The sequence below is a fragment of the Phoenix dactylifera genome, chromosome 1 (genome assembly GCF_051530095.1).
Source record: "Phoenix dactylifera cultivar Ajwa chromosome 1, Ajwa_hap1_PhDact_Kaust_v1.1, whole genome shotgun sequence".
In the NCBI taxonomy this organism is placed as follows: domain Eukaryota; kingdom Viridiplantae; phylum Streptophyta; class Magnoliopsida; order Arecales; family Arecaceae; genus Phoenix; species Phoenix dactylifera.
This window is the reverse complement of record NC_143190.1, coordinates 70,665,491-70,737,579: the sequence shown is the minus strand read 5'-3', so window position 1 is coordinate 70,737,579 and position 72,089 is coordinate 70,665,491. Positions and strand designations below refer to the sequence as shown.

Sequence of the window (72,089 nt, the reverse complement as noted above, 5' to 3'; positions counted from 1 at the left end):
CGATGATTATTCACGATATGGGTATGTGTATCTTATGAGACACAAGTCTGAATCCTTTGAAAAGTTCAAAGAGTTCAAGAATGAAGTAGAAAAACAAACTGGAAAACCTCTTAAGGCTCTTCGATCAGATCGAGGAGGAGAATACCTTAGTGGGGAATTCCGGGACTATCTCAAAGAAAACGGCATAGTCTCACAATGGACACCTCCGGGTACACCTCAACTCAACGGGGTGTCAGAGAGGAGGAATCGGACCCTATTGGATATGGTCAGGTCCATGATGAGCTTCACTGATTTACCTATGTTCCTTTGGGGAGATGCCTTACTCACAGCGATTTATTTATTGAATAGAGTTCCCTCTAAACCCGTTCCTACCACACCGTATGAGATATGGCATGGTAAGAAACCAAGTCTGGGTCATCTCAAGATTTGGGGATGTCCGGCCCACGTCAAGAGACTACAGGCGGACAAGTTAGAGGCTAGGACCATAAGTGCTCGTTTTATAGGATATCCTAAAGAGTCATTAGGATATAATTTTTACGTCTCAGAGGATCACAATGTGTTTGTGAGCCGTCATGCCATCTTCTTGGAAAATCAGTTTATCCTTGATAGAGGCAGTGGGAGGAAAATTGAGCTTGAAGAGAAAGTCTCTGAAAAGCAACGAGTCATGGATCCTATTGAACCCGTTCATACAGAGCCAGTACACGATGTCCCTCGACCACCTCGTAGATCTAGTAGGGTCTCCCATCCTCCCGATAGATACTTAGGTATACTAGAAGAGGATACCGAGGAAATATTCCTAATGGGAGATAGGGATCACATACAGGATCCCAAAACCTACAGCGAGGCGATATCTGATATCGATTCCGAGAAATGGCTGGAAGCTATGAAGTCAGAGATAGACTCCATGCATTCCAACCAAGTCTGGACCTTAGTAGATCCACCAGAAGGTATTGTACCTATTGGATGCAAATGGATCTACAAAAGGAAAATAGGTTCGGATGGAGAGGTAGAGACCTATAAGGCAAGGCTTGTGGCGAAAGGGTATAGTCAGCGCGAAGGCATTGACTATCAGGAGACCTTTTCACCTGTAGCCATGCTAAAATCCATTCGAACATTGCTTGCCATTGCAGCATTTCATGATTATGAAATCTGGCAGATGGATGTGAAAACTGCTTTCCTGAATGGATATCTTGATGAAGATATCTATATGGAACAGCCTTTGGGTTTCACTTCCAGTGATGGAGATCACAAGGTCTGCAAGCTGCAAAGGTCCATCTATGGACTAAAGCAAGCCTCTCGGAGTTGGAACACTCGTTTCGATGATGCAATCAAAATGTTTGATTTCATCAAAAACGAGGAGGAACCATGTATTTATAAAAAGGTTAGTGGGAGTGCTGTCGTTTTTCTCGTACTGTACGTAGATGACATTCTCCTGATTGGGAATGATATTCCCATGCTAACCTCGGTCAAGGTCTGGTTGTCAAAAGAATTCTCCATGAAAGACCTTGGGGAAGCATCCTATATTTTGGGAATAAAGGTCTATAGAGATAGATCTAAAAGGATGCTTGGCCTGTCACAGAAAATGTACATAGAGGAGGTGCTGAAGAGGTTCAGTATGAAAAACTCCAAGAGGGGTCTCTTACCCCTAAGGCATGGAATTCATCTCTCCAAGAAGATGTGCCCCAACACATCTGAGGGGATTCAACGCATGAGCAAGATACCTTATGCATCGGCAATAGGAAGCCTCATGTATGCCATGCTATGTACACGACCTGATATAGCTCTTGCTGTGAGTGTCACAAGCAGATATCAGTCGAATCCAGGTGAAGAACACTGGACAGCTGTGAAGAATATTCTTAAGTACTTGAGAAGAACTAAAGATTTATTCTTGGTTTTTGGAGGATCATCAGAGTTAAAGGTAGAAGGGTACACAGATTCAGACTTCATGACTGATGTCGATGACAGAAAGTCAACATCTGGATACGTGTTCTTGTGCAATGGTGGTACGGTGAATTGGAAGAGTTCTAAACAACCGATCATTGCTGATTCTACTATGGAAGCCGAATACATCGCCGCCTCTGAAGCTGCTAAGGAAGGCTTCTGGTTCAAGAAATTCATTGCAGAGCTGGATGTGATGACATCAGATGCCATAACACTCTACTGCGATAATAATGGCGCCATAGCCCTTGCTAAGGAGCCAAGGTCTCATCAGAAGTCTAAGCATATAGAGCGGCGCTTTCACCTCATACGCGACTATGTGGAGAAGAAATATGTAGAGGTGCAGAGAGTAGACTCCGCGGATAACGTGGCAGACCCTTTCACTAAGCAGCTGAGTCAGCAAAAGACTGAAGCCCACCTTGAGAAGATGGGCCTAAGATATATGACCAATTGGCTTTAGTGCAAGTGGGAGATTGTTAGATGTATGCCCTAGAAGCCAATTTGGCTGACACATTGTTGATTCTAGGGACATATTTTTGTACTTGACTATTTATTATTGAATAAATAAAAGGCATCTTTTTCATTCATATTGTTTATGTGTCTATGAATCGTCCAAGAAATTAATAAGATGATGATACATATTCTCAAAAGTTGAGAATTTGAGCCATGTATCATTGGTGATTAATTTCTAAATGCTCCTGATCAATGGATCATCATGAGGACGGTGATCGATCCGATCAGTGCACAGATCACTTTCCTCCTGGATGGATGAGACTTGAGTCCACAGTGTAGGGACACTGAAGTGATAGTGCAGGTGCTTGTTAGAGAACAAGGGTACTGAGCGTGACCAAGACAAGAAGTCACTTGGATGTCTATCCACTCGTCAGTGACTTACTTGATGTTGCAGTAGTGTGACTGGTCCTTTGACCTGCGGTGCTTCGGCTACTCACAGTGAGGTTATTGTAGTTTGACTGCACACATACATGGTCTCTAGCCATATGGGTCCATGCAGTGTAGATTGGCTGCAGTAGGTTCACTGTAGGAGTAGGGTATGCACCTATAAGGAATCTATCGACCTTGATAGAAGAGGAGTGATCCTATGTGATTTGTTAGACTGAGTTCTAAGACCTTGGCCAGGGCAGTAAAGTGGAGAAAGAGTTTTCCACTATCGAACTCAAGTCGAATAAATCTTGACATATGACAGACGATGGGGTTTGACGAGTTGTCCATGACCTCCGTCCTGTAGGGATCCACGATAGTAGGACTGTATCACATGTTAACTGCACCTAGAGGTTCATCATTCCATTCTGCTGGGTAGCCACTACATGCTGCTAGGTGTCACTGGTGGATGGTGGGACTCACAGGGATTATCTCGATGATCGATAAACCCTAATGAGTTGAGTTGGAATCGTTCCAACCCATTGAAAGGAGTTTTCAATGATATAGTGATAGAGATCACAATATATCTCACTACCAGTCAGAATAGAACCTATGGGGTCACACACACTAGAAGTATTGACCGATCCGATGGTTAAAATCGTGATTAGGAATCACAAGAAATCAATTTGATTGATAAGAAGTTGAAGAAGAAAAAGGAATTAATTAATTGGACTTGAAACAAGAATCCTACTTCGGGTAGGATACCTAGAGTTCTAATTGGATTAGGACTGGCATTCCTACTTGGAATAGGATTCCTCAATCCTAATGAGATTAGGAGTTTTGAATTAAAATTGGATTCCTACTTGGAGTAGGATTCCTAGAAATCCTAATTGGATTAGGACTTCGGATTCAAATAGAGTCCTAATTGGATTAGGACTAAAATTAAACAAATCCTAATTGGATTAGGATTCCTTAAGTCCTAATTAATTATTAATCTAATGAATCAACATGACTCCTAATTGGATTAGGATTGAAGAGTTCAATTGAGTCATGATCCATTCAAGTCCTAATTAGATTGGGACTAGCATAGATTGAACCCAAATTGGCTAATCCTAATTAGATTAGGATGAAACCATGAGAGAGGCACCTAATCCTCTTTGGAAGAGGATTAGGTTAACCAACTAAGAGGGGCATCAGCCCCTCTCCAATTGCTTGGGGCGACAAGAAGAGAGGAGCTAGGGCCGGCGCCCCCTTCTTTCTTTGGAAAGTTATCTAGGGCTCCAACTTTGGAGGAGCCCTTGATAGCTATAAGAAGCACCATGAGGCCGGCGCCCTAAGCATTGGAGCCCTCTTCCCTTGTGCCGTGGCCACCCTCTTCCTTCCTCTTAGTTGCAGCTGCAAGCAAGAAAGAAGGAACCTCCAAGTGTTGGCGGCTTCCTCCTCTTCCTTTTCTTCATCCAGCGCAAGCAACAGAAAGAAGGCTGTGCAGGGGTTCATCTACTTCCTCTTCTTCATCCTTCTTCTTCCTCCTCTCAAGCACTTTCAAGAGTTGAAAGAAAGAGAAGAGATCAGCCATCAAAGGAGTCTTTGCAAGGGAGCTAGCACCCCGAGAAGACAAGAAAGCTTTGATCGGTTCTCTACTTCGTGTGGATACCCGTAGAGGCCGGACGTTTGAACGGCTTCAAACGAACCCTCTTCCAAAACCACGAATTCAGATTTGCGGTGATCATCTACCCGCGCAAGGTGAAGATTTGATCTTTCTAGTAGTTTTAAAAGTTTTAATTCTTACCTAATTACGAAAGGTCACGAAACAACGTTCATGCGATGAACGTCGAACTCGCGCATGCCGATTCCGCTGCCATCTGAAAATTTTTGAAATATCAGCGGCATGGGCGGGTTCCCAACACGGGGTTCCCTTGGAATTGCTTCGGTTGCGCTCCGCCTTCCGCCGGAAAACCTGCAAGCAAGCCTCGCACCACCACCGGGGTAGTGGGGGCCCTCCGACGATCAAGTTAGGGAAGATCGAAGGAGAAGGAGAGGTAGCAGGTAAGATGATACTCTGGAAAATCTTGCTTACCCCCCCTTCCCCCCCAGCCGCATATATATCAGGCCGGGGGGTTTTTTTGGGGATTGGTCATCGTGTGGCGCGATGGGGTTGCCACTGACATGGTCGTTACAGGGCGTCGTGGGGCAGCGCTGGGTACGGCTATGGCAGGGCGTAGTGGAGCTCCGCTTTGTACGGCTGTTACAGGGGATCGTGGAACAGCGCCGGATACGGCCGTTGCAGGGAGTAGTGGAGCAGGGGGCCGCGGCGTGCCTCAGGGGAACAGTCTGTTGTTGTCAGAGATTGCCGACTCGGGGTCGGATTGCTGGATCAAGGGGCAGCCGACTCGGGGTCGAGCTGCGGAGCCGAAGATATCCGACTCGGGGTCGGATCGCTAGATCAAGGGGCAGCCGACTCGGGGTCGGGCTGCGGAGCCGAAGATATCCGACCCGAGGTCGGATTGCTGGATCAAGGGGCAGCCGACTCGGGGTCGGGCTGCGGAGCCGAAGATATCCGACCCGAGGTCGGATTGCTGGATCAAGGGGCAGCCGTAGTCTTTCTGGGCGCGCGTGCCGGTCACGTGGGGCATGGTGGCTAAGTTCCCCCGTAACTGTAGCCCCCCACTTCCGAGCCTGGAACCAGGAGGGGAACGGGTGAAGGGAGTGACGCTTCGAGATTGCCGCCATCCCTCGGAAAGGCGCGCGCTCCAAGCTCCCCGCCTTCTTTATGGCGTATGGCGGTTGTCGCTGATCTGGCGGTCTGCAGATTTCGGCGGACATCCTTCCTTAATGGCGTCGATTCGCCTTTGGGGCGCGAACGAACCTTCGGCAGCCAGGCGTCCTCTGGCGTCACCGAGGCGTCACCCGCCTTTCCGCCTATTTAACCGGGGGCCCTCCCCCGTCCGCCTTTCTCTTCACAGGCATCCTCGAGTTTCTCCCTTGTGCTGCTGCCATTGCCGTCGGACTGTTCGTTCGCTCCTCCTTTGACGCTCTCGGAGCCGTTCTTCCTTCCCTTCCGGTGAGTTGCCCCACTCTACAATTTAGGGCCCTCCGTACTTTCTCCTTTCGTATTAGTGTACCCCAGTCGTTCCGGTCCCTTCTCCCCTCTTGACCCCGTCCTGACCGTAGATTCGCTGGCCGTTAGGGATGGACGAAGTAAGAGCAGACCGCATTCAGTCGGAGCTGGTCCCCGAAGACCTAGATAGGTTCGTGGCCCGGTACCACCTTTCCGAAACCTGCAACGTTACGCTCCCGGGGCCTGAGGAGAGGATGTCCCATCCTCCTCCAGGGAAGGTCGCCATCAATGAGGACATCCTTCGGGCTGGGTTCCGCTTTCTCCTCTCGGACTTAGTCGTGCAGGTGCTTCGGGGTTTAAGAGTGGCGCCGACGCAACTGGTGCCGAACTTATGGCGTACCCTGACGGCCTTCCAGGTTCTCTGCCGCATGCACGAGGTTCCCGCCACCCTGAACGTCTTTGGGAATGCTATGGCCTGAACGGCCACCCCCGGGACAGAGGGTGGTGGTGCTTTGCGGTGCGGCGAGGGTGCGGCCTCGTCAAGGAGGCTCCTTCCTCCATTCATGGCTGGAAGGAGCGTTTCTTTTTCATCGATGTAGATCCCTCTTGGGGAATCGGGACAACCTGAGAGACGCCGATGAAGTCCCCGATCGGTCTATCGAGGTTGTCGAGGGAGGAGTCCGATGGCGTCGCCGTCTTGAGGGGGTTGGTTGCCAAGGGCCGGCTCCCCCCAGTGGCTAGCCTTATTTCCGAGGATGCCTTGGTGAACGTCGGTCTGAGCTCGGTCCCCGCCGACCGTGAGCCCGCCACCACTTCTTCTTTTTTAGCTCTTTTCTCCTCTTTCGTTTCTTCTTTCCATCAGTTTCTCAGTTTCTAACCATCTCGTCCTTTTTGCAGAAATCGACGACGTCATGCAGTCGGACAAGGCAATGGCTGTTAGTAGGGCGTCCCTACTGGAAGCGGTCCGGAGGAAGAAACGGACTTCTCCGAGCGGGGTCCCATCGGCGAAGAAGCCCCGCCAGCAGGCGACTCCGACGCCGACAGACGGGTCCGGGCCCACCGATCAGGGGGACGCCGTGGGCTCGGACCGACAGTTGACGCCGTATCAGCCCTCCGGTGATGAGACTATCGTTTTTCCGGAGGTGTCATCCGGGCGCGCCCGAGGCGGCCGGGTCGGACGCAGTCGGTCCCCAGCCCGACCTTCGACTCGGTCGGCTTCGGATGATACGAGAAGGAGGGGCGCGCCGAGGCCCCGGCCGAGCGGGACCCTGTCGATTTCTGGCGCGGCCCCTGCCCCGCGCACGGTCGGCATGACTCTCTCCCAAGCGATGGGTAAGGGTAAGGCTGCAGAACCACCGTCCGGCTCCGGGGCGAAGTCGGGGTCGGCCTTCACTTTCGCCGGCGCCCGAAACCTCGTCGAGACGGTGCTGCTGGAGAGGGACCATAGGCAGGTCCGGCAGATGAGGATCCCTGAAGTCGGAGCTGCCAGCTGCGTCTGTCTCATGTCGGTGAGTGTTCTTTTGGTCGCTTTCGTCGTTTATAGGCTCTGTTGATCCCCGTCTGACGCTCTCATTTTTCCTATCTCTTAGCTCGCCCTGTACATGATCCGCCTGGAGGAGAGCCACGAGGAACAGGCGAGGCTTCTGGCGAGGACCGAGAGCCGACTGAAAGCTGTAGAGGAGGGAGGCCAGGCTGCGGCGGGGAGGACGACCAGGGACCTCGAAACGAGGCTCCAGGTGGCCGAAGAGCGGGCATCCGGCTTCGCCGTCCTCGAGAGGCAACTGTTGGATGCTCAGGAGCAACTCAAGGTTGCCTCGGGTCTCGAAAGCGAGATCAGGAAGGCGGAGGAGCGGGCCGAAAAGCAGTCCCGGAAGGCTGCCGACTTCCGGGAGAGGTGGGAGAAGGCCCAGCAGTCGACCGACAACGCCCGCAACCGAACCCGATCTCTTGAAGCCAAGCTGGCCGAATTGGAGTCGGCCTTGGAGGGGACTCGTGCGAGCAACCAGGAGCTTCATTCGCGCCTGGAGGAGGCTGAGGCTGCTCGCGTCGCTGCCGAGGCGAGGCACATGGAGGCTCGGGCCGATCTGCTGAGGGTCTCCTCCGAGGTGGACGACCGGATCGTGGCGAAGGTCATGGAAGCGAAAGCTCAGATTACGGAGCGAGCGGAGGCGGCGCTGGCCGAGAAGAGCGCGGGAATCGGGCGTCAGGCGGTACAGGCCTATCGTCAGTCCGCCGAGTTCATCCGTGACATGTCGGACGCGGGGTCCGACTCCTTTGCCTTAGGTTTCGATGAAGGCCTGGCAAGGGTGTCCGCTAAATACCCCGAAATTGACCTGAGTGGGGTCTCCCTCCTCGACTCCCCTCCGATGCCATTGCTTGCCGATTCTCCAACCGTCTCTCTACCCTTCGTGGACGTGCTCGCCGTTCCCGACCCAGGGGTTCCTCCAAGCTGACTCTGTGTACTTTTCTTTGTTCTTTTCTTTGTATGTTGGCGTTTTGCCATGTTGTATGGGTCTCGGCCCTGATGCAACGAAAGTTAATGCAAACAAAGTGTTTCCTCATTTCACTTTCGTCCTTCCTCTTTTTAACCCTTGGTAGCGTCTCGCCGACTCCTGACTCTTGAAGTTCCTCCGGCGCTAGGCCGGGCATCCGAGGGTTAGGCCTCAGGGAATTCTTCCGGCGCTAGGCCAGGCATCCGAGGGTTAGGCCTCAGGAAATTCTTCCGGCGCTAGGCCAGGCATCCGAGGGTTAGGCCCCAGGAAATTCTTCCGGCGCTAGGCCAGGCATCCGAGGGTTAGGCCCCAGGAAATTCTTCCGGCGCTAGGCCAGGCATCCGAGGGTTAGGCCCCAGAAAATTCTTCCGGCGCTAGGCCAGGCATCCGAGGGTTAGGCCCCAGGAAATTCTTCCGGCGCTAGGCCAGGCATCCGAGGGTTAGGCCTCAGGAAATTCTTCCGGCGCTAGGCCAGGCATCCGAGGGTTAGGCCTCAGGAAATTCTTCCGGCGCTAGGCCAGGCATCCGAGGGTTAGGCCTCAGAAAATTCTTCCGCTGGTCGGCCAAGGCTGGCGCAAGCCGAGGCGACCGGTCGGGGCTTCAGGCTAGTCTGCTCCCGGGATGATCATCGGGTTAGCCTGGCATCCGAGGGCCGAGCCTCGGAGAATTCCGCTCGTTGGTCGGCCAAGGCTAGCGCAAGCCGAGGCGACCGGTTGGGGCTTCAGGCTAGTCTGCTCCCGGGATGATCATCGGGTTAGCCTGGCATCCGAGGGCCAAGCCTCGGGGAATTCCGCTCGTTGGTCGGCCAAGGCTGGCGCAAGCCGAGGTGACCGGTTGGGGCTTCAGGCTAGTCTGCTCCCGGGATGATCATCGGGTTAGCCTGGCATCCGGGGGCCGAGCCTTGGAGAATTCCACTCGTTGGTCGGCCAAGGCTGAAGCAAGCCGAGGCGACCGGTCGGGGCTTCAGGCTAGTCTGCTCCCGAGATGATCATCGGGTTAGCTTGGCATCCGAGGGCCGAGCCTTGGAGAATTCTGCTCGTTGGTCGGCCAAGGCTGGCGCAAGCCGAGGCGACCGGTCGGGGCTTCAGGCTAGTCTGCTCCCGGGATGATCATCGGGTTAGCCTGGCATCCGAGGGCCGAGCCTCGGGGAATTCCGCTCGTTGGTCGGCCAAGGCTGGCGCAAGCCGAGACGACCGGTTGGGGCTTCAGGCTAGTCTGCTCCCGGGATGATCATCGGGTTAGCCTGGCATCCGAGGGCCGAGCCTCGGGAAATTCCGCTCGTTGGTCGGCCAAGGCTGGCGCAAGCCGAGGCGACCGGTCGGGGCTTCAGGCTAGTCTGCTCCTGGGATGATCATCGGGTTAGCCTGGCATCCGAGGGCCGAGCCTCGGAGAATTCCGCTCGTTGGCCACGCGCCTGTCACTTGCCGCTCGACGGGGTTTCTCCGTGGCCAGCTGCGATCGTGTTTCTCCTCCTCTCGAAGCGTCGCCTGGGGAACACCAGAAGGCCATTAAATGCTAATTGAGGCGTTACCTGGGAAATCGGACCGGCCAGTTGCTGCTTGCGAGGAGTGCCAGTTAAGCGGCCGCAATACGCGCGTTCTTCGAGGCGGATGCGGCCTGGGCGCGTGCGGAGATACGTGGGCCGCGGGATACACGCCGTCCGGAGTGTCCTGCACGAAGAATGCAATTAAGGAGAACGACGCTTAGGAGATCGTGGGGGGATAAGCCTCGAGAGTCGGAACGGCTCCGGATTCGATGTGCCCGCATTTATTGGAGCCACCCGCATCGGAACGACCGGGGGGCCACAGTTTGGCTATAAATATAAGCGCAGGTGCAGTGGAGCCTGCCAAGCCGGAGCTGTTCAGGTTGCCATGGATCGTGGACCTCCTCTCCGGCGTGTGGCTGGGAAATCCCTGCCAGAGGAACGGGAGGCGCGCCCCTCGCGACTTCCACCACCTAGCCGTTTCATCTGGGATCAACGGGAAGATTCTCCCCGGTGGAACTCCGCTCTAGGCGTTTCATCCGGGATCACATCCCCCCTCTTTTCAGTCCCACCTCCCCATGGAGCTCTGCGCTAGACGCTTCATCCGGGATCACGCCTCCTCGCGCTCTTCTCCCTTATATTCCTTTCCTCCTCTTCTCCTGGGGAGGACCGGAATATCCCTTGGAGGTGGCGTTCCTCTAGAAGCAGTGTGAACTTCTTCTTCGTCCGCGCCGGCTCTTCGTCTTTTGCGTGAGGCGTCGATGGCGCCTCCGGGGTGAAGCACCCACGGCCAGTGGGATTGCAGCTGCTTCGGGCGGAGGGTTCGGGATCCCAGATCTTCAGCTCCACGGAGTCCCCACCTCTTCCTTAATTTTTTTACTCCCCAATCCCCCTCTGGGAATTCTTTGTAATCACACGAACACGCCATTGTAACCAGGAATTATTGAAATGAAAAGAACTATATATTTTTTTGAACTGTCTTTCTGGCTTTGCCTTTCTACTGGTAATACACCCGCAGGTTAGCGGAATTCCAGCTCCTTGGAATTTCTCGACCATCTAGTGCCTCCAACTGGTAGGAGCCAGGTCGGTTTACCCAGCGAACCCTATACGGGCCTTCCCAATTTGGCGCCAGCTTCCCACCTTCCGCGGATTGAGATGCTTTGGCCCGCCTTAGCACCAGATCTCCGATTCTGAAAAGTTTTGGTCGGACCTTGGAGTTATAATATCGGGCCACCCTCCGCTGATACATCGCCATCCGGACCTGCGCCATTTCCCTCGCTTCTTCCAAGAGGTCCAGGTTCCCTCGGAGCTGCTCCGAATTAGCCTCGGGTCGGTGCGCGGCCACCCGGGGCGAGGGGAGTCCGAGCTCCACGGGGACGACCGCTTCCGTGCCATAGGTTAGGCCGAAAGGCGTCTCCCCGGTAGGGGTCCGATGCGTGGTCCGATACGCCCAAAGGACGTTCTCGAGTTCTTCGACCCAAGCTTGCCTCGTCCGACCGATTCGCGCCTTAATTCCTTGGAGGATTGTCCGATTTGTCACCTCGGCCTCACCGTTGGTTTGGGGATGCGACACAGATGTGAACCGATGCTCGATCCCGAACTCCTCGCAGAAGTCACGGAAATGCTTGTTGTCGAACTGTCGACCATTATCCGAGATGAGGATCCGGGGTACCCCAAATCGGACAATGATGTTTTTCTTCACGAACTTCCGGACTTGCGCCTCCGTGATAGTGGCCAGCGGCTCTGCCTCCACCCACTTGGTGAAGTAGTCGATTGCAACAATCAAGAATTTCCGCTGGGCGGAAGCTACGGGGAATGGTCCGAGGATATCCATTCCCCACTGTGCGAAGGGCCAGGGTGCGGTGATTGGTGCCAAGGGGACAGAAGGGACTCTCTGGACGTTGGCGTGGCACTGGCAGGCGTCGCATTTCCGTACGTGATCCTTTGAGTCCTCCAACAAGGTAGGCCAATAATAGCCTTGCCTCATGATCTTGTGCGCCAAGGACCTAGCCCCCGAGTGCGATCCGCAGACTCCCTCGTGGACTTCGCCGAGGACGTAGGCCGCCTCCAAGGGGCGGAGGCACCTTAAGAGGGGGGCGGTGAACGAGGTCCGATACAGCCTTCCTTCATAGAGTACGTAGTGGGCGGACTTCCTGACAAGTCGCCGAGCTTGATCTTCGTCTTCAGGGAGGATCCCTTCAGCGAGGTAGGCGACGAGCGGGTCCATCCAAGACGGCTCCGGATCAATCGCCATCACCGCCCCAGCCTCGCCGATGCTCGGGGCATCCAGGGTCTCCAGGTAGATTGCCCTCGACAGGTTGTGCGCCTCTGCGTCCACCAAGCGGGACAACCTGTCGGCCCTGGCATTTTCGCTTCTGAGGACCTGCTGGAGGCCGACGCTGCCGAGGTCGGAAATGAGTGCTTGCACCTTCCGGACGTAGTTCTGCATGGTCGGGCTCCGGGCCTCGAGCTCCCCACGGACCTGCCCGACCACCAGCTGGGAGTCGGTGAAGACCTTCAAACGCCAGATGCCGAGCTCCCCGGTGAGTTTGAGTCCCGCGACTAGGGCCTCGTACTCCGCCTCGTTGTTGGTCACTGGAAATCCAAACCTCAAGGCATACTCGGCTATCACTCCATCAGGACTGGTAAGGACCAGCCCGGCCCCTCCACCCTCGGGGTTCGACGACCCATCGATGTGAAGCGTCCAGGTCGGGAGGTCGAGGCTGGGCGTTTCCGGCGGTCTAGGTTCCGCCACCTGCACCGTGCACTCGGCGAGGAAGTCCGCGAGCACCTGGGCCTTGATGGCGGGTCGAGGCTGGTAGCGGATGTCGAACTCACCGAGTTCTACTGCCCACTTCACCAGCCGTCCCGCATTCTCGGGGTTGCTGAGGATCTATCGTAGTGGTTGATCAGTTAAGAGGGTGACAGAATGGGCCTGAAAATAGGGGCGGAGAACGAGGGCGTGGGGCGCCGTGGTTCTTCGCCGGCGACGGGCTTCTGCGCCGACGCTGGGGCGTCGGGCTCCTCCTCTGGCATGCCTCTTTCCGCCTTTTCTTCCCAAGCTTTGGAGGGATCTCGGCGGCCTCCTTGCTCCGGTGGGCGGCCGCCTCCTCGGCGTCCGCATACTGGTTCGCCCGGGACAACAGCTCTGGGAAGCTCCGCGGCAGGCGTTTGTCCAGGGAGAAGGTGAGTCTGCCCTTCCGGAAGCCACGCTTCAGGGCTGAAAGAGCTACCTCCTGACTCAGGCTCCGGACCTCCAGCGTAGCCCTGTTGAAGCGGGTAAGATAATCCCGCAGGCTTTCTCCCTCGTTTTGCCGGACATCAAAGAGGGAGTCGGAGACCAGTCGCCGCCGGCTACTGACGGCGAAATGAGTGACGAAGAGGCGAGTGAACTGGTCGAAGGACCGGATTGAGTCAGCCTCCAGCCCGGCGAACCACGCCCTCGCCGAGCCACGGAGGGTTGCCGGGAAAGCCTGGCAGAGAAGGGGATCTGATGCTCCGTGGAGGAGCATAAGGGTCCTGAAACTCTCGACGTGATCCCGCGGGTCCGCCGCCCCGTCATAGGGCTCGATCGCCAGCATTTTGAACCCCGGCGGATTCGGGGTCCGCAGGATCCTCGAGGCAAGCGCCGGCTGGGAGGAGATCTCTAAGTCGGCGAAGGGATCTTTGGAATGGCCCTTCAGGACCTGGAGTTGTCGGTGGAGATCATCCACCCGCCGGTCCAGGAAGCGCGACCGGCGGGTGGGAGACAAGGAGCGGCAAGAGGGGGACCGACTGGAGCGCGGGTTCCTCGAGGACTGGGGGGTCTGGGAACGCGCCCGGGCCCGCCTCTCGGACCCCGCGCAGCTCCGGTGGGAAGGTCCCGGCAGAATGGAGCGTGCTCGAGAATCCTTCTCGCGCCGGCGCTCCTCCCCATGGGAGAGGAAGGAGCACGGGTTGAGGAGGACAGGCGAACGCTCAGGCAGCGGCGGCTCCTGAGCCTGCTGCGGCGACCGGGACATCGCACCCTGCAGATTCTGCACCGCCTCCGCGAGGGTGCGAACCTGCTGGGTTAGCTGGTCGAACTGGGCGGCTTCGACCGTCTGAACGGGCGGTGGGGAGGTGGAGTGTTGCTGAGAGTGTGTTGGAGATGCAGCGGCCTTCCGGCCAGAGGCGCGAGAGGCCCCGCGACCGGAAGCATTGGAAGCTCCACGACCACCTCGCCGTGCCATTACGATCACTCTGAGATCCGGGCCCTCCGTCTAGCGCCAACTGTTGCTGGGGGTTCAAACCAAGAACGATTGGCACAGCGGTGTGAACGGGGTTCCCTTGGAATTGCTTCGGTTGCGCTCCGCCTTCCGCCGGGAAACCTGCAAGCAAGCCTCGCACCACCACCGGGGTAGTGGGGGCCCTCCGACGATCAAGTTAGGGAAGATCGAAGGAGAAGGAGAGGTAGCAGGTAAGATGATACTCTGGAAAATCTTGCTTACCCCCCCTTCCCCCCCAGCCGCATATATATCAGGCCGGGGGGTTTTTTTGGGGATTGGTCATCGTGTGGCGCGATGGGGTTGCCACTGACATGGTCGTTACAGGGCGTCGTGGGGCAGCGCTGGGTACGGCTATGGCAGGGCGTAGTGGAGCTCCACTTTGTACGGCTGTTACAGGGGATCGTGGAACAGCGCCGGATACGGCCGTTGCAGGGAGTAGTGGAGCAGGGGGCCGCGGCGTGCCTCAGGAGAACAGTCTGTTGTTGTCAGAGATTGCCGACTCGGGGTCGGATTGCTGGATGAAGGGGCAGCCGACTCGGGGTCGAGCTGCGGAGCCGAAGATATCCGACTCGGGGTCGGATCGCTGGATCAAGGGGCAGCCGACTCGGGGTCGGGCTGCGGAGCCGAAGATATCCGACCCGAGGTCGGATTGCTGGATCAAGGGGCAGCCAACTCGGGGTCGGGCTGCGGAGCCGAAGATATCTGACCCGAGGTCGGATTGCTGGATCAAGGGGCAGCCGTAGTCTTCCTGGGCGCGCGTGCCGGTCACGTGGGGCATGGTGGCTAAGTTCCCCCGTAACACTTTACATTCTTTTTGATAGTGTTGTATAGGTGCCTAGGCGGTCTTGTTGGGAACCCGCCCATGCCGCTGATATTTCAAAAAAAAAAAAAATCAGATGGCAGCGAAAGAGGCATGTGCGGGATCGACGTTCATCGCATGAACGTTGTTTCATGAACCGTTCGTAGTTAGGCAAGAATTAAAAACTTTTAAAACATTTAGAAGATCAGATCTTCACCTTGTGCGGGTAGATGATCACCGCAAACTGAAGTTCGTGGTTTTAGGATGAAGGTTCGTTTGAAGCTGTTCAAACGTCCGGCCTCTACGGGTATCCACACGATGCAGAGGACCGATCAAAGCTTTCTTGTCTTCCCAGGGTGCTAGCTCCCTTGCAAAGACTTCTTTTGATGGCTGATTTCCTCTCTATCAATCAACCCTTGATTGTGCTTGAGAGGAGGAAGAAGAAGAAGGAAACTGGATGAAGAACCAAAGCCCTTGCAGCCTACTCCCTTTTCCTTGCATTGGAAGGAGGAAGAGAAGAGGAGGGGGCCGCCAATGGCTTTTCCTTTTCTTCCGTTGCTTGCGGCTGAACCAAGAGGAGAGGAGAGGGAGGCGTACGGCTTGAAGAGGAGGAGGACCAAGTTTGCCCTAGGTGCCGCCCACAAGCCCTTTTAAAGGCATGAAGGGCTCCTACAAATTAGGAGCCCTTGATCACCTTCCAAGGGGGGCGTCGGACCCTCTTGTGTTGCCGCCCCAAGCAAAGGAAAGGAGGAGGGGCGTGTGCCCCTCCTTCATGGTTGCCCTATTCCTCATTAAGTAAGGATTTGGATGCCCTAATGTGATTAAGTCCTAATCCAATTAGGCTTAGTCCAAGGGTGAACCAATTTGGGTCCAATCTAGGTAAGTCCTAATCCAATTAGAACTTAAAACAATTTTGACTCAATTGAACTCTTCAATCCTAATCCAATTATGAGTCTTATTGATTCATTAGATTAATAATTAATTGTGACTTAAGAAACCCTAATCCAAATTAGGACATATTTGATTTTAGTCCTAATCCAATTAGGACTCTATTTGAATCCGAAGTCCTAATCTGATTAGGACTCTAGGAATCCTACTCCAAGTAGGAATCCGATTCTAATTCAAAACTCCTAATCTTATTAGGATTGTAGGAATCCTATTCCAAGTAGGAATCCCAGTCGTACTCCAACTAGGATTCCCAGTCCTAATCTAATTAGGACTCTAGGAATCCTACTCGAAGTAGGACTCTTGTTTTAAGTCCAATTAATTCTCTTTGTTCCTTCTTCAACCGAACATCAATCAAATTGATTACTTGTGATTCCTAATCACGATTCAACCATCGGATCGGTCAATACTTCTAGTGTGTGTGACCCCATAGGTTCTACTCTGACTGGTAGTGAGATATATCATGATCTCTATCATGATATCATTGAAAACTCCTTTCAATGGATTGGAACGATTCCAACTCTACTCATTAGGGTTTATCGATCATCGAGATAATCCCTGTGAGTGCCACCATCCACCAGTGACACCTAGCAGCATGTAGTGGCTATCCTGTAGAATAGAATGATGAACCTCTAGGTGCAGTTATCGTGTGATACAGTCCTACTATCGTGGATCCCTACAGGACGGAGGTCATGGACAACTCGTCAAACCCCATCGTCTGTCATGTGTGAAGATTTATTCGACTTAAGTTCGAGAGTGGAAAACCCTTTTTCCACTGTGCATACTGCCCCGGCCGAGGTCTCACGAACTCAGTCTTATAAATCACATAGGATCTCTCCTTATCTATCAAGGTCGATAGATTCCTTATAGGTGCATACCCTACTCCTACAGTGAACTTACTGCAGCCAATCTACACTGCATGGACCCATATGTCTAGAGATCATGTATGTGTGCAGTCAAACTACAATAACCTCACTGTGAGTAGCCGAAGCACCGCAGGTCAAAGGACCAGTCACACTACTGCAACATCAAGCAAGTCACTGACGAGTGGATAGACATCCAAGTGACTTCTTGTCTTGGTCACGCTCAGTACCCTTGTTCTCTAACAAGCACCTGCACTATCACTTCAGTGTCCCTACACTGTGGACTCAAGTCTCGTCCAACCAGAAGGAAAGTGATCTGTGCACTGATCGGATCGATCACCGTCCTTGTGATGATCCATTGATCAGAAGCATTTAAAATTAATCACCAATGATACATGGCTCAAATTCTCAACTCTTGAGAATATGCATCATCATCTTATTAATTTTTTGGACGATTCATAGACACATAAATAATATGAATGAAAAGATGCCTTTTATTTATTCAGTAATAAATAGTCAAGTACAAAATTATGTCCCTAGAATTAACAATGTGTCAGCCAGATTGGCTTCTAGGGCATACATCTAACAATCTCCCACTTGCACTAAAGCCAATCAGTCATATATCTAAGCCCCATCTTCTCAAGGAGGGCTTCAGTCTTTTGCTGACTTAGCTGCTTAGTGAACGGATCTGCCACGTTATCCGCGGAGTCTACTCTCTGCACCTCTACATATTTCTTCTCAACATAGTCGCGTATGAGATGGAAGCGCCGCTCTATGTGCTTGGACTTCTGATGAGACCTTGGTTCCTTAGCAAGAGCTATGGCGCCATTATTATCGCAGTAGAGTGTGATGGCATCTGATGTCATCACGTTCAACTCTGCAATGAATTTCTTGAACTAGAAGCCTTCCTTAGCAGCTTCAGAGGCGGCGATGTATTCAGCTTCCATAGTAGAATCAGCAATAATCGGTTGTTTAGAACTCTTCCAATTCACCGTACCACCATTGCACAAGAACACATATCCAGATGTTGACTTCCTATCATCGACATCAGTCATGAAGTCTGAATCTGTGTACCCTTCTATCTTTAACTCTGATGATCCTCCAAAAACCAAGAATAAATCTTTAGTTCTTCTCAAGTACTTAAGAATATTCTTCACAGCTATCCAGTGTTCTTCACCTGGATTCGACTGATATCTGCTTGTGACACTCACAGCAAGGGCTATATCAGGTTGTGTACATAGCATGGCATACATAAGGCTCCCTATTGCCGATGCATAGGATATCTTGCTCATGCGTTGAATCTCTTCAGATGTGTTGGGGCACATCTTCTTGGAGAGATGAATTCCATGCCTTAGGGGTAAGAGACCCCTCTTGGAGTTTTCCATGCTGAACCTCTTCAGCACCTCCTCTATGTACATCTTCTATGAAAGGCCAAGCATCCTTTTAGATCTATCTCTATAGACCTTTATTCCCAAAATATAGGATGCTTCCCCAAGGTCTTTCATGGAGAATTCTTTTGACAACCAGACCTTGACCGAGGTTAGCATGGAAATAACATTCCCTATCAGTAGGATGTCGTCCACGTACAGTACGAGAAATACGACAGCGCTTCCACTAACCTTTTTGTAAACACACGGTTCCTCTTCGTTTTTGTTGAAATCAAACATTTTGATTGCGTCATCGAAACTAGTGTTCCAACTCCGAGATGCTTGCTTTAGTCCATAGATGGACCTTTGCAGCTTGCAAACCTTGTGATCTCCATCACTGGAAGTGAAACCCAAAGGCTGTTCCATATAGATATCTTCATCAAGATATCCATTCAGGAAAGCAGTTTTCACATCCATCTGCCAGATTTCATAATCATGAAATGCTGCAATGGCAAGCAATGTTCGGATAGATTTTAGCATGGCTATAGGTGAAAAGGTCTCCTGATAGTCAATGCCTTCGCGCTGACTATACCCTTTCGCCACAAGCCTTGCCTTATAGGTCTCTACCTCTCCATCCGAAACTATCTTCCTTTTGTAGATCCATTTGCATCCAATAGGTACAATACCTTCTGGTGGGTCTACTAAGGTCCAGACTTGGTTGGAATGCATGGAGTCTAACTCTGACTTCATAGCTTCCAACCATTTCTCAGAATCGACATCAGATATCGCCTTGTTGTAGGTTTTGGGATCCTGTATGTGATCTCTATCTCCCACTAGGAACATTTCCTCGGTATCCTCTTCTAGTATACCTAAGTATCTATCGGGAGGATGGGAGACCCTACTAGATCTACGAGGTGGTCGAGGGACATCGTGTACTGCCTCTGTATGAATGGGTTCAATAGGATCCATGACTCTTTGCCTTTCAGAGACTTTCTCTTCAAGCTCAATTTTCCTCCCACTGCCTCTATCAAGGATAAACTGGTTTTCTAAGAAGATGGCGTAACGGCTCACAAACACATTGTGATCCTCTGAGACGTAAAAATTGTATCCTAATGACTCTTTAGGAAATCCTATAAAACAAGCACTTATGGTCCTAACCTCTAACTTGTCTGCCTGTAGTCTCTTGACGTGGGCCGGACATCCCCAAATCTTGAGATGACTAAGACTTGGTTTCTTACCATGCCATATCTCATACGGTGTGGTAGGAACGGATTTAGAGGGAACTCTATTCAGTAGATATACTGCGATAAGTAAGGCATCTCCCCAAAGAAACATAGGTAAATCAGTGAAGCTCATCATGGACCTGACCATATCCAATAGGGTTCGATTCCTCCTCTTTGACACCCCGTTGAGTTGAGGTGTACCCGGAGGTGTCCACTGTGAGACTATGCCGTTTTTCTTGAGATAGTCCCGAAATTTTCCACTAAGGTATTCTCCTCCTCGATCTGATCGAAGAGCCTTAAGAGGTTTTCCAGTTTGTTTTTCTACTTCATTCTTGAACTCTTTGAACTTTTCAAAAGATTCAGACTTGTGTCTCATAAGATACACATACCCGTATCGTGAATAATCATCGGTAAAGATAATGAAGTACGAATAACGTCCCCTGGCTAGCACATCGAATGGGCCACATACATCTGTATGTACTAGGGTAAGTATTTCAGTGGTCCTCTCCCCATGTCCTACAAAGGGCAATCTAGCCATTTTTCCTTGAAGACAGGACTCGCAAACTAGATACGACTCGAAAGTCAATGAGCCGAGAAGCCCATCTTTATCCATTTTGTTCATCCTATCCTCTCCAATATGGCCAAGTCTGAGGTGCCACAAATATTTTTGGTTTATCTCATCTCTGGATCTTTTGGATCCTTTGGCACTCACTCTTGCTCGGTAACATTCACAAATATATCCATATGCAAATGATAGAGACTGTCAATCATAAAACCACGTGCGACTATTTTATTTATTAAATAAATAGAACAGCAGTCTTTGTCAAATGTAAAAACATGACCTTCCTGTGCTAGATATGAAATAGAAATCAAATTTCTGCTAGCAACAGGTACATAATAGCAGTCTCTAAGTAATAAACTAAAATCAGACGGTAGTCGCAGATGGTAGGTGCCCACAGCCACAGCAGCAACTTTTGCCCCGTTGCCAACCCGAAGGGTTACCGCACCTTCTGCCAGCCTTTTACTTTCCTTTAGACCCTGCATGGTAGTGCATAGATGAGCACTAGAATCAGAATCTATAACCCAACTAGAAGTAGAAGAAACCGTTAGATTAGTTTCAATTATGAGCAAGTCTATACCTTCTGAAGCTGTGTCACCTTTCTTGTTCTTCAAGCTCTCGAGGTATGAAGGACAGTTTCTCTTCCAGTGGCCGTCGACATTGCAGTGGAAATATTTTCCTTTGTCGTTAGCCTTTTTCTTTTGAACTTTCCTCTTTGGCTTCTTGTCTTTCTTCTGCTTCTTAGCAGGCTTCTTTTTCTTCCAAGTAGACTTTCTCTTGGAACCAGAAGTCAACTCAGCAGCAAGGACATTGCCCCTTGAACCTTTCAAGGCTCCCTCAGTAGTTACCAACATGTTTATCAGTTCAGTCTTAATGCATTCAATTTTATTCATGTGGTAGTTTACTATAAACTGACCAAATGAATCAAGAAGTGGCTGTAGGATCAAATCCACTTGTAATTCCTTGTGCATGTTCATTCCGAGCTTCTCAAGCTCCTCTAGGTCCTTGATCGTAGTCAGACCGTGATCATGGACAGACTGCCCTTCGCGCATCTTTGTCTTGAAGAGCCTCTTGGATACTTCAAAACGAGCTGTGCGACTCTGCTCACCATACAACTCTTGCAGGTGTGCTAGTATGTCCCTAGCAGTCTTCATATTTTCATGCTGGCATTGGAGTTCATTTGACATGGATGCCATCATATAGCATTTAACTCTAATGTCATCATCCATCCACTTTTGATGCATCTGACGCTGAACATCAGTAGGACGAGTTGGTAGTGTGGGGCTATCTGAATCGAGTATGTAGCCTATTTTCTCACAGTCCAAAACAATTTTGAGGTTTCTAAGCCAGTCCTTGTAATTGGTTCCGGTCAGTCGGTTGGTCTCAAGAATATGCGTCAAAGGGTTTGAAGCTGACATTGTATCTGCAGAGAGTAAAGATTCTAGTTAGACTTTTGTACTTGATCCTAATCTGTTCTAAGGTCTTTTAGAACAAATGTAACTCCCACTATTTTCTCGAATCCCTCACACTCTCCTGGTAGGGAAACAGAAATCCCACACGACTAGGATTTCTAGTGGGTACTGCGGTCCCACCAATTTACATGCCACCTCACCTAACAGTTATTGGTGACACATAGATTGATGAATGTACAACTCTTGTACAATGCTTCTCAAGCATGTTGCAGTACAACTTGGTCTGTAAGCCATGAAAACCTCACCTAACAGTTATTGGTCCTATTAATTAGTTAAGTCAGACCCACCGTATAACCGTAGGAATAAAGTCGTCATTGGGTCCTCACCTAACAGTTATTGGTGCCCAACCCCACCTTTACCCTACAACATCTCATGTCTATAGAGAGGTCCAGCCCCCCGATGCAACTTGACCACTGTGTCCAGCCGAGACAAATCAACATCAGAAAGACCTTAGCAGCTCTACTACAGTGGAAGACCTATTGATTTAATATTGGTTAATCAGGTCTTAGTGTTTGCAACTTGAGCTCTTCATAAGAGGTAATCGAACAATTGGCCAGGTAAGCAGGTGGGAGGCTCCCCTTACTCAGAGAGTAAGGTCCTAATTAAGTAACCACCTTTTATGCTTTTCTTGACACCAATTAGATCAATTAATCTAATATGACTTGCTCATGTCGGTTCACTCTCGACTTGATTGAGGAGGTTTCAATTTAGGTCTCAATTGGGTTTGCTATATCACATGTAAACCTATCTACTCGACTCTCATTCACATCACATGCAAACGGCACATTGCAGGCAGTTATAATCGCAGCAATAATTAAAGCTAAACTTTAAATAGGTGATGATCATGGATTCTAGTTAGGTCGTATTACAAGCACATGCACGTCAATCGATCAACTGGTCTTCAACTCTTGAATTGGTTCCAAGCCTCCTTGATTCGATCCTTGACCAACTCTTGATCCAATCGCCATCAACTGCTTAGACTCCTGTTCATCTCATGCCTTGTCTTCAACTTGATCGTTGACGTACATCACATCACAGAAATACAACCAGATGTAAAATAAAAATAAAAATAAATTACATCTCCTTTTAGGAGGCACGCAGGCCTCTCAAAACATCAAATAAGATGCATGCAAGCATCTGAAAAATTACATGACATCGCAGATCACATCGCAGGTCATTACATTTGATACCAAAAGGGTTTGAATCCTATGATCATCACCATATGCAACAATTATAATTTTCAGATCTGAAAACTAACTGATTATATCATGACATAGGTTGCTGATCATGCTAATCATGATTCTAAACTTTGTAATCTCATTAACAATGCAATTAGAATCATCATCTTATCACATAAAAATCAGCATGCAAAAATCAGCACCCCTGAAAAATCTGCATGCAGAAATTTTCAGCATGCATGATCATTCAATTTTCAGATCTAATAAGCCTTTAGATAATTAATTCTTACCTTAATCTAGGAAGCCTAGGCTCTGATACCACTGTTGGAACCCGCCCATGCCGCTGATATTTCAAAAAAAAAAATCAGATGGCAGCGGAAGAGGCATGTGCGGGATCGACGTTCACCGCATGAACGTTGTTTCATGAACCGTTCGTAGTTAGGCAAGAATTAAAAACTTTTAAAACATTTAGAAGATCAGATCTTCACCTTGTGCGGGTAGATGATCACCGCAAACTGAAGTTCGTGGTTTTAGGATGAAGGTTCGTTTGAAGCCGTTCAAACGTCCGGCCTCTACGGGTATCCACACGATGCAGAGGACCGATCAAAGCTTTCTTGTCTTCCCGGGGTGCTAGCTCCCTTGCAAAGACTTTTTTTGATGGCTGATTTCCTCTCTATCAATCAACCCTTAATTGTGCTTGAGAGGAGGAAGAAGAAGAAGGCAACTGGATGAAGAACCAAAGCCCTTGCAGCCTACTCCCTTTTCCTTGCGTTGGAAGGAGGAAGAGAAGAGGAGGGGGCCGCCAATGGCTTTTCCTTTTCTTCCGTTGCTTGCGGCTGAACCAAGAGGAGAGGAGAGGGAGGCGTACGGCTTGAAGAGGAGGAGGACCAAGTTTGCCCTAGGTGCCGCCCACAAGCCCTTTTAAAGGCATGAAGGGCTCCTACAAATTAGGAGCCCTTGATCACCTTCCAAGAGGGGCGCCGACCCCTCTTGTGTTGCCGCCCCAAGCAAAGGAAAGGAGGAGGGGCGTGTGCCCCTCCTTCATGGTTGCCCTAATCCTCATTAAGTAAGGATTTGGATGCCCTAATGTGATTAAGTCCTAATCCAATTAGGCTTAGTCCAAGGGTGAACCAATTTGGGTCCAATCTAGGTAAGTCCTAATCCAATTAGAACTTAAAACAATTTTGACTCAATTAAACTCTTCAATCCTAATCCAATTAGGAGTCTTATTGATTCATTAGATTAATAATTAATTGTGACTTAAGAAACCCTAATCCAAATTAGGACATATTTGATTTTAGTCCTAATCCAATTAGGACTCTATTTGAATCCGAAGTCCTAATCTGATTAGGACTCTAGGAATCCTACTCCAAGTAGGAATCCGATTCTAATTCAAAACTCCTAATCTTATTAGGATTGTAGGAATTCTATTCCAAGTAGGAATCCCAGTCCTACTCCAACTAGGATTTCCAGTCCTAATCCAATTAGGACTCTAGGAATCCTACTCGAAGTAGGACTCTTGTTTTAAGTCCAATTAATTCCCTTTGTTCCTTCTTCAACCGAATATCAATCGAATTGATTACTTGTGATTCCTAATCACGATTCAACCATCGGATCGGTCAATACTTCTAGTGTGTGTGACCCCATAGGTTCTACTCTGACTGGTAGTGAGATATATCATGATCTCTATCATGATATCATTGAAAACTCCTTTCAATGGATTGGGACGATTCCAACTCTACTCATTAGGGTTTATCGATCATCGAGATAATCCCTGTGAGTCCCACCATCTACCAGTGACACCTAGCAGCATGTAGTGGCTACCCAGTAGAATAGAATGATGAACCTCTAGGTGCAGTTATCGTGTGATACAGTCCTACTATCGTGGATCCCTACAGGACGGAGGTCATGGACAACTCGTCAAACCCCATCGTCTGTCATATGTGAAGATTTATTCAACTTAAGTTCGAGAGTGGAAAACCCTTTTTCCACTGTGCATACTGCCCCGGCCGAGGTCTTACGAACTCAGTCTTATAAATCACATAGGATCTCTCCTTATCTATCAAGGTCGATAGATTCCTTATAGTGTATACCCTACTCCTACAGTGAACTTATTGCAGCCAATCTACACTGCATGGACCCATATGTCTAGAGACCATGTATGTGTGCAGTCAAACTACAATAACCTCACTGTGAGTAGCCGAAGCACCGCAGGTCAAAGGACCAGTCACACTACTGCAACATCAAGCAAGTCATTGACGAGTGGATAGACATCCAAGTGACTTCTTGTCTTGGTCACGCTCAGTACCCTTGTTCTCTAACAAGCACCTGCACTATCACTTCAGTGTCCCTACACTGTGGACTCAAGTCTCGTCCATCCAGAAGGAAAGTGATCTGTGCACTGATCGGATCGATCACCGTCTTCGTGATGATCCATGGATCAGGAGCATTTAAAATTAATCACCAATGATACATGGCTCAAATTCTCAACTCTTGAGAATATGCATCATCATCTTATTAATTTCTTGGACGATTCATAGACACATAAATAATATGAATGAAAAGATGCCTTTTATTTATTCAATAATAAATAGTCAAGTACAAAATTATGTCTCTAGAATTAACAATGTGTCAGCCAGATTGGCTTCTAGGGCATACATCTAACAGGTCTACCTATGCACTTGTAAAGCATAGATTACTTACATAGCAGCAGAGTAGACTTATATTAGAAGAAAAAATAACTTTTTTTTCATTTGAACTTTCTTTCATTACCTTATTTTCACTATTATACTGAAATAATTTTTTATTTTAAATTGAAAGTGAAAATACATAACTTACAAGATGCTTTTACTTTGCTTATTCCTTTCCCTATTTCTTCTTACCTCGGAACCTCCTCCTTCGCATATGTATCACCAACTGGAGGCTCTTATGAAGCTTTCCAATACCTATTCTACTACTAGCAAGCCTTCAATATGCTGCCTAGTTGTTCAATGGCCCACTCTCATGTCATTCCTCTTGTTCTTGCTCTACTCATTAAAAAGATCATTTTCTTCTCTTGTCATGTTATTCCTCTTCTTCCCTTTTTATCCTTTTTTTTGTTCATTACCCTTACAAAAATAGCTTATTGTATTTCTAGCCTTCGAAAATTACTATTTGCATATGTATCTCTTAAAACATCATATTTTTGCATGAATACATAAGCGGTTATATTTTTAGTTCACGGTGTTGAGAAGTAATCATTTTAAGAATAAAATAATTTTATCACCCCTTACAATAATATTCTTGAGGAATATATAACAAATGCAGGGATGTTAACATAAAAGGATAATTATGCCCAATGATATTCAGAAGGGTTATTTATTAGAATTGTTAGCCAAACATCTAATAGTTGGGGCATCCATGCAAAACCAGGATGTTTGAGGGGTGCGTATGTAAATAGTTACTTTCGGGGTGGATATTCAATAAGTTAGATTTGTAAATGTTTATGTGCAAAGAATCCTTATTTATATGCATGGTCGAACATGAATATTAACCATATTGTTTTTAAGGGCTTTTTGCATGGATACCCTTCTAAATATTAGATTTTGCGTGAATATCCTTTCAAAATTAATATTTGCATGTATACCCTTGTAAAACTCTGTTATTGTACAAATACCCCTAATATAACAGTTAGTTTAACGGTGTTAAAAAAATAATATTTATATTAATTAAAAATAAAATTAAATTTTGAAATGATGTTATAATCCTTACACCACTCCAACCCCCCCCCCCCCGGCGCGTCTTACCCATCCCCTAGGAGCTCCTCGCCTCCGCCGTCCCCCCCCCCCCCGCAAGCTCCCCGCCCCCCGCGCGGCGCGTCTTCCCCATCCCCCGCGAGCTCCCCCCCTTCGTCTCCCCCGCGCGGCGCGTCTTCCCCACCCCCCGCGAGCTCTCCCCCCGCCGTTCTCCCCTCACCCCCTGCAGTCCCCCCCGCGAGCTCCCCCCCGCCGTCCCCCCCGTGGGCTTCCCAACCACCGCGCCCGGCTTCCCCAACCCCCGCGGGCTTCCGCAAAACTTATCTTTTGGTGCGATCTATCTTTCAAATCTTTCATATCTCTCCTATCTGTTGATTATAAAAAAATATTTCAATATCAAGTTACCCTCTCTTCCCTTTCATTGATTTATACTATTTTTCTTTTATTAATCTGAACCAAAAAAAAATCATTACAAGTGTTCGAAGAACAATAATGATTATTGTTGTTGATTTTATTTCATTCCTATTTTTTACTGTGAACCTATATTGAAGCTCTATTTTTTGGTTTCTAGCTGCATACCATATATTTTATTTGAGAATAAATCCTATTATATATTTTTGTTATATTCATGATAAAGAAACAGGCCTCTCGTCATAGAATCAAATGCATTTCCTAATAAATACAGGATTATAAAGGCTATCACATTAATAAATGTATCTCAATTCTTTTCATCTACTAAGTTTTTTTTTGCATATATACCCTTCTAAATATAGAAAATTGTATGAATATCCTTGTAAAGTTACTATTTGCTTGTATACCCTTACAAAATTTTTTATTTGTACGCCTAACCATTAAGGGTATTTAGTCATTTTAATTTGAAACCGCTAATTTTTTTATGGCGTTAGATGACAAGGGTATATATGCAAAAATAAGAATAAAAAAGGGTAGAACAACAAAACAAGTATTTTACGAGGGTATAAATGTAAATATCAATTTTGGAAGGGTATTCATGCAAAATCCGATATTTAGAAGGGTATCCATGCAAAAAACCCTTGTTTTTAAAACTTTATCTTTTGTTTTGAAAATAGGTTAGTAAAGTTTCCAGTTGACTAGGCTTCGGTTAGATGTCCTGACAACCTTTCTTTTCAAAGAGTTAGGCTAAAAATCTTAAATAGGAATCATGATGTAATCTTTTTTTCTTATGATTAAGACATGATAAGCTATATTTTCATGTAAACACCAAATCAGGTACTAAGTAAGTTTCCAAATTTTCAAACTATTGGGTAATTCAGGTTTATGGCAAACTCAATGAGAAAATGATTCCTTTGTATCTCGGTCATGAGGACTTTACAATTCACCAAGTGATTGCACTAAAAAGAAAATTAAAAGAAATACCAAAGAGGAACTAGATCAAAAGAAAGAAATTAGATAAACCTTCATTAGTCATATTTTATACATCGGTAGCTTAAAAAATCACATAAAATGATTAATTAGACCAAAATAAATTTTGGAGCAGGTTGGACCTTATAGAGCGAGTAAGAAGAAAAACATACCTAGAAGAATTTTACAACTGAGAAAATGGTTAAATTTAGCAATAACTACCTTTGGACAGTGGCTACTAATAGATTTCTATAAGAATAATGTCCTTCTAAGTATTCAAACAAATAGTTATGGCAGTTAATTGCAAAAATAACATTGATTGAAAGTTATTTCGTACAAAACTTTCTTGTGGTGCTTATCCTAATAAGGATGACATATCATTTTTTGAATGACATAAAAAAATTAGGTTTACACATTCTTTATTAATTTGCATTATTCGATGCACCCTATTTTGGTCTTGCCAATTAGATATATAGAAATTCAAAGTTACTAAATAAATCCTAATAACAATTACCAAAAATTAATGAATTATAATATTTTAGTTTATAATTAATAATATTCCAAGTATATATCTACTAAAAATCTTATTTGATATGGTCGTGATATAAAGTGGACCATGATTGCCATATGTCTCAATAAGTAGATTGCACTAAGGATAGACCCCTCTATAAAAAGGTCAATAGAGTCCGAGAAATGCAGGACAAGATGAGATTGGGAATAGAGATACTCACTGGTAGATTTTTCTATATAGAGGTGGAAGATGAAGAAACTGTTAGTGGTTTGAAGAGAGAGATCGCAAAGAAAGAGGAATTTGAAGAAAGTAGGCTTTTGCTCACGCATAACAATGGTTGTCTGATGAAGGAAGATCAACGCAGCCTTGTTGAATATGGTTGCTATGAAGGCTGTATTCTTTATCTCAACTTTTTGCCGATTGATGGTTCTCCTAGGCCCACACCCTCTGAAGATTGTGGGACTATCGATTTTAAAGAATCTTAAAGGTATTCTACTTTTATTGACTTTTACATCATGTTTGAAAGGACCTTGTAAGAAGAGTCAATCTTTCAAATTTAATAATGTTATTTTAAGATTGAAACTTTGGTTTGAGTTAGAGCATACTACTAATTGATTTGGTATATTAGTTGTTAATTTCTTTGACTTTTGGTTTGATAAATATTTTTCCTGGATGTTCATATTTTTGAAGCCAATACATAGTTCTATTTTTCTAGTCCAATGGTACTAATAATATGCCACAATTATTGATTACAAGTGGCAAAATATATGTAACTTTTTATAAATTCAATTTTTTTTTTATGCCAAGTCTATTTTGTCCCTATTTTCTTTCATGCTCTTGCTCGTACTTTTTATGATGGAGACTTTGGAATTTAAGAAGGGGATGAAAGACAAGGGCCATCAATATTCAATGAGAGAGACTCAATGTCTTGTGTAGGATAGAAAGAGGAGGTGAAGGCTACTAGTATCTACTTCCTAATATCTCCAATCCTTAGCACCTCCTCTTCTCAAATCCCATGTATTTCTTCTTTCATTTGAAATACTTATCTTCCTATCTCTCTCTCTTCTTGTCACATCACCCTTCCTTATCTCTTTTGCTTAACAAGCACTTTCGCTAATTCCTCTTACATAATCAACACACCCCTTTTTGAAATCCCATGATCTTGCTCTTTCCTCCCTCCTCCCTTCCCATCTCTCACCCTTTTCTTTTTAATTTTTCTGGTTAAACGTTTGAGTCCTCTATGAATGTTCTTTCCTATGTTCAATTTGTGATTCTATGAAGTTTTAATCTTTTCTCCTTACTCCAGTAATTTTAAGGTATCAAAATTTTTCACTCTGATTCAACTTGTCTTTTACTTAAAATTTGCATTTCAATCTGTTTTTTTCCATATTATTGTGTTGTATAGAAGTTTCATCCTTAGCTATGATAGGTTGATACATAATGATAGATGGTGAATAGAGATCTATAAAAGTGAGAGAGATACGAGTCCTAGGTTTCATTTTTTTTTAGTTACAACAGATTTAGAGGGCGAGTCTTGGTGTAATGGTATAAGATTACTCCATTATGACTTTAGGTTCCATAGGTTAAAAATATGGAAACAACGACTCTGCACACAAGGGTAAGGCTGTATATATCTAACCCTCTCCAAACCTTATAGTGGGAGGATCCTCATGCATTGGGGTCCCCTTAATAATAATGGATAGTATTGGTTAACAAACCACCTATTTATCCTTTGTATAACTAAGGGACAAGATTTAATTGTACAATTAATTCTTTTTTTAAGTATCTATACTACTACAATTTATAAATATATTGTTTGTTTTGGCTTGTACATATCTTAGAATTTTCAACTAACTGCATTCAACATGCAACATTCTAGGTAAAATATAGAATAGCCTTTCATAGCAATAATTCATATTTGTACTTAAGGATGCTTGGTATGTCATTTATGTATTTCTATAAAGTATATTCCAATTCCTTCTTATTTTAAGTTATTTTTGATTGTGACACATTCGTCAAAAAAGATGGGTTATAGACGAGTTGCTTGATTAGATTAGGTTATAACAATTAGTTTGGTAACTGAGTTTAATTTTTGAACTAGGTGTTCAATTTTGGAGTAGATTTTGATTTTATGGGGTAAAATTATCATTTGAAAAGTACAAATAAAAATTATTTTGTCGAATTGGATGTCTATTTTTTATCAATTAGTTAGGAATTAGTATATGTTAGAGTATAGTTTTTTGTAATATTTTATTTTATAGTAGGAAGGCAACAAATGAGAGTCTATACTTGGACATAATTTCTTCTTTCTTAGTCTAGAAAGCAACAATAGCATCTAAACAACAATAGTTGGTAGTGGCATGCAGTGTCATATTGAATCCTAAGTAAAGGACTTACGATTTCTTTCATTATAAGTACTTGGCCATAACTGGCTATATTGATGGTTGCATAGTCCCCTACCTATAGTTAATTATGGCTCGTACATGTATGCTCTAGAGCAGTTTAGAGGAGAATAGAGAGGGAGCTTTTCTCCAAACTATTATTTTTTAATAATTTCATCTATATAACAATAAAATTTAAATAGTCTTTCTCCAGTTTTTTCATAGAGACTCCACAACTCCCTCTCCTTTTCAAGCATCCCTTAGCCCTAGCCTCATTGCTTTTTTTTTTTTAGCCGAGAAGCCTTCTCTCCCTGTGCCCTTCTCTTTTCTTCCCCTCGCCCCTATTCTCTCCCCCCCTTCCTCCTTTTTCTTTCTTACGTGTTGTCTTGGCAAACCTCGTGTCCATGGTAATAGTAGTTTCGCCATCATAAATATTTGGTGGTTTGAGGCAACATGTTCATGTTGAAAATATTTTTTTCTATCACACATATTACCATGTCATCTCTCTTTAGCTCCATGACTTGTGGCAATGGCTTGATGATTGGAGATTTCTCGTGGTCACCATTATTTGTGTAATGGCTAGATAATGACCTACTAACACAACCTATTATATCAGCCCAATTAGAAGATTCTAAACCTCAACCTAAACCAACCTTATCCCTCTCTCTGTGTGTTTCTTTTGGTTCACACGTTTGCCTACCGCTACTCATGGTCACTTTTCTCTCATAATTCTCTCTTCAATCTACCATTTCTCTTTTACACATAACCTCTTAACCAAGCCCTCTTCCTCTCCCTACTCCCTTGTAATCTCTCTCTCATAACTCTCTTTCTCATCTCTCTTCCATTTCTTTCTCACAGATCTTACCTTGCTCTTTTTTTTGAGTTCTTTCACAAGAATGCGGAACTAGAATATCACATATTGAGGAAATATAGGGAGAGGAGCCCCTGTTATGTGATAACCATTTTTAAAAGTTGGGCAATTGCTATTGAGGATAACTTATATATATGCTCATTTTGAAGCTAACTTTGGGACCCACATTTTTGTACTAAATCTTTATTGATTTGGTCAATATATGGGTTAAAATGGGCTGAATAAAAACTTCATGAGTTTTTGATAGTGAGTTTTATTGATAGATTTAATTGTGTTATTATTATTGGGACTATTGTTATGGATTTTTGTGTGACATTTTTATAGTAGATTGATGCCTGTCATTAGGCAAATCATGACAACCGATTGAAGCCTATCATGGGGCAAATCATAATCGTGTAATGGAAGATGCTTTTCATAGGGTGAATCATGACATTGGTTGCCTAATATCATGAAGAAAATGGACAACAAACTGAAAGTTAAATAAGTTATTTATCATGATGTATTATTTAAACATGTCCAAACTTGGAAATTGTAAATTATTTTAGCTATTGAGTTAGTGGTAATCTTCATATTGTATGCATAGCCATTATTTGTGTATTATCATACTTCTATACTTGTTATTTTAATAAAACAAAATGTATATTGAATCAGTTTTTTTTTTTAAAGTGGTGAATTTATCTTTAAATTGAAGTGTGTACAATTAAGAATTTATTCGTTGTTAAGCTTATACCTTTCTTCTTTTTCAGATGAACGAATCAGTAAAACTCAGTTGTCTCGAGGATGCAGTTGGAGTATTATCAATCTTTCTTTTATTTGAGACCTTGTTGGTCAGAACCTTGTATTGTAGTTGTTCGACTGGTATTTTATCATCATGTGGAACTATTATTTAATCCATACCAAATGTTGGTATCGTTATGCTTGTGTTAAATATTTTTTTTTTATTACTTTAAGATTTGGATGCTCATAGTCCTTAAGCTAGGTTATGTGCAGGAAGTTATTTAGATCCTTTCCATATATATCTTTGTCTAGCTGACATTGTATTTAGTTGATTGATAGATTAGGCTTGAGATACTTTACAGGGCTGAGCCTTGCGAGGTGTCTACCCTGTCGGCAGTATCATGTTAGGGCATGATAGATGGTGTTTAATCGTTGGTGGTAGTAAGGATGCCAGTTTTGACATGTTTTTGATTAGATTTTTAAATTTGACTCGTTCAAATTTGAATTTCAAATTGATGGATATTATAGTGCTCTGGGGTCCCCTCAAACCAAGACTCATAGGTACCACTAGATTTGAGATAAATATATATTACTACAGAAGGAGTTTTAGAATAAAAATCATGTTCGACTTGTGGTTACCAAACGACAACATTAGAGTGGCTATTTAAATCCCCACTAATGGCTATGACTATGCCATTAGATGACTATACTTAATTAGAATTAATCTAAACAAGAAATTTCAATAAGGATATATGTGGACTTTTGGCTAGGTGGTATATCGAGTTAAAAATTAGCCCCGGCTTTAGGTCGGGCTGTAGGCTTGGTTTAAAAGGTCTCAGGATTGAATTCAGGTTTAGATTATGGAGGCCAAATAGAAATCAGGCCTAACCTGAAGCTCGCCACTGAACTCCGCCCCCCACCCATCCTGATCCCACTCCCTTGAAAAATTATTTGTTAGACTAAGTTCACATGGACTAGTCCAACCAGAAGGCAACACGTGGAATAGTAATTACTTTTTCCTCTTTTTTTTTTCCTTATATGTGTAATAGCAATATGCACCATGATGAATTTAGCAGCAGTGCAAAGTGTACGCGGCTCAACTAATAAGGTTTCCTAAAATGCTTATCTAGGGTGCTATAACTAGGCCTTGACTGTGCACTAGGATGTTACCAACAATATGAGTACCCTAATAAAGCCATGTTTTACATATGCCATACCTCTTTGAAGTATTGATAAAGTATTTTTATTTTATTCATGGATGTTTTTGGACAATTGACAATAGCATGTGACGCCTATTTCGTATTAGGTATCCAAGATCTATAGGAACAAATAGGAAACATTGTTGTTTGGTGGGTAATTGATGGAAAACAAAGACTCCAGATCCCTATTCCTTAAAACTATGTTTGGATGGTGAAATGGGAATGAAATAAGCTAGTTATTCTATCTTATTCCATGTTTCGTTCACAACCAAACGCTCCTACTTGGCCATTTAGTATAGGCCAATTTTGCCCCCAAAAAAAAATCTACCTCAAGGTCCCTAGAACCATGCGGTGAATGAACTCGAGGTTCCAGAGCTTCCTGGCTTATCAAGGTCCCCAGATCGCCTCTAACCATTGCCCGCTCCTGATCTCTATAGCAGATTACATCAGCCATCGACTCCCGTTCTTCTTTAAGAAGATGTGGTTGTCATACCCCAAATCCTGGAACATTGTCTGAGAGGCTTGGACGATGCCGGTGCGAGGTGATGTCATGTAGAGGGTTTCGTGCAGGCTGGAGCTTACCAAGCGCAGACTCCGCAGGTGAAACTGCAAGGTAGTAGAGGATATATTTAGAAGGCCGGAGGAGGTGGAGGTGTCTATTGCTGAGCTTTCGGGGAGGGAGGATAGTATGGGTGGGCTGCCGGAGGCCGACTTGGGGGTACTGCGACACAAACTCGCCATGCACCACTCCTTACTAAGGAAGCAGGAGATGTTCTGGAGACAGAAATCCCAGATCCCATGGATGAAGGAGGGCAACAGGAACACCCGCTTCTTCCACCGGTGGACCATCATTAGGAGGTAGAGGAGTATGATTCGTTCCTTAATGTTTTTCAGCAATTTAGTTATCTAGTTGTTTTGTTGTCTGATTCTAGTTCTGTCTTCTTCATGATCAGCAGCCATCTGTCTCTGCTTAAATTTCTTGATTCAATTCCATTTGTCAATTCATACATCCCAATCCTAATTCGGAGTCAAGAAAAGTAGAATACTAAGTAAAAGGTGGGAAAACAGGATTATTTGTAAAGGTAATTGCTGTAGAATTCTATAGCAAGAGCTGAACTTTTCGTTTTAATTATCGTAGTTGGAAGATGGAGATCAAAAGAACACGCCGCGACAGTCTTGAACAGTGGAATACTAAGTAAATGGTGGAAAAAATGGGATTATTTCATGAAGATGCTTGTATGAAATTCTACAGCAACAATTGAAGTTTTGGCTGCAATCATCGATGTTGTAGGATGGAAATCAAAAGAACGGAGAATAAATTTGGTATTCAACACAGAAATATAGAGAACTGTCTTGTGTTGGAGCTTGATGAATGGTAGAATTGGCACCTGATTCTCACCCACGAGCAGGGGAACAAAATTTCTTGTATAAATGGATGAAGTGGATGAACCTAGGGAAATGCTTGAGAGCATTTTCTATGTTGTGCGTACATGTGGATGTATGCACACCACATAATTCTGGTGTATAAAAATTAAGAGAAACCAATTCACACCCCCCCTCTTGGCTTGTCACCTTGGGCAACAGCAAAAGGGTCACCAATGTAAATTAGACTTGATAAACAATATTAGACAACTGACAACATTTTCTTAATCATAAGAACTTCATAATCCACCAAGTGGTTAAACTAACAAGAAAAATTAGAACCACCAAAGAAAAGAACTAGATCAAAAGAATGAAACAAAATAACATTCATATAGTCCAATTTCATACATCATAGATACATCAAATCATTGAAAACACAACACAAAATGATTGATAAAACTAAAATAAACTCTAGAGTTAATTAGGTCTACACCACGGAGCGGGAGGAAAAAGAGAAAAGTAAAAGGTAATGGATAGATTTAGAAGCCTTGTCCATGTTGTTATCGATATCAATTGTCTAGTAGATAGTGCATCTAGAGCCCGAATAAAGCCTTCTTTTCCTTTTTATAGTAAAAGGGATACGCAATTGTAGAAATGACTATCTTTGTTAGTTAGTAACAATGGTTCTCGATATGACTATCTTACTTTTAAGTGTCCAAATTACTGCTAATGGGAGTTAATTGCAGAAATAACCTTTCTCCAAAACTTTGGCCAAAATGCTTTACATTCTTTTTGATAGTGTTGTTAAGAGTGCTGTATAGGTGCCTAGGCGGTCTACCTATGCACTTGTAAAGCATAGATTACTTACATAGCAGCAGAGTAGACTTATATTAGAAGAAAAATAACTTTTTTTTGATTTGTACTTTCTTTCATTACCTTATTTTCACTATTATACTGAAATAATTTTTTATTTTACATAAATTGAAAGTGAAAATACATAACTTACAAGATGCTTTTACTTTGCTTATTCCTTTCCCTATTTCTTCTTACCTCGGAACCTCCTCCTTCGCATATGTATCACCAACTGGAGGGTCTTATGAAGCTTTCCAATACCTATTCTACTACTAGCAAGCCTTCAATATGCTGCCTAGTTGTTCAATGGCCCACTCTCATGTCATTCCTCTTGTTCTTGCTCTACTCATTAAAAAGATCATTTTCTTCTCTTGTCATGTTATTCCTCTTCTTCCCTTTTTATCCTTTTTTTTTGTTCATTACCCTTACAAAAATAGCTTATTGTATTTCTAGCCTTCGAAAATTACTATTTGCATATGTATCTCTTAAAACATCATATTTTTGCATGAATACATATGCGGTTATATTTTTAGTTGACAGTGTTGAGAAGTAATCATTTTAAGAATAAAATAATTTATCATCCCTTACAATAATATTCTTGGGGAATATATAACAAATGCAGGGATGTTAACATAAAAGGATAATTATGCCAAATGATATTCGGAAGGGTTATTTATTAGAATTGTTAGCCAAACATCTAATAGGAGGGGCATCCATGCAAAACCAGGGTGTTTGAGGGGTGCGTATGTAAATAGTTACTTTCGGGGTGGATATTCAATAAGTTAGATTTGTAAATGTTTATGTGCAAAGAATCCTTATTATATGTATGGTCGAACATGAATATTAACCATATTGTTTTTAAGAGCTTTTTACATGGATACCCTTCTAAATATTAGATTTTGCATGAATATCCTTTCAAAATTAATATTTGCATGTATACCCTTGTAAAACTCTGTTATTGTACAAATACCCCTAATATAACAGTTCTTTAACGGTGTTAAAAATATAATATTTATATGAATTAAAAATAAAATTAAAATTTGAAATGACGTTATAATCTTTACACCACTCCAACCCCCCCGGCGCGTCTTCCCCATCCCCTGCGAGCTCCTCGCCTCCGCCGTCCCCCCCGCGAGCTCCCCGCCCCCCGCGCGACACGTCTTCCCCATTCCCCGCAAGCTCCCCCCCACTTCGTCCCCCCCGCGCGGCGCGTCTTCCCCACCCCCTGTAGGGTTCTAGCATGTCATAATGGGCAGCGGAAGCTAGGGATTTTAAAATTTTCTTAATAAAGTCCCTATGCATGAAACCCTTTTAAGCCTAGATCACCTTAATGATTACAATCAAATAATATAAAATAAATGCAGAATTAGTAGAATACCTCAAACGCTAATCCAAAGTGTACAATCTCCACGAGGCGTCCAAGTGTCCGCCCTCCAATGGTGATCCACACGAAAACTTGATCAAGACTTTAGCTCCAAAGACTTTTGATCCTTAATGCAGAATTCTTCTAAAGAACTCTAATGGCTTGCTTTCCTTCCTTTCTATTTTTCTTTAGCCTTCTAAAATCACTTCTAATCCTTTTATCCTAAGGAAGACCACCTTGTCTTGGCTTAGGACACACTAGAAGCAATGTTAGAAAGAAAGAAACTAATGTAAGAAAGAAGGGATATGAGAGAGAGAGAGTTGGATTGATTTCCGATGATATAAAAACACCGGGAGCATTCCCTATTTATAGGTGGCGTAGGGATGCTTGCATCCCATCCATTCATCCATCAAGGGATGCGTGATCCAAAGGGGAGCGTCTCATATGAAGAGGCGTATCACAAATAAAATGGGGTGCTATCAAAAAGGAACCGTATTTTGAAGAGGTGTGATAAGTGGATAAGCATGAAAAGTGGAACCGTATTATCTCTTTCGCACCCTCTTTTCTTATCACGCCATCAGCCTATGTGAAGCCCCATCACGCCCTCATTCCTTCTTTTGATGCGCCATCAATTGATCTTAGGCGTGAGGATGAGAGAGAGAATTTAAATGGATAAGATCAAATGAATATTTCATCCTTATCCAATCCATGTGGCGCTTCTATATGAAATTCTAATTCATTTCATGCGCCCATAGGCTTCTCACGCCACCATCCTCACGTCCTACAATCTCCCATGATGAGTCATCATAAGATCATTTAGTTATGTCCCCATCCAACAGTGGAGATCATGATCTAATGGCTAGGAATGCATGCGCCATCATATTTGATCCATTTCATCATCAAAGATGATCCAAGGGCTCTAATTCAAGGCGCCTCATTATGATCCCATTATATCTTCATCTAATGGCTGATGAATGTCATATGGTCATGATTAAAGGCCCTTCTAACCCTATCCAATTGGGTTCAAACCAACTCACCATTATGTCTCACTACAGGAAAAGTCGGTTTTACCGACGCTTTTTTGCCGACGCTTTTCACAAGCGTCGGCAATTTTTGGTCTAGCGTCAAAATTTGCCGACGCTTTTTTCCAAGCGTCGGCAAAAGACGACGCTTTTTTCCAAGCGTCGGCAAAAGACGACGCTAATAAGGGTCGGTGTAGTATTGGGCCTAAGACGACGCTAAAAAGCGTCGTCCAAAGCCAACATTCCCACCATCACCCGAGCCCTCTCTCTTTCCGTTTTCCCGGCCACCGCCCTCCACCCTCAACCCATTCCAGAGATCGAAGAGAAAACGGAACCCCCTTCCCTTTCCTCGTCCATTCCTCGTCTTCTCTCTCTCTCTCTCATCATCATCGCCCCCCCTCCCTAACCCCCTCCAGATTCAAGAAGCAGCGGGGGCAGCGGCTCCGGCCCTTCGTCCGCGACCCCAACGACCAGGCCTGGGCCTTCAACGCCACCGCTACCATCCTCAACTCCGGCACCACCAACCTCAAGGCCTGGGAGCTCCTCATCGGCTTCCGCCACCGCGAGATCCTCGTCTCCGCCTCCTCGGCCATCCTCCCCGACGGCTCCTCCTTCCCCTACTCCACCCCCAACGACTCCGCCACCTCCTTCTCCGGCTCCCCCAACCCCGACCTCAAGTACCCCATCGAGGTCGCCGGCGATCCCTCCCAGATCCGCGCCCAGATCTCCATCGGCGGCACCTTCTTCGGCTCCCCTCCCCCCGCCGCCCCCCTCCCCTCCTCCCTCTCCCTGGCCGACCCTGCCTTCTCCTGCCCCTCCCCCGCTGCCCTCTCCAACACCTCCCTCGCCACCTGCTGCCTTCCCAACCCCGACTTCACCCCCAACACCACCACCAACTCCTCCGATGTCGCGGAGGCCCTCCCCTGCCTCCTCGCCCTCGCCGCCGCTTTCATGAACAGGCCTTCTAGTGGCGGTGGAGTGGCACCAGCGGCCACCCAACCCCAAGAACCCCATCGTCTTCTTCGACGTCACCATCGGCACCATCCCGGCCGGCCGCATCAAGATGGAGCTCTGGTCTCTGTCACCTCCTTAAGAGATAGAGGTAGCCTCCTTTCTGTCACCTCTTAGATCCAAGCAATGAAGCTTTCTCCTCTTCTTTTTGGTTTCCTATCAGTTCTGCTGCTGCTCTCAGTCCCAGTCTCATCCTCGCCATGCCATTTCCCTGCCGTTGTCAATCTGGGCGACTCAAATTCAGATACAGGTGGTCTCTCAGCCGCCTTCGGGCCGGTCCGCACACCGTACGGTGAGACCTTCTTCAGGATGCCCGCAGGCAGGTACTCAGATGGCCGCCTTATCATCGACTTCATTGGTAATTATCTCCCTTTTATCCATATAAATTAGCTGCTAATCACCGCCATCTAGAACTCTTACTTCAAACAGTTGAATTTGAGGGGTAGTTTTCAGGGAATTAAAGATCACTAAAGCCCATGGGGGTCACTCATGGAGACCCAATACAGAATCCTAGTACTGATCCACTATAAATTATCTGATCGAATTTGTGGTCGTGTTTTTTTTGTCAAATTTCCAGCTGAGAGCTTTGGATTGCCATACCTCAGTGCGTACCTTGATTCATTGGGCACGAATTTCCGGCATGGTGCTAATTTTGCATCTGCAGGAGCTACAATTATGCCGCAGAACGCAACCCTTTCTCAGGGTGGCTACAGTCCCTTCTCTTTAGATGTGCAGCTGGATGAGTTCTTGCAGTTCAAATCCCGGTCTCAAACGATCTACGAACGAGGCAAGTTCTAGTCATTCTAAACCATCACTCCACTGTAGTTCAGCAGTTGGGTTCTGCTGCTTAAATTTATCAAACTTTTGTTGCATATGAAACAAACCGCAGGAGGAGTTTACAGGGAATTGATGCCCAGAAAGGAGTACTTCTCTCGACATCGGTCAGAACGACATCACTGCCTTCTTTTTCCTTAACATATCGGCAAACGATTACATCCCGAATGCTTTGAACGAGTTCTCGTCGGTGATAAAGGTATGGATAGATTGAAAACAGATGATGTTTCTGAGATATGGTATGATGGTGAGCTTGTGTTGGCATGCAGAGCATCTACGAGGAGGGAGGAAGGTCATTTTGGATCCACAACACTGGTCCTCTCGGCTGCCTTTCTTATGTTTTGTTACGAATGCCCCTCACAGCAGAACAGTTGGACTCTGCCGGCTGTGCCATTCCTTACAATCATTACCTTTCAAGACAGAAAGGTAATGAAGCTTCTTAAGTTCTCCCCAATAAACATATAATATTCTTTGTCTTATGCAGGAAATAGTGATCTGACTTTGAATAATTTTGGGATTGGAATCTGGTTGTGAAAGTCAAACAAAAGGAGTTATTAGTTTTGGAGTTGGCTTCTATGTACCGTAGAAAGGCAGGAATTTTAATGTGTCCAAATGATGTTTGATGTAGACAGGGATTTTGATTTTAGACAAAATACGTAGGTTTGATGGTTGGATGAATCCTGTAAAGGTTTGGCCACCTCCATTCTTCATTTACTTGCTTTTTGCAAGCATTAGCTGATATTTTTATGGCTTTTATTTGTATGCAAATTGATGTTCATTGCTGTTTTTTTCAGATTGAGGCTGCATCTAAATATTCCACCGTTGATACGCTTAAGCAACAGTTTCGCTTGACTCCTGCGAAGTTTAAGGTTTTTTCCTCTTACCCATGTTAGTGTACAGCTAGTGGGAGGACCTTTAATACCAGTTATCTGGCTACACGTTGCAGTCTACTTCAGTCTTTTTCGGAATTGCAAGAACAAACTAAACTTTGTATCTGTGTATAGTGACACAAGTCTTCACTTGGTTAATATATAGTAGTTACTCTCAGGATCTGCAAGCTATATAAAAGTCATTGCATGTATTTTATTTTGGTCAATCATAAGGGCTGTGTCGAACAGGAGACTTGTCAAAAATTTAACAGCTTTTATCTCACCATGATCAATTACTCTAGTCAAATGGTCGGTTAGATGGTAATTGATGTCATGGCAGTGGTTCTGACAGAGCTATATATCTGTCCTTTTAATGTGGTTTTTCAGTCGTCTAATAAAATCATGAATTTTTATGAATTTTTTTATTTTATGAATTTTTATGAATTTTTATGAATTTTTTTGAATTTTTATGACAGAGCTATATTTGTATACAGGTTTCACATTTCTTTTTATAAATTTTTTTTTTTAAAAAATCTCTATTGCCGACGCTTAAAAGCGTCGGCAATAATACTATCCCGGCACAGACGCATAAAAAGATTTTAAGCCTTTGCCGACGCTTTAAAGCGTCGGTAAAGGTAATCAGCCTTTGCCGACGCTTTAAAGCGTCGGTAAAGGTAAGGTAATGCCGACGCATAAAAGCGTCGGTAATCCCGGCACTAACACTATCCCGGCACATGCACACCGACGCATAAATCCTTTGCCGACGCTTAAAATCGTCGGATATAAAGCCTTTGCCGACGCTTTAAAGCGTCGGTAAAGGTAAGGTAATGCCGACCCAGGCGAAAAGCGTCGGAACGAAAATTATCCACGCCCACCTGCCTGACAGTTTCGTGACGCTTTTGGACGCGTTGGATTAGAAATTACTGACGCTTATAAGCGTCGGGAAAAGCTCTGGAAAGCGCCGGGAAATGCTATTTCTTTTGTAGTGTCTTCATCCAACGATTGATGAAAATCTAATGGTCAAAATTAAATGTTTTATCAAATCTAATCCAATTAGATTCAAATCAAGCCAATTAGGTGCCAACTCTTGGCTAACCCATATTAGAATATGATCTTAATCAAATTAGATCAATTAAGAATCAGATTCGAATCTAATTCGAATCAGATTCGAATCCAGTTCGAATCAGGAGCTAAGGTTTGCAACACCTGCTAGGATGTTTATCTTGCAAACATGATCTAATCCAATTAGACCCTTGATAAGTTTTCTTGTGTGTGACCCATTGGGTTCCATACTTAGCCAGCAATAGGTGTGAGTGCGAGTTGACCCAACTTGATTAGAACTCTTCTAATCGATTTAAGTCCAAACTGCGCGAACCCGAACTTAACAATTAGAATCCTTTCTAATTGGTGATCGAATTAAACTCTTTAATTTGATCAAACCTATAAAACAAGATTGACGTCTAGCAACGTGTCATGTCTACCCGGAAAATATGGAATTTGGTGGAAATACCAAAAATACCCTTCAGTGGCAAGTTACCATGCAATTCAATCCTTTAATCAAACTGCATCCCAAATATGTATATGAGTATGAATATATGTCAAACTCAATTTCATATTTATATTTTTCTCAATCTTTAAATGATAATTCAAATAATGAAACATTAGAAACTCTTTCTAATTTTCATTCTGCTTTGATCAAAGGCTTCCTGAATTATCATATGATTAGAATAAATAGGATGCTATCTTCTCTTACTAGAAGTGATTAATTCCTTGTTGATCTACTCATAATCTTCGTACACAATCCACCATATCCAGAAGACCTCGTACATAACTTATTGTCATGAATGAGTGTAAACCAAAACATAGGTTCATGTGCACAAGATACCATGGTGATCTCAGGTCAAAGGATCAGTTGCACAACTCCCACTAAGAGAATCATCTTTTGACATGTAAGCAAGACTTCATAAGATTTCTCTTTGTAGGTCAATTCAGTGAACTCATTCTTCTAATGAGCACCCATATCTTTGTATTAGTGTCTCCACACAAATGATTGTGAGATCAATCATCCTCTGCATCGAGCATACATAAGACATGCCAGTCTTTCCGGTAATCATTGATCCCCGACTCAATGTACCAATGACTGGGAATATTTAAGATTAGGATTTTAGGATTTTAAGTCTCACTAGTATGATCTCATCATAGTCTTAAAACCATTGCCCTAATCTAAGGAGTTTATCATAAATATAATCAACAGCATATGATAAAACATAACGCCTTTATTCATATTTAAATGTCATGTACATGATTTGGACAAATCAAAAGAAAAACCTTTCGCAATACATATTGCGATTGGCTTGTAGGGCATCTACTCTTTCAATCTTCCACTTGCACTAAAGCCAATCGCTCTTATATTTTATCCCCATACAATCGAGGTGGCGATCGAACTGCTGTTGTGGCAGAGCTTTAGTGAACGGGTCTGCTAGGTTGTTCTTGGTGTCTACTCGTTCAATGACTATGTCTTGTCTCTCGACAATCTCTCGAACAAGATGGAAGCATCTTAGAATGTGCTTGGATTTGTGATGAGACCTTGGTTCCTTCGCTTGAGCAACAGCTCCAGTGTTATCACAATAAACTGGGACTGGTCCAGCAATCTCGGGAACTACTCCTAACTCAGAGATGAACTTCTTCATCCAGACAGCTTCCTTAGCAGCTTCACTTACAGCAATGTATTCTGTCTCAGTAGTTGAGTCAGCTACAGTTTGCTGTTTGGAACTCTTCCAGCTCACTGCACCACCATTTAGGGTAAAGACATACCCTGAAGTGGACTTGCTATCATCTGGGTCTGATTGAAAACTAGAATCAGAAAATCCTTCTAGTTTCAACTCAGATTCTCCATAAACTAGAAAAATATCTTTAGTCCTTCTCAAGTACTTAAGAATATTTTTCACAGCTATCCAATGATCCTCCCCTGGATCAGCCTGAAATCTACTTGTTATGCCTAAGGCATAAGCAACATCAGGCCTAGTACATAGCATAGCATACATAATCGATCCTACTGCCGAAGCATAGGGAATAGAATTCATTCTATTCCTCTCTTCAGATGTCTTAGGAGACATCTTCTTAGAGAGACGTATGCCATGACTCATAGGCAAGTAACCTCTTTTACTTCCTTCCATGCTGAATCTTTTCAGCACATGATCTATGTACCTAGACTGGGATAAGCCTAGCATCCGTTTAGACCTATCCCTATAGATCTTTATACCAAGTATATAGGATGCTTCTCCCAAGTCTTTCATGGAAAAGCTTTTTGATAGCCAAGTCTTGACCGATTGTAACATTGGAATATCATTTCCAATGATCAGTATGTCATCTACATACAATATTAAGAAGACAATGGCACTCCCACTAGTCTTCTTGTACACACATGGTTCATCCACATTTTTGATAAAACCAAACTCTTTGACTGTTGTATCAAAACGGATGTTCCAACTCCTCGATGCTTGCTTTAATCCATAAATGGATCTCTTAAGCTTGCATACTTGATTTGCTCTCTTACTTGAGACAAATCCTTCTGGCTGTGTCATGTAAACCTCTTCCTCAAGATAACCATTAAGGAAGGCGGTTTTGACATCCATCTGCCAGATTTCATAATCATAGTATGCAGCTATTGCAAGCAAAATCCGAATAGATTTGAGCATAGCTACTGGCGAAAAAGTTTCATCATAGTCAATTCCTTGCTTTTGCCTGAAACCTTTTGCCACCAATCTAGCCTTGTAGGTTTCTACGTGGCCATCTACTCCAATCTTTTTCTTATAGACCCATTTGCAACCTATAGGGTTTACACCCTCTGGTGCATCAACCAAAGTCCATACTTGGTTGGTATACATAGAATCTATTTCGGATTTCATGGCTTCTAGCCATTTGTCAGAGTCATTACTCATGACAGCTTCCGAATAGGTCAGAGGATCATTATTCTGAACAATGTGGGCTTCATCATTCTCAATGATGAACCCATACCTCTCAGGTGCTCTTCGCACTCTATCTGACCTTCGGAGAGGAGATGTGTGTTGTGGTTGTACCTCATCAATGGGTACATCTGGTTGAAGAATTTCTTGTGTTTCTATTTGTAGGTCTTGAATTTCTTCAAGTTCAATTTTCCTATCCTTGCCCTTTTCTAAGATAAACTCTTTTTCTAAAAAAATGGCATGCCTACCTACAAAAACTTTTTGTTCGGTAGGATGATAGAAGATGTATCCTATACTATCTTTAGGATAACCTACAAAAATACATTTATCTGATCTAGCACTTAGCTTGTGTCCAAAATTTCTTTTGACATAAGCTTGACAACCCCATATCTTAAGATACTTAAGATTAGGCTTCTTTCTTCTCCATATCTCATATGGAGTGCTAGGTACAGACTTAGAAGGTACCCTGTTTAATATTAGTGCAGCAGTCTCTAGGGCAAAACCCCAGAAGGAAATAGGAAGATCAGTAAAGCACATCATGGACCGTACCATATCTAATAAAGTACGATTCCTCCGTTCAGCTACACCATTTAATTGTGGCGTATACGGAGGTGTCCATTCAGAGAGAATGCCCTTTTCTTTAAGATGATTTAAAAACTCACTAGAAAGGTATTCACCTCCTCGATCAGATCGAAGGATTTTAATACACTTTCCGGTTTGTTTTTCAACCATACTTTGATACTCTTTAAACTTATCAAAAGCTTCGGATTTATGTTTCATAAGATACACATATCCGAACCTTGATAAATCATCAGTGAATGTGATGAAGTAAGAGTATCCACCTCTAGCTGGAGTTGTCATAGGACCACATACATCTGTGTGTACAAGTCCTAATAACTCACTTGCCCTTTCTCCATGTCCAGTGAATGGAGACTTAGTCATTTTACCCATAAGACAAGATTCACAAGTTCCTAATGATTCATAATCATAAGGATCAAAGAACTTTTCTTTGTATAACTTGTTGATTCTTGATTCACTTATGTGACCAAGTCGGCAATGCCAAAGAAGGGTGTTATTTACTTCCTCTCTCTTTCTTTTATTGCTTTTATTAATATGAAAGACATTGTCATTAAGTAATAAAACAAGAAGACCATTTTCCATAATGCCATTGCAAAGATGCTTATTAGAAAAATAAATAGAGCAACCATTGCCCTTTCCATTAATTTCAAATCCTTTCTTTAACAACAAAGGAATGGAAATTACATTTCTAATAATTTTGGGCATATAATAACAATCTTCTAATTGTAGGAGCTCTCCCGAAGGTAACTCCAAGTTGTAGGTTCCAACAGCTTCAGCCTGGATAGACTCTCCTCCAGCGCCATACAGCTCGAAGTTACCTTTCTTCAAAATTTTAATTTTCTGTAGTCCATGCAAAGATTTGCAAATGTGAAAACCACAGCCGGTATCCAATACCCATGAATTTGAATTTGAAGAACTTAATGACAAGTTGGCATGTAACATAAACATACCTTTTGATGCAACTCTTGCATCGGTCTTCATACTTGCAAGAAAACTCTTGCAATTCCTTTTCCAGTGGCCAGCTTTGCCGCAATGAAAACAGGTACTTGATCCGGAGTTTTTCTTTCCTTTTTTCTTTTTGATGCTACTCTTGGGGTTCAATCGTTTCTTAGAACCCTTATTGTCCCATTTTCTCTTAGAGGTGCCATCTATAAGAAGGAGTGGACCTTTATCCTTCTTAATATGGCCTTCAGCTGTTTTGAGCATATTTAACAGCTCGGGCAGGGAGGTGTTCAGCTTGTTCATGTGAAAGTTCACAACAAACTGAGAGAATGAATCAGGCAGTGATTGCAGGATCAAATCCTGACTGAGCTCACTATCCATAACAAAACCTAATTGACTTAATCTGGTGATTAAGTCTATAACCATAAGAACATGGTTTTGCACTAGAGTTCCTTCATTCATTCTAGCATGGAACAACTGCTTAGATATCTCATACCTAGCAGTCCTGCTTTGTTCTCCATACAACTCTTTTAAATTGAGAAGTATGGATTGAGTCTCCATGCTTTCATGTTGCCTCTGTAATTCATTTAATAATTCTACATATGCAAGAACATAACTAATATAAGCAGACCAATCATGATGACATGTTTGCAACTAGATAAGGACTTTAATCTAATTTGTCTCCTACTATTTTTATCGAATATCATAGCCCTCTCCTATGATAAACGTGAAAATATAATTTTTCTTAGTAGGGTTGAGATCCTAATTCATCATAAAAAGCCTTGTGTTTACACAACAAACTCTTATGAGTTCAAAGGTAGGAAACTCTTTCCAATTGCATCTCATGCAATTCTCAACTTTATCTTGTCCTCTTAAAATACTTATTGCCTTGTGTTAGCACAACAAACAATAATATTTTAGTTAAGTCAAACCCTTCATTTCCATATAGTCATATTCGAATAATATTGCCCTTGTGGTTGCACAACAAGGCAATATATTAAAATATGCCATAAGCATCTTAATGCACCAAGACAGTATAACATCAGTCCCCATTGCAAGTTTTGTGTTAGCACAACAAACTAGCATGGATCTTGACATAATAATATCAAGGCATGAAGGAAGGCTATCAATAGTATTATATCAATATTAAGCTTATCCATAATAGACAATCAAACAAATGGCCAGGTAAGCAGGTGGGAGGCTCCCCTTACTCAAAGAGTAAGGTCCTAATTAAGTAACCATCTTTAGTGCTTTCCTTAGACACCAATTAGATTAATTGTTCTAGAATGGGTTAGCTCAAAATTTTTTAACACTATGACTTAATATAATTTTTATTGAGGGCTTACTAGTCTCTAGCACATTCTTTAATTGTAACATATATTTAACATATCTAAAATAAGCTATCATGCATCATAGCTATCTCATAGCATGTATAAATCATAAGCAACTAATTAACATGCTTCAACATATTTTTATATGGAAAATTTCATATCATGACATTTTATTACATATCATATCATATATGAATCATATATTTCAGCATTTCATTAAGCATATGACATTACTATCTCATAGTAAATTAATAATCATACGTCATGCATTATTATTTGATTGAACCAATTAAACCTGGCTCTGATACCACTGTAGGGTTCTAGCATGTCATAATGGGCAGCGGAAGCTAGGGATTTTAAAATTTTCTTAATAAAGTCCCTATGCATGAAACCCTTTTAAGCCTAGATCACCTTAATGATTACAATCAAATAATATAAAATAAATGCAGAATTAGTAGAATACCTCAAACGCTAATCCAAAGTATACAATCTCCACGAGGCGTCCAAGTGTCCGCCCTCCAATGGTGATCCACACGAAAACTTGATCAAGACTTTAGCTCCAAAGACTTTTGATCCTTAATGCAGAATTCTTCTAAAGAACTCTAATGGCTTGCTTTCCTTCCTTTCTATTTTTCTTTAGCCTTCTAAAATCACTTCTAATCCTTTTATCCTAAGGAAGACCACCTTGTCTTGGCTTAGGCAATGTTAGAAAGAAAGAAACTAATGTAAGAAAGAAGGGATATGAGAGAGAGAGAGAGTTGGATTGATTTCCGATGATACAAAAACACCGGGAGCATTCCCTATTTATAGGTGGCGTAGGGATGCTTGCATCCCATCCATTCATCCATCAAGGGATGCGTGATCCAAAGGGGAGCGTCTCATATGAAGAGGCGTATCACAAATAAAATGGGGCGCTATCAAAAAGGAACCGTATTTTGAAGAGGTGTGATAAGTGGATAAGCATGAAAAGTGGAACCGTATTATCTCTTTCGCACCCTCTTTTCTTATCACGCCATCAGCCTATGTGAAGCCCCATCACGCCCTCATTCCTTCTTTTGATGCGCCATCAATTGATCTTAGGCGTGAGGATGAGAGAGAGAATTTAAATGGATAAGATCAAATGAATATTTCATCCTTATCCAATCCATGTGGCGCTTCTATATGAAATTCTAATTCATTTCATGCGCCCATAGGCTTCTCACGCCACCATCCTCACGTCCTACAATCTCCCATGATGAGTCATCATAAGATCATTTAGTTATGTCCCCATCCAACGGTGGAGATCATGATCTAATGGCTAGGAATGCATGCGCCATCATATTTGATCCATCTCATCATCAAAGATGATCCAAGGGCTCTAATTCAAGGCGCCTCATTATGATCCCATTATATCTTCATCTAATGGCTGATGAATGTCATATGGTCATGATTAAAGGCCCTTCTAACCCAATCCAATTGGGTTCAAACCAACTCACCATTATGTCTTCATCCAACGATAGATGAAAATCTAATGGTCAAAATTAAATGTTTTATCAAATCTAATCCAATTAGATTCAAATCAAGCCAATTAGGTGCCAACTCTTGGCTAACCCATATTAGAATATGATCTTAATCAAATTAGATCAATTAAGAATCAGATTCGAATCTAATTCGAATCAGATTCGAATCCAGTTCGAATCAGGAGCTAAGGTTTGCAACACCTGCTAGGATGTTTATCTTGCAAACATGATCTAATCCAATTAGACCCTTGATAAGTTTTCTTGTGTGTGACCCATTGGGTTCCATACTTAGCCAGCAATAGGTGTGAGTGCGAGTTGACCCAACTTGATTAGAACTCTTCTAATCGATTTAAGTCCAAACTGCGCGAACCCGAACTTAACAATTAGAATCCTTTCTAATTGGTGATCGAATTAAACTCTTTAATTTGATCAAACCTATAAAACAAGATTGACGTCTAGCAACGTGTCATGTCTACCCGAAAAATATGAAATTTGGTGGAAATACCAAAAATACCCTTTAGTGGCAAGTTACCATGCAATTCAATCCATTAATCAAACTGCATCCCAAATATGTATATGAGTATGAATATATGTCAAACTCAATTTCATATTTATATTTTTCTCAATCTTTTAATGATAATTCAAATAATGAAACATTAGAAACTCTTTCTAATTTTCATTCTGCTTTGATCAAAGGCTTCCTGAATTATCATATGATTAGAATAAATAGGATGCTATCTTCTCTTACTAGAAGTGATTAATTCCTTGTTGATCTACTCATAATCTTCGTACACAATCCACCATATCCAGAAGACCTCGTACATAACTTATTGTCATGAATGAGTGTAAACCAAAACATAGGTTCATGTGCACAAGATACCATGGTGATCTCAGGTCAAAGGATCAGTTGCACAACTCCCACTAAGAGAATCATCTTTTGACATGTAAGTAAGACTTCATAAGATTTCTCTTTGTAGGTCAATTCAGTAAACTCATTCTTCTAATGAGCACCCATATCTTTGTATTAGTGTCTCCATACAAATGATTGTGAGATCAATCATCCTCTGCATCGAGCATACATAAGACATGCCAGTCTTTCCGGTAATCATTGATCCCCGACTCAATGTACCAATGACTGGGAATATTTAAGATTAGGATTTTAGGATTTTAAGTCTCACTAGTATGATCTCATCATAGTCTTAAAACCATTGCCCTAATCGAAGGAGTTTATCATAAATATAATCAACAGCATATGATAAAACATAACGCCTTTATTCATATTTAAATGTCATGTACATGATTTGGACAAATCAAAAGAAAAACCTTTCGCAATACATATTGCGATTGGCTTGTAGGGCATCTACTCTTTCACCCCCCGCGAGCTCCCCTCCCCTCCGCCGTTCTCCCCTCACCCCCCGACGTCCCCCCCGCGAGCTCCCCCCCGCCGTCCCCCCCGTGGGCTTCCCCACCGCCGCTCGGCATCCCCACCCCACCCGCTGTGGGCTTCCCCCCCGCCCCCCACGTATCAGGATCCTGATCGCGGGCGTTCGCGATGCAGCTCGCTCGCGATCTCCTTCCTATTCCTCCTAGTTCTGTAATCCAACCTATGATAAACAAAAATTCTTCTAACCGCAAAACTTATCTTTTTGTGCGATCTATCTTTCAAATTTTTCATCTCTCTCCTATCTGTTGATTATAAAAAAATATTTCAATATCATGTTACCCTCTCTTCCCTTTCATTGATTTATACTATTTTTCTTTTATTAATCTGAACCAAAAAAAAATCATTACAAGTGTTAGAAGAACAATAATGATTATTGTAGCTGATTTTATTTCATTCCTATTTTTTACTGTGAACCAATATTGAAGCTCTATTTTTTGGTTTCTAGCTACATACCATATATTTTATTTGAGAATAAATCCTATTATATATTTTTGTTATATTCATGATAAAGAAACAGGCCTCTCGTCATAGAACCAAATGCATTTCCTAATAAATACAGGATTATAAAGGCTATCACATTAATAAATGTATCTCAATTCTTTTCATCTACTAAGTTTTTTTTTGCATATATACCCTTCTAAATATAGAAAATTATATGAATATCCTTGTAAAGTTACTATTTGCTTGTATACCCTTATAAAAATTTCTACTTGTACGCCTAACCATTAAGGGTATTTTAGTCATTTTAATTTGAAACCGCTAATTTTTTAACGGCGTTAGATGACATGGGTATATATGCAAAAATAAGAATAAAAAAGGGTAGAACAACAAAACAAGTATTTTACGAGGGTATACATGCAAATATCAATTTTGGAAGGGTATTCACGCAAAATCCGATATTTAGAAGGGTATCCATGCAAAAAATCCTTGTTTTTAAAACTTTACCTTTTGTTTTGAAAATAGGTTAGTAAAGTTTCCAGTTGACTAGGCTTCGGTTAGATGTCCTGACAACCTTTCTTTTCAAAGAGTTAGGCTAAAAATCTTAAATAGGAATCATGATGTAATCTTTTTTTCTTATGATTAAGACATGATAAGCTATATTTTCATGTAAACACCAAATCATGTACTAAGTATGTTTCCAAATTTTCAAACTATTGGGTAATTGAGGTTTATGGCAAACTCAATGAGAAAATGGTTCCTTTGTATCTCGGTCGTGAGGACTTTACAATTCACCAAGTGATTGCACTAAAAAGAAAATTAAAAGAAATACCAAAGAGGAACTAGATCAAAAGAAAAAAATTAGATAAACCTTCATTAGTCATATTTTATACATCGGTAGCTTAAAAAATCACATAAAATGATTGATTCTTATCACATGCATCTCATGCATATAATTTCAGATCTGATAATTTTAATTTTAATCATGCTACCAACTGAATCTCTGATTATACAAGACATGATTTTTAATTGTTTCAATCTTATTGTAATTTAAAATCAACATGCAACATCATAAGAATAAAAATCAGCATGCTGAAATTTCTGAAATCTGAAATTTCAGCACGCAGAAAATTTCAGCAAGCATGAATATTAAAATTCAGATCTAATAAAATCCTAATCAAGTCTATTAATGTTAATCTTAATCCTAAAAATCCGGCTCTGATACCACTTTCGGTTTACCCTCACACACGTTGCGACGATCGCAGCGGAAAGACGCGCGCGGGGTCGTTCATCTCATGAACGTCCAGAGAAACGTAGATTTCAAAAAAATTCTGAGTTCTCTAACTCAGAAGATCATGAAATCTGAAGGAAAGGATTAAAATTAATTACTTGATTAATTTTCAGATCTACAATTAAAATTATAAAGATCAAATCTTTACCTTTGAGCGGGTAGATCTTCACCGCTATTTGTTGATCGTGGAAATCAGGTTCGCTTGAAGCGGCACAAGTGTTCGGCCTCTACGGGTATCCACATGAAAATCTGGATTGATCGAGGTTGCGATCTCACCGGGGTGCTAGCTCCCTTGCAGAGATCCCTTTTGATGGTTGGAACTTCTCTAAGCAATCAACTCTTGATTGTTTCCAAGAGGAGAAAGAAGGAGAAGGAAGAAACGCTTTCTTTTCTTTTCCTTACCATGGAAGAAGAAGGAGGAAGAGAGAAACACCTTTCTCTCTTTGTTTTCTTCCATGCATCTGATGAAGAGGAGGAAGAATCAAACATCCTTGCTGCTCCTCTTTTGCCTTGCGGATGGAAGAAGGAAGAGAGGGAGAGATGGAGGCCGCTCACCTAAAAAGAACCACCAAGAATCATCCCAAAGGGGGCTGCCCCCTTTTTTATTCTTTTTCTTTGAAGCCCTAGGTGTGGACTCCTCCTAAAAGTTAGGAGGAGCCGCACCAATGTTTGGCCAAAACGGGTCTTGCGTCCCGGGCATCCGGGACGCGAGTCCCGTCCATCCTGGTCGCGCATCCCAGTCATCCAGGACGCGGATCCCGAGAGCATCCGAGGAAGGGAGGGGTTCTAATCCTAATCAAATTAGGATTTAGGTGGCCCTTGGTTCATTGAATTCTAATCTAAGTAGAACCCAATTAGTCTCCCTATTTGATTCACATGAATTCTAATCTAATTAGGAGTCATCTTTATCTATTGGACCAAAATTAATTAGGACTCTAGGAATCCTAATCCAATTAGGACTCATATAATTTTAGTCCTAATCCAATTAGGACTCATATAATTTTAGTCCTAATCCAATTAGGACTTTTATAATTTTAGTCCTAATCCAATTAGAACTTTAGGAATCCTACTCTAAGTAGGACTCTAATAATTTGAAGTCCTAATTTAATTAGAATCTAGGTGTCCTACTCCAAGTAGGACTCTTGAACCTTATCATATAAGATCGAGCCCAATTAATTAAGTCCAATTGATTCAATCAAATTGCAATCCAATTACAATTAATTCTTCTTCAACTCACTAACTCTTAGTGGGTTAAACTAATTATCAATCAAATTGACAATTACAAACTATTGTGATTCCAAATCACAATTCAACCATTAGATCGATCAGATCCTCTATTGTGTGTGACCCCATAGGTTCTATTCTGTCTGGTAGTGAGATATGTTGTGATCCCTATCACAATATCATTGAAACTCCTTTCAATGGGTTAGAACAATTCCAACTCTTCTCATTCGGGTTCACTGATCATCAAGTGAATGTCTCTGAGTCTCACAATCCACCAGTGACACCTAGCAGCATGTAGTGGCAACCCAGCAGAGTAGAATAGATGAACCTCTAGGTGCAGTTAGCATATGATACAGTCCCTCTATCGTGGATCCCAACAGGATGGAGGTCATGGATAACTCGTCAAACCCCATCATCTGTTATATGTAAAATTTATTCGACTCCAGTTCGAGATTGAAAAACTCTTTTTCCAAAAACTACCTTGGCCAAGGATTTACGAACTCAGTCTTATAAATCACATAGGATCTCTCCTAATCTATCAAGGTCGATAGATTCCATCTAGATGCACCCCTACTCCCGCAATGAACCTAGTGCAGCTAATCTGCACCACAAGGACCCAAATGGATAGGGCCCATATTTATGTGCTCGTCAAACTACAGCAACCTCACTGTGAATAGCCGAGGCATTGCAGGTCAAAGGACCAGTCATACAACTGCAGCATCAAGTAAGTCACTGACGAGTGGATAGACATCCAAGTGACTACTTGCTTTGGTCACGCTCAGTACCCTTGTTCTCTAACAAGCACTTACACAATCACTCCAGTGTCCCTACACTGTGGACTCAAGACTCATCCATTTGACTAAGTGATCTGTGCACTAATCTCAGCGGATCGATCACCGTCCCTCGTGATGGATCCATCGATCAGGAACAATTCAGGAATTAATCACCAATGACACATGCCTCAAATTCTCAACTCTTGAGAATATGCGTCGTCATCTTATTAATTCCTTGGACGATTCATGGACACATAAGAACATGAATGAAAAGAATGCCCATCCTAATAAATTCATTATTAGGTCAAGTACAAATTTATGTCCCAAAATAAAATAATGCGTCAGCCAAATTGGCTTCTAGGGCATATTTCTAACAATCTCCCACTTGCACTAAAGCCAATCAACCATAAATCTAAGCCCCATCTTCTCAAGATGTGCTTCAATTTTCTGCTGACTTAGCTTCTTAGTGAATAGGTCTACCACGTTGACTGTGGAGTCTACTCTCTATGCCTCTACTTATTTCTTTTCGAGATAGTCGCATATCAGGTTAAACTACCGCTCTATATGCTTAGACTTCTGGTGAGACCTTGGCTCCTTAGCTAGTGCTATGGTGCTATTGTTATCGCAGTATAGTGTTATAGCATCGGATGACATTACACATAATTCTGCAATAAACTTCTTAATCCAGAAGGTTTCCACTGCACCCTTAGAGGTGGCGATACATTCAATTTTTAAGGTAGAATCTGTAATGATCGATTGTTTGGAACTCTTCCAAATTACCGAACACCATTGTACATATTCTAATGTAGACTTTTTATCATCAAATGTGTGTATCCTTCTACCTTTAACTCTGATATTCTCCTAAAGACCAAGAACATGTCCTTAGTTCTTCTCAAGTACCTACGACTGTTCTTCACAACTATCCAGTGCTCGTTGCCTGGATTTGACTGATATATGCTCGTGACACTCACAGCATGTGCTATATCAGGAATAGGTTGCAGCTTTTGTTGGTCCTACCTAGTAGCTAGCTGGGGCACATCTTCTTAGAGTGATTTATCCCATGCCTAAGGAGTAATAATCTCCTTTCAGAGGTTTCCATGCCGAACCTCTTCAGCACTCCCTCTATGTACATATTCTGTGATAGGACAAGCATCCTCTTAGATATATCTTTATAGACCTTAATTTCCAAAATATATGATACTTTCCCAAGGTCTTTCATAGATAATTTCTTAGACAACCATACCTTGACCTTAGTTAGCATGGGAATATCATTCCCAACAAGAAGGATATCATCCGCGTACAATACGAGAAATACAATAGCCCTCCCACTAACCTTCTTATAAACATATGATTCCTCTTCGTTCTTGATGAAATCAAACGATTTGATTACATCGTTGAAATGAGTTTTCCAACTCCGAGATGCTTGCTTTAGTCCATAGATGGATATTTGCAGTTTACAGACCTTGTGATCACCATCACAATATCATGATATGCTGCAACAGCGAGCAATATTTGAATAGACTTCAGCATGGCTACAGGTGAAAAGGTATCCTGATAATCAATGCCTTCGTATCGATTATAACCTTTCGCTACTAGCCTTGTCTTATAGGTCTCTACCTAGCCATTCAAACCTTTTTGTCCTTTTGTAAATCTAATTACAACCAATAGGTACTATACCTTCTGGTGGATCTATTAAGGTCCAAACTTGGTTGGAATGCATGGAGTCCATCCCTGACTTCATTGCTTCCAACCATTGCTCAGAATCGATGTCTAACATCGCCTCATTATAGGTATTGGGATCCTTACCTTGATCCCTATCTCCCATGGAACACTTTCTCTTCATCTTCTGTAAGCATACCTAAGTACCTTTCAGGAGGATGGAAGATCCTACTAAACTTATGAGGTGGAGGAGATACAACATGTACTGGCTCAATACGAATAGGTTCTATAGGCACAATGACTTGTTGCTCTTCAGAGATTTTCTCTTCGAGCTCAATTTTTCTCCCACTGCCTCTATCAAGGAAAAATCGTATCCTAATGACTCTTTAGGATATCCAATAAAACGAGTATTAATTGTCTTATCCTCTAACTTATCTGCCTGTTGTCGCTTGATGTGGGCCGGACATCCCCAAATCTTAAGATAACTAAGACTTGGATTCTTACCATGTCATATCTCATACGGTATGGTAGGAACAGATTTAGAGGAAACTCTATTCAATAAGTAAATAGCTGAAAATAGGGTATCTCTTTAAAGAAACAAGGGTAAATCAGTGAAGCTCATCATGGACCTGACCATATCCAATAGGGTCTGATTCCCCCTCTCAGACACCCCGTTAAGCTGAGATGTACCAGAAGGGGTCCATTGTGAAACTATACCATTCTTCTTGAGATAATCTCGGAACTCTCCACTAAGGTGTTTACCTTCTCGATCCGATCGAAGAACCTTAATGAGTTTTCCTATTTGTTTTTCTACTTCATATCCGAACTCTTTGAACTTTTCAAAAGCTTCAGATTTGTGTCTCATACACATATCAATACCGTGAGTAATCATCGGTAAATGAAGTAAACAATTATTTTTCCTAGCTTGCACATCGAATGGGCCATACACGTCAGTGTGTACTAGGGTAAGTATTTCAGTGGACCTCTTTCCTGTTGGGAACCCGCCCATGCCGCTGATATTTCAAAACAAAAATCAGATGGCAGCGGAAAGGGGGCATGTGCGGGATCGACGTTCATCGCATGAACGTTGTTTCGAGACCTTTCGTAATTAGGTAAGAATTAAAACTTTTAAAACTATTAGGAAGATCAGATCTTCACCTTGCGCGGGTAGATGATCACCGCAAATCTGAATTCGTGGTTTTTGGAAGAGGGTTCGCTTGAAGCCGTTCAAACGTCCGGCCTCTACGGGTATCCACACGAAGCAGGATCCGATCCAAGCTCTCTATCTCACCGGGGTGCTAGCTCCCTTGCAGAGATAGCTTTGATGGCTGATGTCCTCCCTCTCAATCAACTCTTGATTGTGCTTGGAAGGAGGAAGAAGAAGGATGAAGACTTGATGAAGAGCCAAAGCCTGCCTGCAGCCTTTTCCTTTCTTACGTTGGAAGAAGGAAGAGAGGAAGAAGGATGACGCCAAGCACTTGATCTCTTCAACCTTGCTTGCGGCTGAACACCAAAGGAAAGGAGAGGGCCACGGCTTGGAGGAAGAGGGATTCAACCTTGAGGGGGGCCGGCCCTAGTCCTCCTTTTAAAGGGAGTGGAACTCCTAACAATTAGGAGCTCCATGATAACTTACCAAAGAGGGGGCGCCGGCCCCCTCTCTTCATGTCGCCCTAGCCAAGTGGAGAGGGGCTGATGCCCCTCTTACTTGGTTAAGGATTAGGTTCCTCTCTCATAGTTTAATCCTAATCTAATTAGGATTTAGCCAAATTGGGTTCAATCTATGCTAGTCCTAATCCAATTAGGACTTGAATGAACCATGACTCAATTGAACTCTACAATCCTAATCCAATTAGGAGTCATGTTGATTCATTAGATTAATAATTAATTTAGACTTAAGGAATCCTAATCCAATTAGGATGTATTTAATTTTAGTCCTAATCCAATTAGGACTCTATTGGAATCCGAAGTCCTAATCCAATTAGAATTTCTAGGAATCCTACTCCAAGTAGGAATCCAATTTTAATTCAAAATTCCTAATCTCATTATGATTGTAGGAATCCTATTCCAAGTAGGAATCCCAGTCCTACTCCAACTAGGATTCCCAGTCCTAATCCAATTAGGACTCTAGGAATCCTACTCGAAGTAGGACTCTTGTTGCAAGTCCAATTAATTAATTCCCTTTCCTTCTTCAACTTCTTATCAATCGAATTGATTACTCGTGATTCATAATCACTTTTCAACCATCAGATCGGTCAATACTTCTAGTGTGTGTGACCCCATAGGTTCTACTCTGACTGGTAGTGAGATATATTGTGATCTCTATCTCAATATCATTGAAAACTCCTTTCAATGAGTTGGAACGATTCCAACTCAACTCGTTGGGGTTTATCGATCATCAAGATAATCCCTATGAGTCCCACCATCCACCGGTGACACCTAGCAGCATGTAGTGGCTACCCAGCAGAATGGAATGATGAACCTCTAGGTGCAGTTAACATGTGATACAGTCCTACTATCGTGGATCCCTACAGGACGGAGGTCATGGACAACTCGTCAAACCCCATCGTCTGTCATATGTCAAGATTTATTCGACTTGAGTTCGATAGTGGAAAACTCTTTTTCCACTTTATATTACTGCCCTGGCCAAGGTCTTAGAACTCAGTCTAACAAATCACATAGGATCACTCCTCTTCTATCAAGATCGATAGATTCCTTATAGGTGCATACCCTACTCCTACAGTGAACCTACTGCAGCCAATCTACACTGCATGGACCCATATGGCTAGAGACCATGTATGTGTGCAGTCAAACTACAATAACCTCACTGTGAGTAGCCGAAGCACCGCAGGTCAAAGGACCAGTCACACAACTGCAACATCAAGCAAGTCACTGACGAGTGGATAGACATCCAAGTAACTTCTTGTCTTGGTCACGCTCAGTACCCTTGTTCTCTAACAAGCACCTGCACTATCACTTCAGTGTCCCTACACTGTGGACTCAAGTCTCGTCCATCCAGAAGGAAAGTGATCTGTGCACTGATCGGATCGATCACCGTCCTCGTGATGATCCATTGATCAGGAGCATTTAGAAATTAATCACCAATGATACATGGCTCAAATTCTCAACTCTTGAGAATATGTATCATCATCTTATTAATTTCTTGGACGATTCATAGACACATAAACAATATGAATGAAAAGATGCCTTTTATTTATTCAATAATAAATAGTCAAGTACAAAATTATGTCCCTAGAATCAACAATGTGTCAGCCAAATTGGCTTCTAGGGCATACATCTAACAATCTCCCACTTGCACTAAAGCCAATTGGTCATATATCTTAGGCCCATCTTATCAAGGTGGGCTTCAGTCTTTTGCTGACTCAGCTGCTTAGTGAACGGGTCTGCCACGTTATCCGCGGAGTCTACTCTCTGCACCTCTACATATTTCTTCTCAACATAGTCGCGTATGAGATGGAAGCGCCGCTCTATATGCTTAGACTTCTGATGAGACCTTGGCTCCTTAGCAAGGGCTATGGCGCCATTATTATCGCAGTAGAGTGTTATGGCATCTGATGTCATCACGTCCAACTCTGCAATGAATTTCTTGAACCAGAAGCCTTCCTTAGCAGCTTCAGAGGCGGCGATGTATTCAGCTTCCATAGTAGAATCAGCAATGATCGGTTGTTTAGAACTCTTCCAATTTACCGTACCACCATTGCACAAGAACACATATCCAGATGTTGACTTCCTGTCATCGACATCAGTCATGAAGTCTGAATCTGTGTACCCTTCTACCTTTAACTCTGATGATCCTCCAAAAACCAAGAATAAATCTTTAGTTCTTCTTAAGTACTTAAGAATATTCTTCACAGTTGTCCAGTGTTCTTCACCTGGATTCGACTGATATCTGCTTGTGACACTCACAGCAAGAGCTATATCAGGTCGTTTCCTATTGCCGATGCATAGGGAATCTTGCTCATGCGTTGAATCTCTTCAGATGTGTTGGGGCACATCTTCTTGGAGAGATGAATTCCATGCCTAAGGGGTAAGTGACCCCTCTTGGAGTTTTCCATGCTGAACCTTTTCAGCACCTCCTCTATGTACATCTTCTGTGAAAGGCCAAGCATCCTTTTAGATCTATCTCTATAGACCTTTATTTCTAAAATATAGGATGCTTCCCCAAGGTCTTTCATGAAGAATTCTTTTGACAACCAGACCTTGACCGAGGTTAGCATGGGAATATCATTCCCAATCAGGAGAATGTCATCTACGTACAGTACGAGAAAAACGACAGCACTCCCACTAACCTTTTTGTAAACACATGGTTCCTCTTCATTTTTGATGAAATCAAACGTTTTGATTGCGTCATCGAAACGAGTGTTCCAACTCCGAGATGCTTGCTTTAGTCCATAGATGGACCTTTGTAGCTTGCAGACCTTGTGATCTCCATCACTGGAAGTGAAACCCAAAGGCTGTTCCATATAGATATCTTCATTAAGATATCCATTCAGGAAAGCAGTTTTCACATCCATCTGCCAGATTTCATAATCATGAAATGCTGCAATGGCAAGCAATGTTCGGATGGATTTTAGCATGACTACAGGTGAAAAGGTCTTCTGATAGTCAATGCCTTCGCGCTGACTATACCCTTTCGCCACAAGCCTTGCCTTATAGGTCTCTACCTCTCCATCCGAACCTATCTTCCTTTTGTAGATCCATTTGCATCCAATAGGTACAATACCTTCTGGTGGATCTACTAAGGTCCAGACTTGGTTGGAATGCATGGAGTCTAACTCTGACTTCATAGCTTCCAGCCATTTCTCGAAATCGATATCAGATATCGCCTCGTTGTAGGTTTAGGGATCCTGTATGTGATCCCTATCTCCCACTAGGAACATTTCCTCGGTATCCTCTTCTAGTATACCTAAGTATCTATCGGGAGGATGGGAGACCCTACTAGATCTACGAGGTGGTCGAGGGACATCGTGTACTGGCTCTGTATGAATGGGTTCAATACGATCCATGACTCGTTGCTTTTCAGAGACTTTCTCTTCAAGCTCAATTTTCCTTCCACTGCCTTTATCAAGGATAAACTGATTTTCCAAGAAGATGGCATGACGGTTCACAAACACATTGTGATCCTCTGAGATGTAGAAATTGTATCCTAATGACTTTTTAGGATATCCTATAAAACGAGCACTTATGGTCCTAGCCTCTAGTTTGTCCGCCTGTAGTCTCTTGACGTGGGCCGGACATCCCCAAATCTTGAGATGACCCAGACTTGGTTTCTTACCATGCCATATCTCATAAGGTGTGGTAGGAACGGATTTAGAGGGAACTCTATTCAATAAATAAATCGCTGTGAGTAAGGCATCTCCCCAAAGGAACATAGGTAAATCAGTGAAGCTCATCATGGACCTGACCATATCCAATAGGGTCCGATTCCTCCTCTCTGACACCCCGTTGAGTTGAGGTGTACCCGGAGGTGTCCATTGTGAGACTATGCCGTTTTCTTTGAGATAGTCCCGGAATTCCCCACTAAGGTATTCTCCTCCACGATCTGATCGAAGAGCCTTAAGAGGTTTTCTAGTTTATTTTTCTACTTCATTCTTGAACTCTTTGAACTTTTCAAAAGATTCAGACTTGTGTCTCATAAGATACACATACCCATACCATGAATAATCATCGGTAAAGGTAATGAAGTAAGAATAATGTCCCCTGGCTAGCACATCGAATGGGCCACATACATCTGTATGTACTAGGGTAAGTATTTCAGTGGTCCTCTCCCCATGTCCTACAAAGGGCAGTCTAGCCATTTTTCCTTAAAGACAGGACTCGCAAACTGGATATGACTCGGAAGTCAATGATGTTGCCCAGTAGATACAACCCAAGAGGGGGGGTGAATTGGGTCTTTTAAAACTTTTATGCTACTTCTACTACTTTTTGATTAACTATGCTAAGTTGTATAGATGCACAGTGAAAGTTAAACTTAGCAAGGGTTTGATGTATAGACTTCGACTTGATTAAATATGCTTGCAACTAAAGGATGTGCGGATAAGAATTAAGCAAGCAATTTATCTAAGTAAGTAAGTGTGTTAGTTAGACAATAACTAGAGGCATTACAAACACAAAAGACATATAGTGGTTCGGTGCACCCCAGCACCTACATCCACTCCCCAAGACCTCTTGGGAATTTCACTATAATCCTACCGATTACAGCCGGTTGTTTTACAAGCTCACAACCCAACTTGTTGTTTTACGAGCGCACAACGAACTCGGTCGGTTTTTCCAGGCTCACCGACTAGAACCAACCCCGATTGTTTTCCCGGGCTCACAATCAAACCCTTACACGTTGGTTTTACCCTCGGCTCACCAACAAACCTAAACCCCGTTGGTTTTTCCTTTGGCTCACCAACAAACCTTAATCCCGTTGGTTTTCCCTTTGGCTCACCAACAAACCTTACACCGTTGGTTTTCCCTTTGGCTCACCAACAAACCTTTAACCCCTTGATTCAATCCCTTGATTGAATCAAGTTACAAGATATTAAAACGAAGAATAAAAACAAATCAAAGCTTCTTAAACAAGCAGATATGACAATATAAACAAATAGAGTAAAGATAAGCCCTCAAACGAGTTTTGAAGATGGAGGAGCTCGGCTTCTTCTTTACTTGATCCTCCTCTGATTTGGCATGAAGTGGAGGATCCCCGAGGCAGCACACGGATGGAGAGGAAGCTTTCGGATTCACTTGGATGCTCTTCTTCTCTCTATTTCGTTTTGGATGGCCCTTTTGTGCTTGTGGGAGATTTCTTTTGTAATCTCTTTGAGATCTCTTTCCTAGATGATCTCTCCCACTTCCATGACTTCTCCCCTAGCTCTCTTCTTGTTTTTATAGCTTTAGATAACGTGGAAACAAGAATATAGCCGTTAGAGACAAAAATAGAGCCGTTGGACACAGTCTGCACTTCCTGACAATATTACCGTTGGGATCGGAGTCGACTCGCGCGATCAGGAGTCGGCTCGCTTGTTGCAGGAGTCGGCTCGTGTTTTACGGGAGACGACTCGGCCACTGTTCCAAATTTGAATTAATGTGCTTGCCTTGACTGGGAGTCGACTCGACTTAACCCGGAGTCGACTCGCCAACTTCTGGAGCTGACTTGGCAATTCTGGAGTCGGCTCTTCCACTGAAGTCCGTGGATCCAATTTTGAATTTTGTCCACTCGAGTCGACTCGAATCTCAGAGCCCGAACTTCCGATCCCTCTGTCTTTTGGCTCGTCCAGTCTTGGAGTCGACTCGAACTTCCTCGGAGTCGACTCGGCTCTCAGTTTGCGAAACACAGCCTTCTGCCATCTTGGTGTAGCGCTGCCTTGGAGTCGACTCGAGCTGTCTGGGAGTCGACTCGAATCTCAGAGGCAGTAACTTGGTTTTCTGTCTGTTGATGGTCGCGGAGTCTCGGAGTCGACTCGTGCAATGCGGGAGTCGACTCGAATCTCAGAGTCCCAAAAATGCTCTCTGACTTTTTCCTTGTGTTCCGCTGAGAGTCGACTCTTGCTTTCTTTGGAGTCGACCTACCAACCATCGGAGTCGACTCGCGTTCCACTGGAGTCGACTCGAATCTCAGACCCGAAGACTGCTCTCTGATTTTTCTGCCTGTGACTCCTAGGAGTCGACTCATACTTCTCCGGAGTCGACTCGAATTCCACTGGAGTCGACTCGAAGACTGTTCTTTTGAATTTTTCTTTTGATTTTACTCCTCCAATTTGAATCCTTTGAACTTTAAACTTGGGCCAATAAATTGTAGCTTTCTTCCAACTTGAGAGCTTTGGAGGCCTTCTTGTGTTCTTCCAACTTGCTATGTTCCTTACAAAATAAATATCTTTCTCCTTGCAACATAAACATTAGTATCTATACTTCAAGGTTTTGTGATCATCAAAATCAATCTATGAATCAATCTTTGGGTCATCAATCTCTCCCTTTTTGATGATGACAAAACTTGGAGTATATGCAATATAAAAGATATTGTTTTCTAGAAGTAATACATAGCTAAGTTGCATGAAGTAGAAGACATGTATATTTAAAACATACTTCATGATAATGCTTTTAGATTTAATCAGCTTAACACAATCAACATATTTAAATTTTAAGCTGATTTGTATTCAATTCAAAGTAATAAAGCATTCTGAGGTATATAGCATATACTTAGATATTTCTCCCCCTTTTTGACAACATCAAAAAGATAGTGAAACATTAAGCACAAAGATCAGAGCAGAACACATCGAGTGTGAATTCAAGAGGTTTTCTAATTTGATACCACAGATAGTTTTCTAATCAAGTGTAGGTGGAATCTTCCTTAGGTTAATTTAAGAAGTACTACAAATGATATTCAAGGAAAAACATGAGTGGAAATCTAACCTCTCTTCACTGAGTATGAAAGCTTGTTCATTTAAGACCTTTTGCCCAATCTATTAAGTATTTTATCAACCATGAGAGCAATTTAATTAATTTTCTCAATGACTTCAAAGTTCTTTTATGATAATAGGAGCATTGGGGCACAAATATCAAAATATACATTCATGCAATTTTTGATACATCTTAGAGCTCTTTTAAAGACTTTCTTTTATTTCTTTAGAAAATAAGCACAATTTGATACATAAAATAATGAATTTGCACAAAATTGAAGTTCCAAAAAGCAAGCCAATTAGAGCTCATTAGTGAAGTTCCAAAAATAGATTTTCTAAGAGATACTCAAGAAAATTTAACACATTATTCTTCCCCTTTTTCATTAAATTAGAGGATCTTAAGATTTGCAATTTGGTTCAAGAGTGATGCATGAGATATACTAACCAAATAACACGCCTCAAGGTGTATCATACAGATTTTCAGATTTAAATTTCAGATGATACATATTGGAGAGTATTAGAATCACTTTTCATTTAGTGTTCTTTCTCTCTCCTTTAGTTATAGATTTATGCGATTAAGTTCCATAAGACCTTTCCTTCTGAAATTTTCTTTCTCCCCGTCAATTGATCATTCCATTTAAGAGTTTAGAATCCTAAGATAATGTTCAATAAGATTGTCAATCTCAAAAATATATTTCAGCTTATTTTCATAAGATTCAAGGTTTGAGATAAGACAACCTTTATAGAACTCATCTCAAGGAAATTAAGGCATGTCTTGCAATATAAGGAGGTTCATCAAAATCAATCCATAAAATTCAAAGTATGCATCAAAATAAAGTGTCTTTGGGATAGGATACTGAATATCTAAAGCTCCCCCTCAAAAGATGCATTCTTCTTTAATCATTTTAAATTGTTGAATTTCAGATTTTAGTGATAAACGTGAATAACACTGAAATTCTGTAATATCGAGAATGTAGAGTAATCTAGTATTATTCCAAAGTTTGTAGTAAGTACTCTTTCTAATCCTTTACGAACAAGTTATGCTTTCTCTTAATTCTTAGAGAAAATGTATAGAAATATTAATCAGAAAATGATTCATTTGAAGCTCAATTTCTTTCAAAAGCATTTACATTTTCTTTCTTTTAGAGTCATTTGAGTGAACTGAAATATTTCTAGTTTTAAGATTATTCACTCTATTGATGGAAGTCTTTAATAATGTAGGAGAGAAAAACATATAGATGATCATTGAAGTATATCTATTTATAGAACTCAATTTCTTAATTATAGTTTTTTTGCAATGGATACATGAAGCACAATAAATCTTTTTAATATCAAAATAAGATCATATATTTAGAAATTTTTGTTTGCAATCAAGATCATCGAAAGACACATCATTTGGACCAATATTAGTACACTTTGAAGATAAGAAATGATATGTTTCGGATGCGTATCGGAGCAATCAACCAAAGGCATCAGAATTAATTCTGTTTTTCTTACATTAAGATTTTATTTAGAAATCATATTGAGTCTAAGCTTGTATACAAAATCAGATTCTGAATTACATAGAATTTTCAATTGAGGCTTTCAAAATCATAATTTGAGATATGTATCTTCCACATTATAGCTCATCTTAAATCATTAAGATTTAAAACGCATATTTCAATAACATTAGAGCACTTTCAGAATCTTTGTATTTAATTTTGAGTTTTGATACAAAATGGAGGATATTTTAACAAGTATTAGGATATTATGTATCAAAGTTAGGCAAGTAGAAAGATAGATCAAGATTAATTCATTCTGCCTAAATAGAGATATCTTTCTCTTCTCCTTTTTACAAATTTATTTAACTTTCAGATTTTAAAGATGATTGTGAACGACAAATCTGAAGTTTCTTTTCAATAATATCCAAAAAATTTATGCAGTATTTCAAACATTCAATTAAATTATCTAAGCATGGAGCATTACAAAATATTGAGAACCCATAATTCAAAACATCATACCATATGCACACTATATTAAGTGTTAAGTCATACATTAAAATAATAAGAACAAGCATGTCAAGGATCAAAATCAATTCTTTTCAAATAAACTCCTCCTATTTAAATATTGTCTTGCATTGATTTCATCCTTAAATTATGTTTTCAAGTGATTAAAAATTTGACTTGATTCTTCTTATATACTTTCATTTTTAACTTTCTTATGTTCTATACTCTATTTGCTCCCTATCCGGTGGAGTTGGGAAGGGGCACGAGGTACTACCACTAGCCTCCCTCTTGTGCCGTCCCTAATATGCCCTACACCGAATAGTTGGGTCAAATAGTGCCGGGTACTACCACTAGCCTCCCCATTGGCACCATCCCTATGATGAGCAATATAGAAAGGTTAAAATGTTTACTTCAAATTCTCCCTGTTTAAGTGTAATTAATTATGGATTTTATTCCTTCCAAATGTGCCGAATATATTATGCTTGTTTTGCTTTTCCTTAAGATTGAAGTATTTTCCTTTTCTCAGATTTTTCATCTCTTGAACAATGTCCATTTTCTTTTCTTTATCTCTCTCTCTTTTTGTTATTCTCAAGTAATTTACATGAAAGAGCAGAATAAAGAAATAATGAAATGTATCGTATAGAGGTATATCATGCAAACACTATTTTCATTATGCCCAAGAATTCGTAGCTTCTCACAAGTCATTCTAAATCAGAGTTTTAATCATATACTTGTGTATTTCATGGTTATGATACAGCCATAGAAATATTTTAGATTGAGCAAACCATGAAACAATTTCTAAAAGTATAAGTCAGTCAATACACATATAGACATGATATCAAAAATTAATAATTAAAGAATTTAATCATGCCATAATAGGATTTAAGTTATTGACTTTGCTCAATTAATTTGTGAGAAAGGTATCTAAAATTACCTATTCATTATATGTTCTTCAAGCCAAACTAGATTTCTTATGTGTGAACTTTTGGCTGAAGAAGATCTTCTCTCTTGTTTGCATGTGAATGTTTAGTGTATCTTACATGAAGATATCCTTCAAGTTGAAATTTCTCATTTTTCTTTCTTGAAGGAAGGTCATTAGTTTCTTTAAGATACAAAGCATTCATCCAACATATATATATATTTTTAATTAGATGACTCAATATGAGATATGACAATAGTTGCATGTTGAGTCACTTTACTCAAGAGATTTCCTAAATATAAGCAAGCACATATCACTTGAACTAAAGAGATAGATTCATTAACCAAGATAGTTCAAGGACAAGCATGTGAGGCAATAAACAGATTTATCAAGGTCAAATCAATTTAGTTTAGATTCTATTTGCTTAAGATAATTATCAATAAGATGTGTTAACTAAGTTTTAATCAACTTATCTTAAACGTTTGTTTGTATCAAAATTCAGATTATGACGTATTTGTTATCAATAAAATATGATTAATTAAAGTTAGATTGAAGTCTTGCACAAGGTCACATAATGAGCATACAATCTGGTCTACTAGCTGTATGATAAAATAATTATTCTATCATGCTTCAATACAGCTTTAAACAATAGATCTACTTTGCTCATCCTTTACAATTTCTACACGATGGGGTCATAGATATACCTTCTTCACGCCAATCTTCTATAGGAGTTTTCTTGTGGACTAACGTTGGTCAATGAAGATCCCCTTTCCTGTTTGTCTTAATTTGGAGTTTGAGAGAAAATGTTAATTCATTCATCATATTTCAAACTCACCTTGCAATATAACTATTCATATAAATTTTCATTGGTAGAACAAAAATGATGCCATCAATGTGTGCTATGAGCAAGCAAGATATCATAGATTCTTCTTTTTGATGCATAGATTTATCACTATTACTTTCTATCAACAAGGTTACCTAAGCTTTTATATATCAAGCTTTTGATGCTTGTTTTAAATCACATATTGCTTTATCATATATGTAATGTGTAATTTTTAAATATGGTGGTTATTTAACATAGATCTACTTTTTAATGAAATAACCACATAGGAGTGAATTCTACACATTCATTTGACAGAATATAAAGCTCATGAGTCAAGCAAATGATAGTGGTGATCTTTACTTTTAATCATGCAAGAATCAAGATCTATTTCATCTTTTCTTGATTCAGTCTTTTAGTAGTTATCAATTTTTCTTCATTAAGTGCATTTCTGAAAAACTCAATTTTGTTATAATTATTAACAAGTTTTCAGATTGTTATATGTAAAAGATTAACCATATATAATTTGATCTTAGTATCTTGACAGTAAATTATTAGTCTCATAGAGAATAAGACGACTTGATATTTTTGCAACTAAAATCTTTTCATTGAATATTCTATATGCATTGCTTGATGAATGATATCCGAGGATAGACATATCTCTATCAGATTTGGCATTATTTTTCATAAGAACATATCAAGCATAATATGTACGACTGAAAAATATGAAAGATATGCAATGGTTCATTTTCCATTTTTCAGAAGATCAAAATTTTCATCAAAAATAGAAATCATATGTATGACAAGCAGTGATGATAGTCTTTTAAAAATTATTTAAGTAGATGACTATCATACATAATTGTCTTTTTCATTTCTTCAAGAATTCTATTAATCCTATTTTGCTTATGGTGTCCTTGGTGCTGAAATCATTGGATTTAATATTATTTTCTGTATAACCTTTATCAGGATTTTGGTTTTCAACACTGTGCCATGATACTCTTTATCTTCACAGTTTGGAAACCTTTATCATTTGAACCACTTTTACAAGATTTAGTAAATACAGAAAAATACTTCAGTTTTATTTTTCAAGAATAAATCCAATGTAAGCTTTTGAAAAACTTGGAGATGGAAACAACATCTTTAGATTTAGAAATGATTTTTGTTTGTTTCCTTAGTTAGCATTCATAGCAAAACTTTGACCTTTAAGTAGATAATCTAAGTAAGCCTATGGTAAGGTCTTTTGAGATTAAGTACATACTAGCATGAGTTGATTTTATATGCCAAAGATGGTTTCTTTAATCTTGGTATTCATAGTGCATATATTCCAAAGCATACCAAGTACACATTATCATATTTATGATTAATAAACAATAATGCCATGGATACAAACTTTCAATCAAGCATATAGAGAATTCATAGAGTTATTCTTGATAAGTTGATTAATCATTTAGCACCTTATCCAATAGTGAGTAGAATGAAATGATTTGATTATATTTCCAAAAGTATTTTCTATATCACAAAATTGGTCACTAATAGCAAATCATATCAGATACTAAAGGACAAATAATGATGAGATGCAAGAATTACTGATTTCATTTTTTTTGTTAATAACTTTTTAAGTTTCTTTATGTTCCATGGGTACCTTGGTACACCTATGTGTACATCCTCATTTTCTCATTTTGGGTACCCAAGCTTGCTTGAGTCCTTGAGAGTTAGGACATATGGTTCCTTTTGGAACCCATATCTGTTTAATAGTAATAACTTTACCATTTGATTTAATTATACTAGAACGATAGGTAAAGTTGTTATTCCCATCCTTTTCATTTTTGAAATAAGTTATCTTATTTAATGGTTTGCTTGATGAATTGATAACCTTTTTCTCTAGAGATTTATTGTTAAGTAAAGGAATCAAGCCAAGTTTTGATTTATCACAAGCAACATATTGGCTTTCAAACATCATTTTTAATCGTTCTGAACTTACGGTGAATTTGTTAATAAAAGATTTTAATTGATTAATTTCTTTACTTAAGTTTTGATTTTCTTTAATTAAGCTATGATTTTTCTGAATCAATTCTTCTGAAAATGACCTTAAACTTTTATTTTCAGAATTTAGTTTGTCTTGTATTTCAGTAATAGAATTTCTTTCTTTTGAAATTTCCAAATTTAGCTTTTTAAGATTTTTATTTTTCTTAGCTAATTTTTAACATTCACTATACAAATCATGAAAAGCATTTAAAAGTTCATCATAAGAATATTTTTCATGAAAGTCATTTGGTGTAAGATTAGATTCAGATTCTACTTTATCTTCTTGTACCATAAGACATAAGTTAGTTACCTCTTGTAGTTCATTGTTGCTCCTAACTTTCAATTCCTTGTCTGACTTTCTCTTGGTCAAGGCTTTCTTGCGCTTTACCTCTTTCTTCCTTTCTTCTTGCTTCCTCTTCTTCTTTGTCTTTAGGAAGCTGATTTGCCTCGGAGTCGACTCGGACCTTATTGGAGTCGACTCGACTAACTTGGGAGTCGACTCTGAGCTACTTGGAGTCGACTCGACTGAGGGAGATTCATCACCCTTTTCTGCAGTCTCATTGTTAGTATATAATTGAAGCATATGAGAGCTAATCTGAGATTTATCATAAATATTTTCTAAAGTATCCCAGATCTCCTTAGCAGATAAGCATGCAGAAATTTCATTAAACTTTGTTTCTTGAATAGCACAATATAATATGTTCATAGCATTAGCATTTAATTGTGCTAAGTCCTTCTCATTAATATGAGAGAGTGTGTGAAGGTCATTTATTATGATTTTCCATAGATAATAGTTTTGTGATTGAATGAAAATGCGCATGCGTATTTTCCAATGTGGGTAGTTTATACCATCAAACAGTGGAGGTGTATCAATTGATTGTCCTTCTCCTAGAAAACTATCTATTTGAGTTGTCATGATCTTTGGCTCTAGTCGGTTAAGACTACAAATAATATTTGAGCACCGGCTCTGATACCACTTGTTGCCCAGTAGATACAACCCAAGAGGGGGGGTGAATTGGGTCTTTTAAAACTTTTATGCTACTTCTACTACTTTTTGATTAACTATGCTAAGTTGTATAGATGCACAGTGAAAGTTAAACTTAGCAAGGGTTTGATGTATAGACTTCGACTTGATTAAATATGCTTGCAACTAAAGGATGTGCGGATAAGAATTAAGCAAGCAATTTATCTAAGTAAGTAAGTGTGTTAGTTAGACAATAACTAGAGGCATTACAAACACAAAAGACATATAGTGGTTCGGTGCACCCCAGCACCTACATCCACTCCCCAAGACCTCTTGGGAATTTCACTATAATCCTACCGATTACAGCCGGTTGTTTTACAAGCTCACAACCCAACTTGTTGTTTTACGAGCGCACAACAAACTCGGTCGGTTTTCCCAGGCTCACCGACTAGAACCAACCCCGATTGTTTTCCCGGGCTCACAATCAAACCCTTACACGTTGGTTTTACCCTCGGCTCACCAACAAACCTAAACCCCGTTGGTTTTTCCTTTGGCTCACCAACAAACCTTAATCCCGTTGGTTTTCCCTTTGGCTCACCAACAAACCTTACACCGTTGGTTTTCCCTTTGGCTCACCAACAAACCTTTAACCCCTTGATTCAATCCCTTGATTGAATCAAGTTACAAGATATTAAAACAAAGAATAAAAACAAATCAAAGCTTCTTAAACAAGCAGATATGACAATATAAACAAATAGAGTAAAGAGAAGCCCTCAAACGAGTTTTGAAGATGGAGGAGCTCGGCTTCTTCTTTACTTGATCCTCCTCTGATTTGGCATGAAGTGGAGGATCCCCGAGGCAGCACACGGATGGAGAGGAAGCTTTCGGATTCACTTGGATGCTCTTCTTCTCTCTATTTCGTTTTGGATGGCCCTTTTGTGCTTGTGGGAGATTTCCTTTGTAATCTCTTTGAGATCTCTTTCCTAGATGATGTCTCCCACTTCCATGACTTCTCCCCTAGCTCTCTTCTTGTTTTTATAGCTTTAGATAACGTGGAAACAAGAATATAGCCGTTAGAGACAAAAATAGAGCCGTTGGACACAGTCTGCACTTCCTGACAATATTACCGTTGGGATCGGAGTCGACTCGCGCGATCAGGAGTCGGCTCGCCTGTTGCAGGAGTCGGCTCGTGTTTTACGGGAGACGACTCGGCCACTGTTCCA

At 42.0% G+C, this 72,089-nt stretch overlaps 1 pseudogene across 1 annotated transcript; it reads left to right on the top strand.

The window, feature by feature from the left end:
* Nucleotides 1-34,727: 34,727 nt before the first annotated feature.
* Nucleotides 34,728-49,359, top strand: LOC148715529 (uncharacterized; annotated as a pseudogene). Its single transcript, XR_016399098.1, has 7 exons — nt 34,728-34,794; nt 38,026-38,997; nt 39,070-39,264; nt 39,484-39,693; nt 39,796-39,939; nt 40,010-40,166; nt 40,535-49,359. The product of XR_016399098.1 is annotated as an uncharacterized LOC148715529 (transcript).
* The last annotated feature ends 22,730 nt before the right edge of the window (nt 49,360-72,089 follow it).